At 36.3% G+C, this 72089-nt stretch overlaps 1 pseudogene; it reads right to left on the bottom strand.

The window, feature by feature from the left end:
• Nucleotides 1-22941: 22941 nt before the first annotated feature.
• Nucleotides 22942-45109, bottom strand: LOC119518391 (annotated as a pseudogene).
• Nucleotides 45110-72089: the final 26980 nt, after the last annotated feature.

The following is a 72089-nucleotide window of genomic DNA, read 5'->3' as shown; positions in this document are numbered from 1 at the left end:
TCAATTTATATTTCCTTTTTCAATGGAGGTCAAGAAAATGGGGAGAAACATTTATCATGTGCTTTCCACGAAACTCTTCTTTTACTAGATGCACTTTACACATCAATTACTATTCATCATGAAACTTTGAGACCAAATTTTACCATCATTTTATAGGAGGAAACATAAACTAAAAATCAAGGAGGTTAAGTAATATGAGTAGCTCAATAGCTGGGCTTGAAATTAAAATTTAGGCAGATCTAAATCTCAGAATTCTTATATGGGTCTTCTATCCCCACCCACGTTAACAAATACTTGATAAGCACAGAGGTTCTTGGGGCAACAAAATCTGATTTATGAGAAGCCTCGACTTCAAAGACGATTTCAGTCCACTGAAGAAAATAATTTGTTTTTCCCTCTGAGTATAGACAAGTCCAATTGAAATTTGATTTGCTATCCATATAAATATTTTTCTTTATAATAATTAATAAACAAGCTAGTGATGTATATTTAAAATGTATTTTTTATATAGCCAGACATTACTTACTTATTTTTATTTATGTATATGACATTTGATATTGAATAAATATTTCTATTTACACTCATTTGATATCAGCAATGTAAACAAGCCTTCCGCATATAAGTGTACTTTTGTACTGTTTACTGGCAATCATCAGGCCAGGGGTGGGAGACAGGCTCACATGTCCACTGCAGTTTCACCAGCTACATTCCCGGAGAGTGGGGTGAGAAGCAGGAATCAACCAGCCGTAGCCTCCTGCATGCTGCCACCTTAGGCCCAACTCAGTCTTCCTATACCATGCTCATCATGCTCTCCCCAAGGCCAACTCTTTCTCCAGCCCTACCTATTCCCATTCTTGATGCCTCCATTTTCAGAGTCACTGAAGTTCCAAGATCTCACAGAAACAGGGTAAGGATTATGTAGAATAGAAAAACCCCTGTCAATTAAGTCTCTGCCACAACATGCTCCGTTCTTGCCAATTCTCTCAACCGCCACAGGTTCCTGCCATCTGCCAAGTATAATGCAATCACTTTTGCTCCTGAGATGCATGGCTAGTGCTACTAGAAAATGGTCTACAGACAGATGGAGAGTGAGGGGAGTTAAAAGAAACATTAAATGAACATAACAGGTATAAGGCATATCTTGATTAAGAATTCTTTTCTAAATAGTAATAGAAAAAATGCGAATCTTTGATTCAAGGCAATACTGTTCACTTCCTAAATGGGTTTCTGTGAACATTGTTTTTATTTTTCTCCTTCTTGAAATGCATCCTCCCACATCTGCATCTGCTTTTGAGCTGCATCTGCTTTCACAATTCTACTCATCGTTTAGCCAGACTAAACCAATAATATTGTAATATTGTAATAGTTAACTTCTGTTGCTACATTTGTTATATTGCCATATTTTAGACACTATGTTAACATATACTTGCTATATTGTAGGCACCATGTTAAGTATCTGTGTGTCTTCCTGTGTGTATGTGTATTTTCCCATTGATTTTGCTTAACAATCTACTATGAAGTAGGAATGAAGCCCCCTCCATGTTATAAATAAGGAAATAAGCTTAGAAAGGTGAAGTACATTTTCCAAAATCATACAAGGGTGCAGTGGTAAAGGATAACATTTAGATAACATTTTCCTGATTCCATTTTTTTATACCATCATAAGACCTTGCTTCATACTACCTTTAAAACCCAGTACCTATTGCTTTCTGTACCATTTTTATTAGTGGTGTTGCACAACAAAACATGACAAAGTTATATTTAGTGTGTCTTGAGAGGTTATATTCTTAAGGGAGAAAATGACCAGGATTTTGCGTCTCTTCATTGTTTCTAACTTTGTGCCTCACATATAGGACATAAATGAATGGATGAATAAAACATGTTTGTACTAATATATAGAAAATGAGATTAGACTTCACATCTTTTATCATTTTCCTCTCTAAGGGTATGCTGCATATAAGTATACTCCATGTCTTCTTTCAGTATTTTGATACTTGCATATCAATAGCTCTCAACTAAGGGTCACCAGGGGATATTTGGCAAGGTCTGGAAAAAACTTTAAATGTTATGATGTACTGGGGGTGTGGAGGGGGCTGTTACAGGCATTGGTGTGGAGATAGCAGGGGTGCTATTAAACACCCTACAACACACAGGATAGCCCCTCACAAAAAAAGAATTGCATGTCACCAAAAATCAATAGTGCCTTGGATGGAAAAACCTGGTTTATGTGATATGTTGTACATGATACATATTATTTTTCTTTAGAATCCTTCCAAAGTACAAAATACTTTCTACTGAATATGGTTTTGAAACAATTCAGAAGGAAACCTTTTTTTTTTTTTCATTTATCTCAGTAAGTTACAAGGTTCTGAATTATTGACTTAAAACTTGTTTTCATTATTTTAAATTTTCAGAATGTTTTCTTTAAAACAAAATAATGGTAGTAACAACAATAATAAACAATAATCATAATAGCTGCCTAAAATTAAACAACAACTTGTGGGTTCTTTGCTATGTGATTTAAAAGGCATTGTCTCATTTAATACTCCATCCAAAATTTAAAAATATGTACTCTTCACATGGTGTAGGAAATTGAAATGTAGATATTTTAAGTGGCTTATTTAAAATAATATATAATTATATGATTATATGTAATATGTAGATATATAGATATATAATGGTAAAACTAGAATTAAATTCAAATTGTCTACCTCCAAAAATGTGCTCTTAACTGCTCTATCATTCTATCCCCCACAGTTCCGAAATTATGGACATTAGTGAAGAAACATATTTGAAGGCTAGAACTGCTATGACCAGAAAAAAATTATTAAAACATTAACTAAAATTGGTGCATTCTGTTATTTTGTATAGTACCACAGTCTTACCAAATGCACATCCATGTGACTGATTTGCATGAATGTAATGGTTCCTCTCTTTCTTTGAGTCCTTTCTGTTGCTGGAGTGCATCTCATAGATGATAGATGTATACACACGATGAGGGAGTGCTGGAGAAGGGGGAGTTACAGATTTAGGTTGCAAGTAACTCTCACATGTTTCTTCAAACAATTAGGCCTCCGTCTGTAACTGTGCCCAAATTCTGTGGGAGGTGTGAACCCTCTCTTCTAGGGAAGCCATCTGCTTCCCCCTATGAAATAACTAATGATCTGAAGTTCCTGGATGTTCTAATCATGTTCTCAGTTCAACCAAACAATTTGTGAAATTCACATGGGGATTGGCTCAATAAAGTCCTCATAACAGCATTGACAGCTCCAGCAAAAAAAAAAAACAAAACAAAAAGTCCATGTCACATGCCTTTAAGTACCTTGAACAAAAATACACCAGGAACAACTTAAACAAGGTTCTGTGCTTTTGCTCCAGTTTTCTAGAATATTAATTAGAACTGGTAGTGATTGCAGAGTCAGTATTCAATTTTAAGACAAATTAAGGATGAAAGATATGACATACTAATAAAATATTTTTAAGTATTAGTTCTGTTTTATTGAAGAGGATACCAAATTTAAAGAGGTTAAAAACTGGTGATAGTGATGGAATCAAGAGCTCAATCCCTCAGTCTGACTTATTCTTTTAGCAAATACCAAAGTTTGTTCTAAAGCTGTATCAGACTCATGTTTTAGGAAATGTGTCCTTCCTACTTGAAAGGAGATTGGGGAATGGTAGGGGTTGGTCTATCTGGCATTCATGGGCTTTGTGTTATAAATCCACTACCTCATTTGCTCCTCACAGTATGGATATTATGATCTTTCTAGAATAAAAATACCATAAGGCAGGCTTTTCCCCTGATGGCCACGCTATCCAAAGCGCCTTACACACTGACTGGCAAATAGTAGAAGCTGAATGAGATAACTATTGACTGAATGAATGAACAGAGGCACACAAGAGTTAAGGAAATTTGTCAAAGTTAAATAGCTACTAAGGGTCTTCTAGTATCAAACCCATGTTTGTCTAAACTCCAAAGTCATATGGGGAAAAAATTGCTCAGTGGAAAATAAAATAGGGGCTCAATTTGTTAACTATTTTTATAGAACCAACAATACCAAAGCTTAATGACTTAAAACAACAAATGTATTTACCTCTCTGTTTGTGGGTCAGCAATTTTGACTGTGCTCAGCTGTGCGGTTCTTCTCATGTAGGGCACCCACAGATGCTTGTGGTTAACTATAGGTCAAATAGGTGTCTCTGCTGATCTTAGCTGGGATCACCCACATATATATAAATGAGTAGTCTTGTTCAAGGGAAAGAATGGATGCATCCCAGGCCCCCTAGACAGAATTGTCACTATGTCCCTAACACTGCATTCAACTGGTTAAGGCAAGTCGCCAGACCAGCAGGTTCAAGGGGTGGGAAGTATACTCCACCACTTGACAGAAGAAGCTTAAAACTCACAAAGCAAAAGGGAATGGCTATAGAGAAGAGACTAATTGGTCATTTTTGCAAATATTTTATAAGAGAAAACAAAATCAATTAATCCGTCTTCCCTTCTTTGTGGTTAATGGCTTATTAAATCAAGCACAGTGTTATCTACTTGATAATTTGAAGCAGAAGATGGAAGAACATATATTCTGAAGGAACATGAAGGCTTTCTTTTCTAATTTCCACTCCTGATTTAACTACATTCAAAGAATTGGTGTACGTTACCCTTGGTCAAGAGCCAAAAATCATTGCCACAATTGGAAAAGCTGCAAGAAGCAGGTCAGATTTCAGAAGCACTGACTGCAAAAGCTCAATTGTTTAAATCAAAAACCCAGTGCAGATGATCAAATAAGTAGTTGACAGTATTTGATCTGGAGCACAGGGGAACCATCTGCTCATTCTATAAGCTGAAGCTTAGTAATAATTGCAGGCAACCACGTGCAGATTTAAAATTCAAATGCAGGCTGCATTATCTGGCCTTAATTCTAATGCAATTCAGAGTCTAAATTTCTATAGAACACTGTGGATTATCTGCATAGGAGCAGAAACCTCATAAAGAGGGTTTACATTATTTTTCCCCCGTGAGATCTAAGTCTTGCCTTCTATAATGAGAAAACTGCATGTCTAATATCCAATTGAAAGCAGCAGCTGTGAAATTTAGTGCTTTCTTAATCTTCACCCCTTCCAAAGAGATTAGGAGTATCTCTGTTAGCTGGGAGGGGAAGTCTGTCTCTCTGTTTCTCCCTTCCTTCCCCCACCCCCAATGAATGGAGGAAATCTAATTTCCTAAGTTTTCTGCTTGTCATTTTAATGAAGTAACAATCATTTCCCTGAGGTATTCAGCAAGGTACTATTATTCATTTAGAAAAGGGAAAGATACATAGAGCATTTGTATCCCTCACACCAATCTCCCCACTATATTTAAATTCATTAAATTGTCATTTGCAAAGTTTTATTTCAGTGGATCAATAAATTCTTAGAAGAAAATTTTTCTCTTGACCCTAAGTCTTTGACAGAATAATACCTTACAAATAAAGGTATTTCTAGTTTCAAAAGAAGTTGAGTGAAGTATTCTTTTCGACAACTGCATTAAGGTTTGTGAAACTTTAATTTTTGCGAAGTTTTGGCACAAAAAGATGAAAAGTGTTCAAATTGAGAAGAAGAATAGAAGGAAATATGTAGGGACAGAATAATGTTGATTTTATGAATAAGAGAATTTTGTGCATATTTAAAAGAGTAAAATATATTAATTTATAAACAATAATAGTAATATATTTTTCTTTTTTATATTCTGAGTTAAATGAAGTGTAAAATTCTTCCAAGAAAGATGATTCCTAAAAATCCAGGTTAGCTCTTTGTCAAAAGAAATGGATTTTCATCTTTCCATATCTTAACAATAGGAGAATGGGAAAGATGTGGAGGAATAGAACACACAGATGTTTGAGGTTTTAGAAGTTCAAGTAAGTAACTTTAAGTTCCATGGCCTTCAGAGTCCTACCTGCATAAAGTTATTGCAGGTTTTTAAGCTCTGCTCTACTGCCCAATAGTAACACTGAACAGTCTCTCTACAAGTTCTTGTTTCAGAGGAACTGTGACCTACAGGCATTATATTAAGGTTCATCTCTGATTATCACACCAAAGACATATGACCATAAAATCTCTTTATACAAGAGCCATTGGTTTCACAAAATGGCTTTGCACACACAGCCATTGATCTTACATGGAAAAAAAAAAAAGTGCTTTATTGATACTTCCATTTATATTTTATTGAAATAAAAGTAACATGGAAGAGTAAAAAATGGATGGAATACATGTGAATTTGGTTCTTTTTAAGTTACTCAAGAAAATTTAGAAAGGTTCCAATTACTTCAAAATGTTATTTGAATCACAGTTGCAAAAGTGTATGGTTTAGACATGACTCCAGGGGATGAGCCTGGCCCAGGCATCATGAGATTGAGAAAGCCTGCTTGGACCAAAAAGGAGAAGAGAAACGAAACAAAACAGAGTTTCGGTGGCAAAGAGATTTCAAATACAGTCCAGAGGTCATTCAGGAGGTTATTTTTATGCATTATACAGCTATCCCTTTGTAGTTTCTAGTGTATTGGAATAGTTAGAAGGAAGTACCTGAAACTGCTGAACTATAATCCAGTAGCCTTGCATCTTGAAGATGATTATGTAACTACAGAGCTTTTACAGTGTGACTCTGTAATTGTGAAAACCTTGTGACTGACACTCCCTTTATCCAGTGTATAGATAGATAAGTAAGAAAACAAAGACAAAAAAGAAACAAATAATATAGGGGTGGATGCAGGGAATGGGATGTTTTGGGTGTACTTTTTTATTTTTATTTTTATTCTTGTCTTTATTTTTTATTTTTTTGGAGTAATGAAAATGTTCAAAAATTGATTGTGGTGATGAATTCACAACTATATGATGATTCCATGAATCACTGACTGTACACTTTGGATGATTATCTGGTATGTGAATATATCTCAGTAAAAACACATAGTTTAATGAATAACCATTTCTCCAAAAGTGTATACAAATGGCCAATAAGCACACAAAATATGTTCCAATATTTTTAGCCATTAGGGAAATGCAAATCAAAACCACAGGCGAAACCACTTGACAAGCACTAAGATGGCTATTATCCAAAAAATGGAAAATATTAAATATTGGCCAGGTTGTGGAGTAATTGAAACCTTCATGCATTGCTGTGGGAATACAAATGGCAGCGCTTCTATGAAAAACAGTTTGGCGTTTCCTCAAAAAGTTAAACATAGAATTACCACATGACCCAGCAATTCAAATTCTAGCTATATACCCTAAACAGTCACAAACAAATATTTCTACACCAATGTTTGTAGCAGCATTATTTACACTAGACAAATGGTAAAAACAACCCAAGTGTTCATCAAAAGATGAATGGATGAACAAACTGTGGTTTATACACACACTGGAATTTTATTCCATAGAAAAGGAATGGAGTTCTGATACATGCTACAAGATGGATTTATCTTGAAAACACTATGCCAAGTGAAGTAAACCAGACACAAAAGGACAAGTATTGTATGACTCCATTTGTATGAAAGATCTCAAATAAGCAAATTCATAGAGACAGAAAGTAGATTATTGGTTACAAGGAGGGCTGGGGGCAGGAGGATGTGGAGTTATTGCTTTATGAGTACCAAGTTTCTGTTTTGGGTGATGAAAAAGTCTTGGCAATAGAAGGTGTTGATGGTGGCACAACATTGTTAATGTAATTAATGGCACTGAATTGTGCACTTAAAAATGGCAAAACTGCAAATTATATTTTATTTATGTTGCCACGATTTTTAAAAATTCAGAGAAAAGAGCATGGTTTAAGATAACTGGAATTAAACACTTTCAGAAGAAATTAGATGTTGTTCTAATATTGTAGGGATTGTCCTGAAACTATGCACACATGTATAAAAGGGCCCGTTTGTCTGGATCTGTGAGTCATGATACAATGCCTTGCTAACGCTTTAGAAACAACGAAAATTGTAGCATTTTGATTAGCGTTCCAGATAAAAAAAAGTTTTTCTCCCTCTTTCCCATCAAATTTCACTTTAATGAAAATAGTTGTGATAATAATGAGAGTTATTCAATATCCATGAATAATGTTATGACTATTCTCCACCTATCCCAGTATAATATAAAGGAAAGGCTTCTTACTGGTAATTCACACTACACTACTCAAATTCTTACAATGACTGACTTTAACAGTTCCTGTGGAGGAATTCATTACAGTAAATTCTTTATAAATATTGTTTTCTTCTCAGCTCAGATAACACTTTTAGCTATTCAATAATCTGATGTTGGGAATTTAATTAAGGTATAAATTATATATTTGTAGAATCAGGGTTATTCATGTGTCAGCTTTATGTCACAAATTCAGGGGCTAACTGCATAAAACCCTGGCAATGATTCACAACTGAGAACAATTAGCTCCAAAGTTTTGCTTTTATAGTCATAAATATTTTCATTATATATTTACTAATGAAACTTTTTATATTTATAATCAATATTCATTACAAACATGAATTAAGATAATATGAAGTATAATTCACCTTTAACAAAGAAGGAAAAAAGGAGGAGGAGGAGGTGGAGGAGGAAAAGGAAAAGATGAATTTTGCATGTAAATTTCCCTTAGTTTCATATTTTTCTGTCTCTAATTATCTTCTTCTGAATTCCCTAGCTTTGCTTCTCATGCTATTTTATGTTTTGATAGTGCACATATTTATGTAAGTCATTTCAATAGTGCTTTCTGAAATGAGAGAAGTTATACATAAAAGTAAATTAACTAAAAAATATCTTTAACACATCTTACACTTGTAATAATTAATATTGCATAATTGGGATTCTCTATTAGATTGTGATGCTTAAGAACTTGAAAATTATGACACTAACACATGCACAATTTTTGTGGGATTAATTAAGAGTAAGACTGATCTCATGGGTAGTAGCAAGCAAAAGATGGAGGATAAATATGAATGACCCCAAAATTTCTGAACTCAAGTGTAATAATAGTGAGAAAGCATGGCCATAGCAACTGAGAAAGCATGGCCATGGCAACTGGACCACATAATTTTGATTTGCAGTCTCTTGCACATACTTGATCCAGTATTACAGTCACTGCAGGAAACAGCTGAGAAAGGATTGCTACATTTGAGCAGTTTCAAAGAGAACTGAATCAGAAATTAAAAATACACCATAAACATTTTTTCTTATATGGATTTTTAAATGTTGCCAGTTCCTGCATTTAACTGATGTTTTGTGTTCATTCAACTCACCTGTCTCTCACTGTAGCTACTGCTGGTGGAGCCAGTTGTAGACGGCTCCAACCGGATTCATTTAAATGCAATCTTCATGCTGGCACCAAGCACCTATGACATACCATCATGAGGCTTCCTTATTGATACTGATATGTGGAGCTCATGGTGACCCCACTTTGCACCCACACATACAAAACCCAGTAGCAAGGTTGGGAGTTAATATCCTGCTGTTGAACCACTGTCTACAGGAGATGAGAGCCGCTAGATTCATTTTTCCTTCTACCTCTCCCTTTCCCAACAGAATATTCCCTGATAGTCAGGGACACTTAGACACTTAGTAGAATAGCTTTATCACAGCCTTCTCTTGGATCTTTCTTCTTCCTTCCATCATTAGCCATTCCCCTGCTTCCTGCTATCAGGAATTGTATTCCTTAAAAAAGCAGCACTTATGAATCAGTTTTGCTTCCCCAGAAATCAGAACCTGAGGCAAAAATATTTCCCCATATGAAGTAGGTATGGTCTTATTACCAAATCCTCTATGTATTCATTCATATTATAACCAACATTCAGCGTTGGTCCTTTAAGAGGTTTATACCTGAGGTTGCTGTGCATTATGAAATAAAACTAGGAGAGTAGATATGTAAGACAATTGGCATCAGGATTTGAAAGTCAGCAGTAATCTGGCTTAAGATTTTAATAACTTATATTTTATATTCAGCTATTAGAGGTCTGTTCAGCTTTTTTGGACACCCAAGATTCTATTTGCAGTTAAGAACAGAATACCTGAAAATTTTAAGCAGATTACTTGGGTAATAAGCAGTGAACCTCAGAAAGAAATAAATAAAAATACACACTATATAAGCATTCAATGGCAGACCATTATATGACAAAAATAATCCAGACTAGAAATTCAGTTTCAAAAATAAAGTATTCTATCCCATCTCTCCCTAGTTCTTTTAAAAACATCATATACATTTCATTCTAGGCCAGAACAAAACATTTCTTTTATGTTTGGCAATACTATAAATATTCATAACCACATATCTGTCAAAAAAAGAAACACTGAAAGTGTTTAAACCACAAAGGGAGAACAATTCCTTGAGTGGTCCTTGAAGAAATCACACTACATGTTCCATCCAATTGTTCTACTGTTTAAGCTAAAATTCCTGACCTTCAATAAATAAATAGCTTTTTACCTAATGAAGAATATTCAGAGAGGAACAAAAACATTCATTTTTGAAAAAAGAAGAATGGTATTTTGCCTTTTCTCTTAGGAATTGTTTCTGCCCTCACAGTCATTTTGATCCAGCTTTTTTAGAATTCAGATTTTTGTTTTGTTTTCAAATCACTTTTAAATGTCAAGATTTTGGTTGTTGGGTTGTTTTCTTTCCTTTGTTTCCCCTCTTTTTCATACATACAGCAAAAATGTTTTGTTGTAAAAGCTTTCCTAGTCAAAGCATTCTGAAGATTTAGAAGGAGTTGTAAAAGAACTAATAAAGGTCCTGCTTCCAATCCACCCTCAACACAAGGCAGCATGGCCTATATTTTGAAGTCTGGATTCTGTGGACACATTAGCATATCGACAACAAGAATCTTAAAGTAGAATGACAAGATGCCCCCCTCCCTCCAAAAAATATATCTTTTAGCATAGACCTTCTAATTTTCTTTTTATAATGCCTTTGGGTCTATCACCTGATCTTATTCTGAGACTTTTGCTTTAATGGTTTATTTTCCTAGGATTATCAATCACGGAAAATTTCCATATAATGTTAATACTGAAAGAGCCCTGGAAATCAATCAATCCAAGTAAAGCATCTAAAGCCTGTAGAGGTAAAGCAAATTGTCCATGGGCACACAGCTAGTTAGACACGATTGTCTTCTGTGGCTTCACTCTTAAAGACAAGAAATGTTTCCCCTGAAACATCTGGAGCTTCCTTTAATAGTATTTAAATTATATGTCTGCAACCAGGAGCCTGGAATCACAATCTTGAAACCAAGCATGATTTGTAAAGAGCTCATGATTACAAGATCAAAAAGACTACATTAATATGACATCAGCTCATTAATTTGTACCTTCATTCCTGCCCTCCTGCAATTTAAAAATAGCTCCACTGATTATGGCAGGGTTTTCTTCCTTTTGGGAAAAAAAAAAGGTGGCATAATTGAATTTTTCAATGTTATCTTTGATGAACATTTAGAAGTTCAGACCCAAATCTTATCTGGGAAATTTTAAATTCATTTATACAAAACAGGAGAAAAGCACAGATCTAAGAAGGAATGAGCTGCTGCATATTCCAAAATTCATGGTCGAGGAGTTTAATTTCAGTTCAAGCATGTAAAGATATTTCAGTTTTTACTTCTCCTTTTGATCTCTTTGGGCTCCTTGAGTCTTACTGATAACTAAGCATTATTCTAAACAAATATTTCCAGAGCAAATATATTTCTGAAATCCCAGGTATTTCAAATACAATCAACCCATTTTACATTAGGGGCCATTTCACACAGTTTTATGGTATATGACTTTTGTTTGTTCTTTAATGTAAAGTGAATAGTTTTAATTGTATATCAGAGATATCTCGAGAAAATTCTCCTATGTGGGTCAGGGAACTCTGAAGGGCTACTGATTTCTCATGATTTTGCTGCTTTTTTATTCCCCTACAAAATACTAATTTTTTCTTATCCCAGGACCAACACATTTTTTTCTTATCTCAGGGCCATTGCTGTTTTCCCTCTCTTCATATTGGCACATTTTTATGACTTTTTCATTGGATGTCATAGCTTTGCTCAAATGCCACTTAATCCTGGAAGCCTTTGTTGACTATCCTTCCAAGGTGCGCCACAACCCCCAAACCAGTCTCTCTCTCAAATGGAAAAATGGTCGTCTTATAACCCTTATACTGTTTACTTGTATCTTATATATTACGATTGCCCTTGAATTTGTTTGCCTTTTTTACCAGTATATTTCTAGTGACAAGACCAAAACCCTGCATGCAAATATCTGCTAAATAAATTCAAGCATCTGCTGGACAAAGTGCTAGAGCAGGTTCTGCTCTGGAATAGGTTAGATGGGGCATATTTTCATTTGTTAGGGCATGCTCGGAATTTTAGAAGGAAGGAAAGGCTTTTCTTAGCTCTACTTTGAAAAATTAAAACAGGGCATTCAGATAGTAGTAAAAAAAAGTTATTATTTATTGAACACTAACGTTGTTAATATTTTGGATCCATTAATCCAATTCAATAAAAAACAAAACCAAAAAATCAACACAACTATTAAATAGATACTAGTATTGCCCCTACTTTATAGATGCAGATGCTGATTTATGGCATGCTTAAATACCTTGGTCTTGACCAGATCATGTATCTGTTCAATGGCAAAGCTCCAGAATCCACACACTTATCTACCCATAGCTATGCCTTTCTTAACTAAGACGTAAACGTAACAAAAGAGCAAGAATTTGTAGATCAGCTTCCATGATAATAAATACTGAGGATTTCTTAAGTTTTGTAATTTTTCAATTTTCCTATTGCCATCATGTGGGTTCAGGGTAGGGAAACCACAAAAGATAGTGCTGAGCTCTGCAGTTTGCATCAACAGAGCTGTTACCACTCCTAGGTTGACAGGGACAACTAAAAGGAGAGGGTAATAAATGCAGAAAGAGAAAGTTTTATAATTTGTTCTCCTGGAGAGGGTCAGCAAACCCATAGGGAGTGAGACAGGGAAAGAAATACCCTCTTTTAGAATGGATTCCCCAAAAGTAGATCTTGAAACTGAGATTCCTGTGTAAGTGATTTATTAACAAAATGATCCCAGGAGAGATCAGTATTGAAGTGGCAGAAAGAAGTCGAGCAAGGGTGCAATTTCAGGCAAAGTCCTAGCTTTAGCCTGAACCCCAGGGGAGTATGGGGTATAAAGTATGCCTCAGAGTTTGTCCTATCTCAGGACAAAAGAATTGGGCTTTCATAATTCTCTGCCAGCCAGCCATTAGCTAGGGGACATACATTTTAAACACTTATGGTCAAAGTGGCTCTATTAGCCCTAGGAGAGTCCTCCAAAGAAATTTACAGAGGCTGATCATTAGAAGCAAAAGTACACATGAGCTGGGATAGGTATATAGAAACAGTTCAGGGATACAGGCATGTCTGGGCAGAGAACACGAGTTATGTACCCAATTTCCTTCTCCTAATTGTTTCTGAGCTCCTGCCAGGGCTCTGCAAAGAACCGAACAGGAAGCCAGAGGAATGTAGTATTGGGGAGAGAACAGAGAGGCAGTGGGTAAAGAGTACATTTTTATTTGATGTAAACAACTTTATAAAGAAAGAAGGGTAAGCTCAGAGCATACAACACCTAGTAAGAATAAATACAAAGACTAAAGGGGTGAGAGGAGAGACGATGCCTTCCATGTCCCCAGTGATCATCCAGGAGTCCTTAGATGTCATTTAGCTGACACTTGTCCCCAGTTTTTAGATGACGAAATTCAAGCCCAAAGACCTATACTGCCTTTAATTTAAAAGGATCGTGTGCCGTTAAGCCCATGATTTTATTTGATTTGGATTTTGCCCCCATTATTAATGAGAACTATTTACATATTTTGTTGCAATTACTAGGTTACACAAGAAGCCTAAATGGAAAATATAGAGTTTGTCATGGTAGTTGTAATTTAAAGGCATTATATGTGCACTTCAAACAGCTCCCAATTCAAACCTCCAAAGTCAGATAACCGCTAAAGAATTTTAATGTAATATTTAGCTAACGCCATGAAAGTTTTCCTCTAAACTTCAGAAGCTTTCACTCAGAAAAAAAAAAAAAATGGCACTCATGTCATGTTTGAGTGAATTGGCAAATGCTGTAACTAATTCTGAAAAACAGAAGTATGGCAGAAGTATGAAATAATTTGAGTGATATTTCTACAGGGGGCCTGCCAGGGGTTTCCTTCAGCATCCTAGTACAGCCTGGCACTTGTTTGGTACCAAATTAAATCTGTGCTGAATAAATGCAAGTGTCCGTATGGCAACTCAGACAAGTGATTTAATTCTCTGAGCAACAATTTCCTTATTAGGAATCTGAGCAGTTTCACACATTCTTTAGAGCTTTGCCGTGGGGATTAAATCAGGTCATATATATAAAAATTCTTTCCAAGTTGTAAAGGGCTATATCAAGATGGGGAAGGTTAACACAACACTTAGCTCAGAACAGACTTCTGAGAAATGACAGTAGGAAGTTCAAGTACCATCTCCTGCCTCTCACCTTATTGCTTCCACTGGGCTTCTCTTATTCCTACCACTAGCTACTACAGTCCATGACCAAACCATAGCCAGTGGGATCCAGTCACAGGAACTGCATTCCAGAGTTAATGCCCCTAAACCTAGTCTACCCTCTGCCTCAGTACATTTGGCTGCCACTTAACAAGAATGGTTTCACCTCAAAGGAGAACCTAAGAAATCCCTGATCATCTTTTCTATGATGATCTCAACTATCCAATATAGTAGTAGCATGGTCTTCTGTGGTAGCTAAGAGTGTCGACTCTGAAGTTAGACTGCACCTCCTTCTAAAGGTTATGTGGCATCTGGCAAGTTGTTTAACACATCCCATACACAGTTTCCTTATCTGTAAAATGGGAAAGGTAATACTACTGAGTATGTAGAACTGGTTGGAGAATAAAATAAGGTATTTCAATAAAGCAATTAACATACAGGTAATTGGCAAGTAGAACTCAAAAATATTAGCAATAGCAGCAATCACAACATCAATAGGCAACTGTGACATTTGTATTTGTATTTATATGATTTCCTTACTTTGACCTTGATCTCTTTGGGAAGAGGAATGTAAAACGACGCTTCTCAAAAGTTTTGTTTTGTTTTGTTTATGAGGTGGTGGTGGTGGTGGTGTATGTGTGTTTGCTTGTATTGTTTTGCCATGGAAACGTATTCTGTTGACTAGAAAAAATGTGGATTGCAAATCTAAAATGCTATATGTCAATAATAAATTAATAGCAATACAATAGTGTAGAGTAAATTATTTAATAGTGTATAGTAATGCTAGTGGGATTATGGATGAAAATTATTTGGCCATTTATATGCTTCTGTAATTTTCAAAAGTCCCGCAATGGGAACATATTACTTTTTAAATCATATTTTTTATTGTAAACTATAGCATATATACATAGAAGTGATAACTTTCCAAGTGCAATTTAACAAGTAGTTAAGAGCAAATTTCAAAGAATATTATAGGTTACAGTTCCACAGTTTCAGTTATTTCCTTATTATAAAATATAACACATACACAAAAACGTATATCTTTCAAAGTATGATTTAACAAAAAGATATATAGGAAATTTCCAAAGTTGTTATGAGTCATAGTACCATAGTTGCAGTTATTTCCTTATTGTGAAATATAACATACATACGAAAAGGTGATAGCTTTCAAGTTACAATTTAACAAGCAGCTATAGAACAAATTTCATGATTGTCAACAGAAACTATTAAAACAGGGTGAAATGCAACACTATGACTTGCTCATAATCAAAAGTCCCCATAAAGAATAAAGAAACCTAGTTGCTCAATTCTGCGTATATGTGGGTGGACTCCAGAGAGCATCTGCAGGTCTCATATTATGTTGCCATCTATTTAGCCATTCAAGCTAATGGTGCATACCACTTTAATGAGTAAATGAAAACCAATATAAAATTAATGGCCCATCAAATAGGAAAAAAAAAAAAAGAAGATACATTAACAAGTATTAATGTATCTTTAGTATTGGTTGAAGCCAATCCTGTATATATTCTTACAGTTTCTTGGAAGCTCCCACAGGGAGCCAACTTTCTTCCCTCATTCATTTTAACCTCTAGATAGTGATAATCCATCATTATGAAAGCACGCATCTGAAAAGACTGCAATAACCTCTTATAAAGCCCTGCCTGCCATCCATTTAAATGATAAAGTTTGATATTGCTGATGATTGAATTGAAAAGAATTAAGGGGAAATAAGTTTAAATTTGCTAAGTGGTTGGTTTAAAAAAATCTGCCAGGTATTGACATTTGAATTGAGATGGATTAAAAAGGAATAATATATTTTATCATGTGTATATCTAAATTATGAATCTAAATCCAGTTTTCGATATCATTATCACCATTTTAAAATTGAGGAAATTGATACTGAAAAAGAATGCCAGAATTGACCATGGTCATACAGAAATACATGGTTGATCTAGTATTCTTATTTGAATCCATGTCTGTCAGACTCCAAATATTTATTTTTTTCCACTCTCAAAACTACAAATGAAAAATCCACTAGTCATTATTTTGTTGAAAAAGAACTTGTCTCACTATAAGCCAAGCTCTGTTCCAAGAATTCTACATGCATTTTCTCATCGCTCATTTTCTCACAGCTAACTTTGTGGTAGATGATATTGCATAACATATCATCAAGGGATGTGAAGAAGAGAGTGTCTCTGGTTATTTTACCAGCTTTATCTGTCTGAAGAATAAGTGAATTAATGAATAATTGTCATACATCAAGTCATCAATCCTACCTGATTTAACTATGTGTATCAGGACATATGTAACATTCTAAATTGTTTTATAATGTGTGTGGTTGTCTTAGAGTGTTGGAACACAGCTAAATGACTTTGGTAGTCCAGAATTGGGATCAACACAAAAAAGCAATCCTTTTAACTGAATTATTAACTAATATGGTTATTCAGTAGCTATAAATGTTTATCAATTTAATCATTTAAACTTTAACCCCAATCCTACCATACCCTTAATCTACTTCTCAACATTTATTGGCATTCCTCTCCCTTTGCCGTGGAGTTACATTGAAGGTCCACATGTAATTGCTGTCCAATTTCCCTAGCATGTGTCTGGGGGAAAATGAGGAGACATGTTTTCACTATTATACATCATCACAGGTTTCTGTGATCTTGAATTCTTACTTCTATAACTAAAAACCATTCCTTGACCCTTTTATTTGAAATGAATATCCCTCCCTTAAAGTTGAGATTCCTTTATGTAGCAGACAAATGATGGCCACCCAGAGATGTTTACCGCTAACTTCTGAAATCTGTAAACATGGTAAAAGAAAATCAGTGTTGCCTATGGAATGAAAGCTGCTGATCAGTTGACTTTGAGATGGGAGATTATCCTGGAATTTTGGGGTGGGCCCACGTTAATCATATGAGAGGCTGATTATGGAAGAAGTTTCAAAGAGATGTTACAATGCCAGCTTTAAAGATGGATAAATGGTGCTGTGAGCCTAGAAATGTGAATGGCCTCTAGAAGGTAGAAAGGGCAAGGAAATGGATTCTCCCCTAGTCTCCAGAAAGAAATGCATCTCTGCATACACTGACTTTAGTCTAGATGGGAACCATGTCAGATTCCTGACCTATAGGCTGTCCGATAATAAATGCATGCTGTTTAAGCTGCTACCATGTGGTAATTTGTTATGGCAGCAATGGAAAACTAATCCACTCTCTCACAATTTTTAACGTATTATGGAGTTTTTGTTGATCTAACAAAACTGTAAGCTCTTTGAAAGCAAGCATGAGAAACATGTCTTGCTTATGCAGGAACCATCAGAGTTAATGTTAGATTCCACAGTAGGAGGAAACTTGCATGTTGTCTGATCCAACAGCGATGCTTAAATAGTAGCTAAAGTGCTGTCATTACATGTTTGAGTATATCTCCAGTGGTTGGGAATCCATTATCTATTAAATATCTTCAGTGTTTGAGAATCCATTATCCACTGAGGCAGTCCCCATTCAGCCTCTTGCAGTTCTGGCTTTGTATGTCAGGGAGATGAACCATCGATCAATATAGGGAGAGATTTTTAACTCCACTTACTGACAGATGTTCTAGTTGTGTCTTTCAGAACAAGATGAATTACTTTTCACTACTTTGCTCATATGGGAAATGCTAACATTTTTCTCCATTAGTCCTGCCTCCATTCTAGGTCAGTGGTTTCCTATGTATCACAGGTTCAAATCCCTTCTCCATCCTGCTAGAGTACCTTTGGATAGTCTCCATTTTGTTACTGACTTTTACATGTCTGACACTCAGTGTTAGGGTAATCCTGTTAAATGAAAACCCACTATGAAAACAAATCATAAAAAAAAAAAAAGATTTTTCTTCATTTGACCACAGCCATAACATTCTTTTTGAAAGATAAGAAAATATTTTTTACCAAGTCATAATGATCTTAGTTAAAGGTCAAATGCTGGGGCTTAACACAGTGCTGGAAACAGGGAGACCAGGTAGGTGATGATTCCAATGAGCCAGGTCCTGCTGAAGGTAGCTTGTACCAGGATGATAGAAATGAAGGAAGAGATAAGTGGTAGAATGTTGGATATGTTTTTACAATAGAGCCAGCAAAAAATTTCTGGTTGATTAGCTGTGGTATGTAAAGCAAAAGAAAGCCTTCAAGGATATTTTCAAGTTCTAAGATGTCAACAACTGGAACATTAGAGTTAACATTTATAGATGTGGAGGGGCACAGAGGAGAAGTATGCTTAGGGAAAAATCCAAAAAATGAATTTTTTAATATGTTCTGTTTGAAATTCTTGTTAGCCATTCAAGTAGAGATATAGAAAAAGAAGTTGGATGTATAACCCCATACAGGCTGGAGATATAACATTATAAACTACCAGAAGACAGATTTTGTTTAAGCCATGAGAACAGATGTGGGCACTTAAAGAGTAATTATACATAGAGAAGAAATACAATACCTGATTTCTTGGCACTGTAATGTTTGGAGATTTGGGAGATGAGAAGAAACCAGCAAAGAATACAAAGGAAAAACAGCTAATGAATTAAAAGGACAGCTAAGTGAAAGTTTGTTTTGGAAGTCAAGTGAAAAAAATGTTTTGGTACGAAAAATGTGATTGATTGCGGACAGTAGATCAAATTAAAAAATAAAATCAAAATTGATCATTGGATTTACTATTATGTGGTTTATTGGTTAGCCTGACAAAATATTTCTTAGTGGAATTATTGTGGTGAATACTTAATTGAAGTGGTTTTAATAGATGATTGGAAGAGAAGAATTGGAGAGAACAATGGGACTTGACAATCCTTAGTTGCTTCAAATTTAAAGAGTGCAGAAAAAAAGTGTGATAGCTGGAGGGGGATGAAGTAAGAATAGAGATTATTTTTCCTTTTAAATTGAAAAAACATGTATCTTTATTGAATGCCATTGAGAATTACTCAATAAGGGGGTGGGTGGGAGGGGTTGATGATGCAAAGTATGAGAGGGCAATAGCTAGAGAGATGTACTTAAGTACTTAGAAAGTGAAAAAAGAATGGAAATGTGACAAAGATGCACAGATTAGCATGTATAGAACTACCATTTTGTGGAAGTTCTCTTCTAATTCCTTGAATTTTCTTAGTGAACTAGGAAGCAGGCCAGAACTTGAGTGAGGACTGAAATTTCGAGCAAAAGGGAGAAGATACGAAATAGTATGAATGAAATATGAATGGGTTAGGGAAAGTATTGCCAGCAGCCCACTTGAGCTTGAGATCTGGTATTTAAAGAGCAACAAGTCAGCATGGTTGCATGTTTCTCTTGAGCCATGTTCAGCTGTGAATTAGAAAGTGTGGAGCTGGTGAAGCTTTGGATTTAATCAGGGTGGTGATTAAATGGAGAGGAAAATGAAAGAAAGTGCAACAAGTCAATTCCAGGTGTTTTGATTGATCTACATGAAAATTGCCTGCCAAATGGCCTATACCAACAGCTGATACAACCTTACCCTTGTTTCTGCTTCATAATATGGACACCATTTTTTGCTCTTTTTCAGTTGCCAAATCTATATATTTTTAGTGACTCAATTTTAGGTGCTGTAGCTAGGTTGGGAATGATTCTCGGGATTATTGATCCCTAAGCCCCATAACATTTCTTCTTCTTTAAATTTATAAATTTTGTTTTTAAATAGATTATTTTATGTATCTGTGGCAAAATTCAAAATCATAAAAATGGTATAGTGAAACGTATTCCCCATGTCCCCTTCCCATACAACTAGAAATTTTTACCCATACTATAATGAAACTCATTATGATTTGATTATTTTTGGTTTTATTTTCAAGAAGTCCCACATAAATCTGTGCAGAAACTGATGTTGTAAATGAATGAAAATCTTTATACTGAAATCACTTAATTTTCCCTCCTCTTAGTTGAAGACCACCCTTTACAATTATATTAATTTCCTAGGGCTGCTGTAACTAAGAATCACAAACTGAGTGAATTAAAACAACAGAAATTGATTCTCTCACAGTTCCGGACACAAAGTCCAAAATGTAGTGCCATCTCCCTTTGAAGAAACCAGAGAATAATTTTTCCTTTCCTCTTCCTATCTTCTGGTGACTCCTGGCGATCTTTGGTGTGCCTTGGCTTGGAAATGAATCACTCTCATCTCTCTGCCTCTGTCTTCACATGGTCTTTTTCCCTGAATATGTCTATGTGTCTCCAGATCCTCCTCTCCTTGTAAGTACAGCAGATTTCAGAAGGTCTACCTTAATTCCATATACCTCATTTTAACTTGATTACATCTTCAAAGATCCTATTTCCACATAGGGTTTCATTCATGGGTACCTGGGCTTAGGACTTTACCCTGTCATTGTGGTGGTCACAATCAAACCCAGAACACTTACAATAACAATTTCTTCCTTCTTGTTCAGTTTTTTCATATATATGTATAATTATATATAAACACATATGTAGAGTAACCAACAAAAACATATGTATATTTTATGCATTTATGTATTTATTTTTACTTGAACAGGAGAAAGTAAGAAAGAAAACAATTTTGGCTTTCTTCACTTGATTCACTTGATTTTAAGTATTCCATATAATATTTCATATTTTGAGGAGGACTGGTGCTCCATTATTTACATTCAATCTCATTGAACTATCCAATTTTATTTCTTTGAATAGAGAAATCTCTCAAAGAATTATTCACATGTCTAGAGAAAAAGGAAAGTTTACTCTGAGACAGCATTCTGTGAATCTTAATAACAAATGTTCATCTGGATGTTTTCATCTGCAATGATATTTTTATCTGTAAAATTGCTTGCCACCATTTGACTCTGGCTTTGTAGGTAAAGCCATATGGAGTTTTTTTTTTATTTTTTTATTCTACATTCATTCATTCTTATTGATCACTTACTGTAGGCTGGGTGCTCTGCAAGGGGTATAACTAAGACTCAAAACACTGGGCCCAATTAATTTATCAAAAACAAAACAAAAGAGCTGTCTAGAATCATTTCTTGATCCTGTTGCCCCTTCACCCCCAATCTCTTACATACTCCAAAAGGACTTGTTCATACACTGGCATCTCTCTTAAAACACTGTATCATTAGGAAATTGTATATTAGCCCATGCCCTTAAATGGACCCAGTATAGAAGAAAGTACCATTCATGTTTCTCTCTCTACAACTGAGCATAGTTAATATTAAAGAGACAGTGTTTCAATTTAAATATTGGTTTTTAATAGAGAAGGGCCAACAAGGTCAAGGACAGATCTGCAATAAGACTCTGAAGATTCTGAGTTCATAACTCCAGGGGTTGTCCTTCAGGTGGCATAGACTCTCATGAGTACATTAGAGCTGTGCTTATCAACTTTGGGGCAGAAATTGGTACCAGTCCTCTGTTTGTTATCAATTCATGACAAGACAAGTATAAAAATTAAGGATAAGCATCTATAAAATTTTATAGCTCTCTCACCAGAGTAACATTTTGTCAGTTGATGTTAATAATAAAAAGGGCAAGTTGTATTTTATGTGCCTTTTAAATTCATTTTTTCTAATAACCCATTTTATTATGGTTTTCTAAATTATTGATCCACAAAAGACTGGGTGGCAAAAAATTTAGTGTTTCCCTTCAGGTAGTTTTGAGCCTCACCCATGGTTGAGAAAACAATGATTAGAGTTAGATGGTGACTGGGACATTACTATTCATGGCACAGGAAGAATGGAAGTTGAGGTGGAGAGCTAGTTTGAGTCATTATGTTTGAAGGGGCTTCAACGACAATAAATAGATTTATGCTCTGCTCTAACGGTGAGGCAGGATTCCACAGATGTTTAATTAGAGGGTAAAATGAGAAAACCTGTAATTAAAATGATCATCCTGTTGATAATGGAGAGGAACCACTGGAGATGGAAGCTTTCTAGGAGATCACATGCAATGTTAAGTCTGGCTACTTCCCTTCAAGGAAGTCATCTTCCAGTATTTGTCTCTTGATCCAGACTTTCTTTTCAGCTCCATTTCTTTCCATTTTTTCTACCTTTTTCCTTCCCATTCCAGTGCTACCACCTCTTCCCATGACCTAGTTCTTCAAACTTGGACAAATGTAAGAGCATTCTAAGCCATTGCTCATGAGAATTTTTATGGCCTGTTTGCATGGCCATGAAAACAGGTATCTGTGAAATCTAATCCCAGCTCTACTATTCACTGCCTTTCTGACCTTGGATACTTATCTCTGAGTTTTTTTTTTTTTTTTTAAGAGACTTGCACAATTTAATTTCTACATAAATGACTGAATACACAAAGTATCAAATATTAATAGTAGTGTGGCAAGAAAATATATTGGAAGAAATAATTATTCAATCAGTAGCAATAATTAAGACCACCATGTCTTAATTGCCACAGATTTTCTGTACACAAAGGATGACAAAATATTGTCACGAGATTTTACAGCACCAAATTGAATTCAATCCTAATTTGTTACTATTATACTTCTTTCTTCTTCAGTATAAGTGGCTCCCCATTATCTCCAGTCAATTCATTGTGTTTATTATGTGAACCATCACAGGCAGGAAACCTCTTAGAACTCCAACACCTACAACAAGCTCCTTCAGTAAGACACAAATCCTCAATTTTTATTTCATTCACCACTTTGGGATTTTCATTCTGTATTTTAAGATTAATCAAGCTATCCTTCTACTGTTTTTTCTTCAGGAGAAATGGACACACAGCAAGGTAGCCAAGCAGTGCCAGCACACCAAGGAAAATCAATAACTGAAGCCATTCTGAAACTGTGAGCCGGGCAAACCCAGTAATGCTCCTGGGGACCGGGAGCCGCTTAAGATACACGGGGAGCTGCACCTTCACGATGGGGGCCGTGGTCACCAACACCACCCTCGCCAGCGGCCATCGCTCCCCTCCTCAGCCCCCCTTGGCCCACCCACCGAGCTGCAGCGCCTGCGCAGGGAATGGAATTGGCCGGCGACAGTCAAGTTCAAACCCAATAGTAAAGCTACAAAAGATAATACGAACTGATATTTGAAATATGTTTCATGAAATTACCCAATTGGAACAGAAGTTAAGAAAATAAAGACTTTGATAGGTAAGGATGGTCATAGCTTTATTTATAATGCGTAAATGGTTTCTGTCGCGTTCACACATGCATTGTTCAGCCAGTGTCTGTGTAATGCTTATTCTACGGTAGTCATTAAGTACTTATTAATGAATGGCACATAAATCATGGTACCTTGCTGGTTAAATATTTAAATCATTTTAGGTAAGAAATATAATGTTCCAATGATGACAGAATCCAGAAGAGAAGTTATCTGTGGAGAGATGGAGTATAGACTGAGAAGGGACGTTTTATGGGGTGCCAGAGGTATTGATCTGGGTGGTGGTTACATGGATAAATACAGATACAAAATGTCAGCCAGCTGAACACTTAAGGTTAGTATACTTTTTGCACTTTACTGCATCTATGGTATCCACAATTTTTTTTTTTTTTTTTAATGTAGATGACTGTAGTAAGATGCTTCTGATCTATGTGAAATACTGTTTTGTTTTACATTCAGGCCATTTGTCTAGTTTTGTTTTTTGAGGATCCTTTATTCCTGGGCCTATCCATCTGCTGTTTGATTAGAATTTACACATTGGTCCTATGTTCCACTACCTCTTGATTAAGTGATTTATAATTCCTTGGTATCTGTGCTTGAATCTGTTTTGCTTTTCTGGAAAAAAGAAACTTGCAGCTACAAAATAAAGACATAAAAGAAAAAATATATATAAATTTTCTAGGACATTTAGACACACTAGTCAAGAATTTTAAAAACAATATAAAGTTGGTCATTTTACAGGAACTTGAGTCTTTCTTCATTTTTAAATATTAAAATTCATCCTAGTAGATTATTGGGAGGTATGAAAAATTTAGAGTGAGATAATAAAGGCATTCACGTTGCATGATTCTTTCTATTGTTATTTCTTACTTCCCAACCTACTTTCCTGAACTATACACCATTATTATTTATCAGTACTTAGTCCAAATGCATCCCCATTTATGAAGACATCTGAGATCCCATTTCTTCCTCCAGAAGTCTAAAACATTTTGTATAACATTTACAGCAGCAGTTGTAAGCACACACACACACACGCACACACACACACCAAAGAATGTGATGTTCCTTCCAAAGCGCACAATAAAATCCTCACAGACAATAAGCATGCACACACTAAGATGAAATGTGAATTTTGAGTCAGAGAGAAGGATGAAATAAAAGACGGAGATCACTAAATGCAGGAACTTTAAAATGAATTATGGGACCTAAGTTCAAATACCTATTCTGGAAGCACTTTGGAAGGAAGATAATTCATATTACTGGGTCTCGAAGTCCTCATCTTAAATAGGAATGAAAACACGTGTGTGAGGGAGGGGGAGGGGGAGAGAGAGTTAACATCCAGTTAAGTACCAGTGCTCTAGTTCTCAAATGTCAACTGCATCAGAAGAAGCTGTGAATGCACAAGTTTCTAAACTCACCTCCAGATTTTCTGATCCAGAAGGTCTGGGGTGGGATTCGAGAATTAGTTTTTCTAAGTTTCTAGGTGATGCAGGTGCCACTGTTCCAGGACCAGAGCTAAAAGCTCCTGCTTTGGGTAGTCACCTCAGTGCCCATCTCTAGGCTCAGCTCTGAACATGGGGCATGCTCACCTGCTCGCTACTCCCTACAGGCACACTCACTGCCAAGGCACTTCTTCTTTTGCTGTTGCCTTCAGAGAACTATGATGCCTCAGCAGTGATGAGGAGGAGGCCTATGCATCCTATTCCTCCAGACAATTTTTTCTTCCTTGTGCAACTGCCTCTTAGATCCTTTAAAGAGACTCTGTCTCAACTCACTGTTTGCCCTCAGGGACATTCTTAAAAGCAAATCTGTTATGTCACATCCCTGCATCAAAATCCTCATTGATGGACATCACCTGGATAGAGTTTAAGCTCTTTACCGTGATATATTAACTTCAACTTGCCATTTCCTTGAGTCCACTGCTCTCCCTAGTGCAATTCTGCCACATCTGAGTTGGCATTGCTCTTTGATAATGCAGCCCTCTCTTTGAGCTGCAGGGAAATAAACATATCGGAACAGGAGTGAAAATCTGTAAGTCCTAATCCATTGTCTTCAATATATTAAGAGTGTGACTGTACAAAAATCTTTTATCCCCATTTGACTGATAAAGAAACTGAGTTATCTGAAAGTTAATGACACCAATCTTGTTATATAAGATTTTATAAATGAGGGCCCACTATCATTATCTTTTTTGATCCACATAAACTATATAAACAGATAAGGTGTCTATTATGTTTCATTTTCCCCTTTTAATTGTCTTCTTTCTATTCCTCTAACATGTGTTGGTATAAAGGAGGTACAGTTACAAAATTGCTGTTCCCTTCATCAAACCTTTCAGCAAACTCTGCTCTCCAGGTTGAAGGACAATGAATTATTCTTTTTTGAATTGGCTGAACTTCCTTTTAAATGTTTTTTTATACAATCCACACATTCTCAGGGACTTGGAGGCCGAGTAAAGGGGAAAAGATGCATCTCACCTGTGGCTACCAAGGGATCTAAAACCAGCTCTTTCTGTCTCTCCTGAAGAAGAAAACACAGTAACCCTGAGTTCTACCTGCTTGGAGCTCAGAGCCTGTTCTGTAACATTCCCTTCCTTCCTTCGAAGACTCAAGTGTTGAAAGAGTGCTGAGAAGCAATAATAAAGAGACTGGGAAAAAAAAAGGCAGAGATTTCATGCATGAAGACATTCTCTCCCCAGTCTATGGGAAGGCACAGTAAAAATTAATTCACATTCGAGACAGCTCAGAAATGGAATAGTTAGAAATCAAGAGATAGATGAGAGAAACAAATGGATTGGATTTATTTATTTTCAACATCAAAGTATGATCAAAACTGATAGAGGCTTGGGCAGGGAAACAATCATATACTTTTCTTTCCTGAGATAGTGTTTAGAATACAGAGTAAAAAGTAAAGAACAAAAAGTCAAGTTGATGAAGTTGACCAGCTCAACATTTTTCCCATTGCCATACAGTTAATTAGCAGCTATGTGATCCACTGCGATTCTGTAGTCACTGATTCAAACATAGACAGACTTCATCTACCTCAGTTTCTTTTTCCCCTCACACCTAATCATAAAACTTAACCATATTCTCCATTTCCTGAACATGACTTATATATGCCTGATTTTAATTCTCTGAACCCCCAACTAAATTGCTCTTTAAATATCTGGATTCAGACCCACAATTCCCTGATCTTCCTTACTTATGTCTCTCCTGACTCCAACTCTAGACTGCTTGGAACCCTGTTTTATTTCATCTGCAAGATTCCAGGATTTGGCCTGATAGTGCCATCCCTGGGATTTGGAAATAATAGACTTGGGTTCAGGTCCAGTGCTCCTTTAACTGAAATTCAGTAAACTGCTTTTCAATAAGAAATACTCAAACTACGTATAAAATACCGAAATCCCTGATTTTGTACACACATTTGTGCTCATGCACATCACGCACACCTGTAGGCAAAGAGAGTCACACACATGTACACAAAGCACATATTTAATCCATGATTGCTACTCATCAGTGCATTTTCTCCCCATCCCAACATCAGAATGGCATTGCCACTCAGGGTTTGATCAAATAAAATCTCAACACTCATATTGTTCAATCAGTTGTTCAGGAAAGTGTCCAGGGAGCTCTAATGTCAATGCAGGATCTCACCCACGTGAGCTTTCCATGAAAAATATAAAGGTGTTATTGGGCTTTGAGTGAATTAACAAACACTGACAGTCTACAGATGTTAATTTTACTTGATTTCACTGGAAATACTCATTGTCCTATGCCTGACGTTTTCTGTAATGAGAAAATTTGGAGATTATAAATTTAATGGTGAGAAAGGACCCAAAAACATTAGGCAGATATAAAAGTCATTTTATAATTAGCCAAACTAATGCTAGCAGCTTTTTTTTGGGAAAAAATGTATTTGTGCATGTCTATCTACTTAGATGTTTATACTTACATACCGTTGGAAAACATGCTGTAAAATACATGTGTTTTGAAGTGGCGTTGCTCTAAAAAAAGTGGCAAAAGTGTTGCCAGGCATCTTTTTATTGGTAGAAATGATGCCTACTCCTCTAATCTGATCATAATTAAATACCTACATATCAGATCACATCTAGCTTGATTAGTTAGAGCTCCATTAATTTTTCAAGACTTTCTTTTAAATCTCCTTTATAATTTATTATATTAATTCTTGGCTACAATGAAATCTCATGAATGTCTTCAGTTATGGGCTTCTTATTTTACAATATCAGAGTATTTACCCTGTTCTGACCTCCATACAAAGCTTTAAAAGAATATGTTATGCATCCAAATTTCTCTTTGTTTACTGGAGTTGTGATGCATCATGGAGGGTGATGCCTGGAAAGGGGCAGGGGGCAAATAAATGATTTTTATTAATGCCAATCTGAAGTAAAACAGCTTGTGTTTAGGGTTTACAAAACATACTCATTTTAAAAATAAAAATCTGCATGTGGGTTTAGAATCATTACAATGTGTAAAAGGAATATAAGCTTAAGAATTAAAACAATGTGCATTTGAAAGCTCATTTGAATCATGAGGAATTCTTATACTCCATCAGTGACATAGGGATAGCTTATATAATCAAAGGAAAATGACAAGCAGCCAAAGTCTCAGGGGCAGAAACCTGAGGGCTCAAAACATCCAGGTAAATATGTATCAGTCTTCACATGTTTCTTCTTTATGCTTGATTGTTTCTCTTTAAATGATACTCTAATTCTCTCCTTTTGCAGAAAGTCTTTCCAGGTGAGGGACATGGACATGAGAGCCATAATATATAAATCCCAGCAGCGTGGAAAACTTCTCTCTCCTAGAGTCTGTATATTGACCCCAGGGAATTGGGTGATATGACCCAATTCTTCGTGATTGGGTGATATGACCACTCTTGGACCAATCGTGACCAGGAATATTGCATATCACGATTACCCAGGATTCTGTCATGTGGCTAAACTTTAGCCTGGAGACCACGGTCTGATACCAGGAAGAGGACATGAAACAAGAAAGCCAAAATAGCTTAGCAACCACAGATCACCAAATCCACCTGTTATCCCTGGGGAAAATAGTCACTCATGGGGTGCCACAGTATTTCTATCAGGAATGTTAAAATAATGTTTTAAATGAATAGCAGAAGTCTACAATATCTAGTGATATTTGGTGCTCATCAAATTCAGAAATATCAGCATAGTCTGATTTTCTTCATTTAATGTATTCACAGCCATAAGCAGAAAACAACTAAAACCCATTGAAATGTGAAGTCTGGGCAGTTAGTGAAAATTGCTCCTTAAAGTGTGCCTCCCTCTTGAATACTTGCATTCCAGTTTGTTGTGGTTCATGTCCTTATGCTAGTAAATTTGCTACTCTAATATTTTTTGAAAATCATCAAACCCATAAATGTTAATTTGTCAAATTGTAATAGTTTAATAGAGTACTGTTATAGGACAGTGATGACAGCTATGAGATTAAAATATTGTTATTTAATTGGGTAATAAAAAACATCTCCTTCATCCTTTATCAGAGAAAGAAAATATGATTCTATTTTTTATTGTTGAGTTACCAAGAAGTTTGTGTTGAAGAGGATCCTGAGGCTGCATGTTGTTAGTCTTTCTACTTTAATGATTTTATAAATAAATAAAATGTTTTCAATTTCCTCATTTTCTTTATAAGCCCTGAGTACCCTTAATGAGAGCAGGCAGATACAAGTTTTTTGAACCCCAAGTGAAAAATATACACATTGGTCTCTTCAATTGAAAATCATCTTGTTAAATATCAAATTATTTCATTTTATAATTTAAAAATATTTTTTAATTACCCAGTTAAACTGGACTTGTGTACAGAGGACTTCAGTGTATATGTGTGTGTGCTTATGTGCACTCACATTTATTAAAGTTATTAGTTTGGATTTTTTTTGATAAGCGGTAAATAACAAAAATGAACACATAAGCAGAAAACCATAAATGGAAATGCTAACTACATGACTTAAAATGAATAAAAGGACATGTCTACATAATATACACATGACTAGATTAATTTTTAATATTACTGAACTGTAGTGAGATATGTCAACTACACCCATTCAGTTTCCTAACATACAGGTATGAAGCAAAGCAACATAAAATCCATAGAACACTATTCAGTGGCAAAATAAATACATATTTTAATGTTTCTCTTTTAAATAAGATTCCAACAAAAAGTGTTTTCAGATTTTCAAAGGCTAGACCCACCTGAAATAAAACAAACATACTGCTTTACTCCTTTTCCCAGAAGACTGCAATTCATATAAATGTGATCCTTTTGCACAGTTTCTGAGTTTCCTCAAGCTAGACAGTGGGTCATCAGTCTAGGATCATTTCTAGTTAAATATTACATTTAAAGAAAAAGTGGCTAATCTGGCAAAACTTTCTTTTACTATCTTACAAAAACTACCTTATTTTTAAACATGATGATTGATTCTTCTGCATCCTTTACCATACAGTTTCATAAATGCTTGGAAACTCATCTTCAGTGATACACAGCCAAAGCTTAACAGTGGGTAAAACATGATAGTGGCATCTAGGAAGTTGGACAGGGGAAGATAATACCTTTATTCTTTACAAAAGTAAGAATTTTTAAATATTTTATAATGTGAGAAGATTATTCTTATGATAACCTTATTTAATGCAAGAAAGTCAGTAAGCAAGAATCAGTCTTGAGCAGATCTCACAAATTCCACTTAAGTTATTCTACCAGGAAGATTTAAAGACTGGTTACAAGGTTGGAACCTGCAATTTTAATATTTTATTTTCAGGGTTATCTTTTGCATACTTACTGGTCTGTACTGTTTAACTGAGAGGTTGCCTCCAATAGAATGCAATTCAACAAATATCTTTGAGCACCTCTCATATGCCCTATCCCAGGCCAGACTCTGTACTATGATACTTAGGGCTGAAAGGTCCTTGTTCTCCTGCAGTGGCAAGTTGAGAGAGAGGTCAAGAATGCATATTAAATTATTAAATAGAAATATGCATTAAAAGAGAAGATTAGGCAATGGTTGCTAACATGCCCACAGACATAGGGGATTGGTGGTTTGATGGGTTGAGCCCTCTACCATGGAATTTGCCCTTGGGAAGACGGTTGCTGCAAAGGAGAGGCTAGGCCTCCCTATAATTGTGCCTAAGAGCCTCCTCCCGAATGCCTCTTTGTTGCTCAGATGTGGCCCTCTCTCTCTGGCTAAGCCAACTTGAAAGGTGAAATCACTGCCCTCCCCCCTACGTGGGATCGGACACCCAGGGGAGTGAATCTCCCTGGCAACGTGGAATATGACTCCCGGGGAGGAATGTAGACCTGGCATCGTGGGACGGAGAACATCTTCTTGACCAAAAGGGGGATGTGAAAGGAAATGAAATAAGCTTCAGTGACAGAGAGATTCCAAAAGGAGCCGAGAGGTCACTCTGGTGGGCACTCTTACGCACACTTTAGACAACCCTTTTTAGGTTCTAAAGAATTGGGGTAGCTGGTGGCGGATACTTGAAACTATCAAACTACAACCCAGAATCCATGAATCTTGAAGACAATTGTATAAAAATGTGGCTTATGAGGGGGGACAGTAGGATTGGGGCGGGGGGGCATAGGGATTACACTCCCGTTTGTCTAGTTTGTGGATGGATGAGTGGAAAGGTGGGGGAAGGAAACAAACAAACAAACAGACAAGGGCACCCAGTGTTCTTTTTTACTTTAGTTGCTCCTTTTCACTTTAATTATTATTCTGATTATTTTTATGTGTGTGGTACTGAGGGTGTCAGGGATTGATTTTGGTAATGAATGTACAACTACGTAATGGTACTGTGAACAATCAAATGTACGATTTGTTTTGTATGACTGCGTGGTATGTGAATATATCTCAATAAAATGAATAATAAAAAAAAAAAGAAGATTAGGGTGCTATGGAAGCACACAGAAAAGAGACTTAATCTTAGGTAGATCCATAAACTATAACATGAGTATTGATTGTTGTTTGCCAGATGCATGCAGAAGGAAGTACATTCAAGTCATAAGGAAAAATATTAATGGATTCCTAGAAGAAAATGTTAAGGTTGTATTTAAAATACAGAAAGAATGTTCCTATAGCTTGACATGTGGGCAGAGGCCTAAGTTTTGTCTGATGGGAGTGGCAGGTGCCAGGTCTGGAGAGAAATGTAAGCCTTATGATTTTAGACTTGGGTTAATTGGAAGCCACTGAATGATTTTAAGGAGAGAAATAATATATCAAATCACATCTTATGAAAGATCTTTCAAGGCAGTAAGCATGTTCTTACTTCTCTATTTCCACCCAAAATGAATGCCTGGCATATACGTAGTGTTCAAGTAATTGGGCTGTAAATACACTGGCATTAATCCCAAGGAATGTAAATATGGAAAACTTCTCAAAGGAGTCTTTGTCAAAGCTACAAAGGGTAATACTTTGAATGTGTCATATATTATTTCCAAGAACATATGTGAAATTCTGAAGTTAGTGTTATCTAATTGAAGACAGTTTAAAATTAGATCCAAAGTTGCTTTTTGAATCAATTTTACTTTATATCTTGTCCTTCCTTATATTCTTTTCAAATCATTATCATGGACGACAATGACCAAAATATAGCCACTAGCTCAAATCTAGCCTGTCTTAGCCTGTACGCTAAAAATGTTTCTTTAAATTTTGAAATAGATGAAAAAATCAAAAGAAGGATATTTTGTGATATATGAAAATCATATGGAATTCAAAATTCTCCTTTCCCTACTTGGTTTTTTAAACACACAGCCACACCCATTCATTTGTTGCTTTCATGTTAAAGATTTGAGTAGTTGCCACAATGTCTGTTTGATCCATGAGGCTAAAATATTTCCTACCTGGTTCCTTACGGAAAAGGTTTGCTGGCCTCTGTGGTAGATGGAGGTACAACTGAGTCATTGAGGTAACACACCTTAATTCCTTTAGTCGTATGTCCCTACAATCACTTTTATTTTATTTATTTATCGCCTTTCACTGAGGAGACAACTTCCCAGATTTTTTTTTTTTTTTTTCAATGACCTTCAATGTAAGGATTTCACGTTTGGCAGAAGTGGCACTCATACGTCTAAGAATCCAATTTTTCTTCAATTTCTTCTTCAGAGCCTCCTTCAGGATCAGGTGAAGAATAAAACGGCCTGCTCTAAAGACCCCAAGGTTGTTTGAGTGTTGCCCTCTCTGAAGCATTCTGAACTATCAGGGATCTGTTTTTGTTTTTGTTTTTTTTCTTGCTGCTTCTTGTGACAAGACTTTGAAGTCTATGAGCCAGGTCTCAGTCCAGGAAAGTATGAATGGAATAGTCAGTGCAGACCCTAAAGCATCTTGAGAGAAAATTTTTGGAAGGATCATTTGTGCTAATAAAAAGACCCTGATTACTGCCTTCACCAATGCAATGGCCCACCTATGGTTCAATGCCTTATACCACGTGCAAGTATTAACACTTCAAATTAAACCCTTCCAAAAGCCACCTATTAGAGTAACAGGTGTGGTAGGCATATTGCATCCCCTGCCCCTCTTCACTGAATTGTTTTCAATGCATCTGTTCATATTCAACAATATTATCCATGATAAGGTTGCAATTAAGAAATCAAAAGTGATAAACACACCTCATGTGGCGGTCCACATGCTGGTTCATGTTCCTTCCTTCCTAGAACTCAATCCTAGCCATGAGTTGTGTGCAGTTGATGGAACAGATATTAGAAATAGCTGTGAGTCCCACTGGAAGCTTACTTTTTGGTAGGTGGTTCATCCTGCAGGTGGAATAAAGGCACGTTTTTAACAACTTCACCATCTCTGGAGAAAAGAGAGCCCACCGATTATCATAATATCCAATATCATCTAAAACCAGCCTGTCCAGAAAACATGTGTGGTCTGGCTGGAGAATGGGCCCCCACAAGAGGTGGGGAAGGATGCGTGCAAACCTGGAATAGGATGCAATTCACAGCCCACAGCCCATGGCCACCTGCCCAGGAGATTCTTGGTTGATTACTCAGTCCGTAGAATAATTTTAAATGAGAAAGAAGCTTCTTTGGTCGATCTGACTGAAATGCTGTTTCTGCAATAACACTGTGTGTGTTAACAATGTTTACACCTCCAGTGACAGAATACAGATTCTGAATTTTGACAGAGAATAAATAAGGTCAGTGTTTGTTGATACCTTATGCTAGAGATATCAACACACACATCCAACCATGATAATATTCAGCATAAAATAATTTGTCTTTTCAATGAGCAGCTGTAGCTATGTAGGCTCAGTGTTGCCAGGCCATTTTTTTTTTTTTTTCCTGATTTTTCCTCTGAAAACAAATCATCCTGTTCACAAGGCAGATGTAGAGTGTTTGAAATTAATTGAATATACATATACTTATGACTTGTTTTATTTTACTTTTTGCGAAGGAAATGTAAATTTCCAAAATATAATGACAATTATCATAATATCCAATATCATCTAAAACCAAATATCAAAAGATATTGTTAAAATATTGTCATTGCTATTACTAATGCTGTGTGCATTTTTGCACATTATGTTTGACAGATCTCACTTAGGTAATGTTATCTCACTGTGTTTTAAAAACCCAAATCAATTTCTATTTTGTTGTTAGTACCAGCATCTCCTTTTCCTGTATATAAAACCCTGAATTTTTAGGGTAATGGGCTGCAAAATCTCAGGAGGTTTGATTGATATCATATTGTCTGAACCATCATGAAAATGTGAAAATGGGTATCCCAGGCTTATCTAAAAAATGTGCATTTTGAATAAAGCTAAGAAAGAGTAACGCTGCCCCACCATAAGGAACTCCCACCTCCATAGCCATAATAGCCCAAGGCATTATATTGTGGGCAAGAGAGTCAGCTTACCACTGCAACCTTCACTCTGAATCCAGGAATTTATTTTGGGATGTCTCCTATCTTAACTTATTGGATGCTCTTGTAACATTTATCATGATACATTGGTGCCAAGTCTTTCACTTGACCTCTCCCTCCCATGTACTGCCATGAACAAATCAAATAAACATAATTTTGTATAAATGCTACAGGCTAATTAAGTGAAAGGTGGAAAAAATATTAAAAGAATGCAAATTATTGCGAGAACGTTCTGTATAATAGAATAGGGCCCATATAATGATACAAAGTTAATTGTGGCATTGCTGAATCATGGACAATTGTGGGGGACAGAGAATAACAAGACCAAGTTTCATTTGGGGGCTCTCATTGCATAAGTGAGGGGGTGGAGATCAGAATAGCATCCTTAAGACATGTACGCCTGGGCATGAGTAAAGCTATACAGAGTACGGCGGAATCCTTGTTATATTACAACGTTTTACCCCAGGAGCACTATTTTTTAACCAAGGAGCATTCTTACTCATAGGATTGGAGGATAGAATATGGGATTTGTGCTTCCTCACTGTATCCCAATTAAGGTCTAGAAGGGGACAAACCTTGCAGATTTTTTACTCCAAATTCCCCATTTTGCTTGAATCTCTGCTGGAAAATCACTACAGAAGGATTCCTTGGCTACTGCTCTGAAACTACCGGGGACAGAGCCCTCAGCATCCTCTGACTTCAAGGGAACAATAAAAGGCTGTCCTGAGGAGTACTGATGTGGTGACTTCAGAAAGTGGATTGAGGCCAAGGAAGTAGAAGCTACAAAGTGAGTTTAAAATATTTGGGGTTCAAATGGGAAGGGGTTTCTGTCAGAGGAACCCTTTTTGTTCCATTCCTACTTGCCTACCATCTCCGAGTCAGTCTTAAACTTTAATCAAGGCTTCTATCAAAATTTGAAAAAAAATCTTTTTTCCCTCTGAACTAAAATAGAAAGAATAGGTACACATTAGAATCTGTCATCTTCTCTCAAAATAAATGCAGACATTCATGCCTTCCAGCTTATATGCCCACCAGGCTAAAAAATTATTTAAGACTTTTAGGAAGAAGTTAAATATACTTAATGAGTGTCATTAATAATATTAACGAAACATGCATCTCCTTAGAAACTCCACACTACCAGAAGGCTAACCACCTCAAACCAACACTCTTGATAAACTGTGCTTGCTTCAAATCAAAATGAAGTAAAGAATGATTAAGTAAACAAATCACCTTCTAAAATCCCATAGTATTTTCATGTATGAAGAAAAAAATTAATTACCTATCTCAATGCATAAACTACAGAATAGTACTAAACTATTTGGCTCACATCATCTATACAGAGAAGCATCAGAGGAAACAACTAGGGGATTGGGAATTATACTGTTTCGTATTATTTTACAGACTTGCTTTTTAACATCTGGGTAACTTCCAGGTTCTGAGTAACCTACTTCACCCTCATAACCTTTACTTCTTCATCTGTGAAACAAAAGGAATGTACTTTCCCTTACGTGAGATGATAAATAGAAATTGTTTGACCATACTTAAGTGCTACCTTAATGTTAGCTTTCTTCCCCTTTATACTGTAAATGGTGACAACACACATGCACACACACACACACACACACACACACACACACAAACACAGATTCTATGTAGTCAAAAAACATCCATATGGTTTTTTGTAAGCACCAAACTGAAATTCTGCATCACAGTTGAGAACACTCACAGCAGCAAATGTATACTAAAATTTAGAAATAGTTTTACAAATCTACAATTTTGTCCTTTATATGTGAATTGGGTATAACTTATACAGGATAAAGTACATACTCTTAAGTGTACATCTCGATGGGGTTCTACGTATGGCTGCATCCCATTTATCCACTGAAAGATCAAGATACAGCAAAAATTTCCAGCAGCCGAGGAAGCTCGCTTCTACCTCTTCCCGGTCAGGACACTGCCTCCAACCCCCAAAGGGAACCAATGTTCTGACTTCGATCATTATCATTTAGTTTTTTCTATTCTTAGCAAGCATACAAATGAAATTAAATGACGTGCTCTTACATGTCTAGCTTTCGGGCTCAACATTGTGGCTATGAGAGACATTTATGTTGTGTATATTAGCATTTATTTTCCATTTTCTTTCATTGCTCTGCATTAAAATTACTATTTTGGTTCAATATATACTTGACTGTTTGGGGGGAAGTTGAAAACGTGGATAGATTTCCTACAGACTAAACTTCTTTGCTTCCCTCCCATACTCAGAGATGTCTATTTCATTCTGATTATTTCTGTTATTTTATCACAGTCAGCATAAGGTTTTCTTTTCCATTCCTCCTACCAGGAAACACCTCTCTCTATATATATATATTCCAGCAACTCAAGCTCTATCAATTCCCAAATGAAACATACTTTTATTTCCTCTACCTCAGTTCCTTTTCTACTCAGCTCTTTATTATTTATCACAACCTCTTTATTGTCTGACATCACTGAACAATTCTGAATTAGTCTGAAGTATAGACATCATACAGGACAAATCTCTAATATGATGATCTACTACAAAATCTTACTTATGCCAAGGCTAAGAAGAAAATGGCAGTTGATAATGGATATGGACAAAATCTACAAATTTAGCCAAGTAATAATAGGGCAAATCTCACAAGTAATATGCCTTTACTTAAATCCATTTGTTCAGATTCAATCTAAGAATCACAGAAGGGCCATACTATTGGATTTTGTTTTTTTTTTTGTTTTTTGTTTTTAATGTTTCCCATGAACTCTCTAATCAACTTATTTTAATTGGGGGATATTACCCTAAGGCACATTTAAACACCTTGAGGAGCTTCAGACTCAGAACATGCCACATGCTGAAGTTGTGATTAATTCATTTCCCTCCTGGAGGCACTCCTTAACATGCCAAAGGAAGGAATCTTTTTCCAATGAGAAAGAGTAAACCTGCTTATACTGACATCTGAAGTCCCCATTGAACTTTCTTTATACAATATTCTCTATCCTTCATTCTGGATACATCTTACATTTAAAAAGGAATATCAGGGTTAACAGATTTTAATAGCTGTCTTGCTACACCAGTATGAAAAATGAGTAGAAGAAAGACAATGTACCATGAACTAACTGATCGAGTTTATGTCACTTGGGAGATTTGCAAACCTAAAGTCATTATTTTCTTGTCTATGATATTAGCCTACAGATAGTCTAACAAGGTAAATTTGTTAAACTTCAAAGATGTTTTCACTTAAAATTATGTGTGGGAAGGGAAACGATTTTCTTAGATTTTATTGAAATATTTTAAAGATATATTTTTATTTATAGATTATATTTTATAGAGAAATATATTTTATCAGGTAAATATTCCAAAAGAAATCAGCCTGGATAATTAAATATGATAGCCACCATTTGTGGAGCAATTACCATAGTTTGTAAGGGGGAAATTTTTTTAAATAAAAAACGGTTAATTCTCCCTGGTGAATCTAAGGGAAGAGACTTCCTCCTCTATCCAATCTCTTAGTACTTACTTTAGAAAACCTATAATTTTAAGTTCTCTCTTTGTCCTTTTGAAATGTAATCAAGGGAGATACATCCCCATCTTCCAGTTTCTTGAGAAGACATTAGCATAACTTCCTGTAGGCACCTGGCTCCAAATTGTAAACTGACCTCCCTCTGTAAAGATGAGAAATATCACGAGAATGGGTGTATAATGGGTTATAAATGCTTAGCCACATAAAAAGGGTAAAGGGTCAGTGCTCTTTCTGGCTTTACAATCTTTTTGCAGATTATCTGGGATACATCACATTCAGGTTTAATGCTTATTCAACATTAAAATTGTTTTTCTTTCTCATCTACTTTTGTGAAGAGGTTTCCTTGGTTGGGAGAAGATTTTGCTTTTAATTATGTTTCTCCAACATAATCATTAACTTATTAAATTTTCATAGTAACCTTGTGAGCTATCAATTCTCATTTTACCTTAGGGGAAAAAAAAGGGAATGGAGACTTAGCAAGAACAAGCAAAGTATTCAAGATTACAAGTTTCCTCAATAGTGAATGTCAGAGGTGGGACTTAAACCTTTGTTTTGTTCTCTTTTTAAAAGCTCTTTCCAATGTCATGCAACTTAACTGTAATTATACCTTCTCTGCCTGTATTCAGTGGGTCAGATAGAGTGAAAAATGTTTTCCCATGAAAACCCTGTAAAAAGAAATAAAACAAAATAGAGTTACTATGGCTAAGAGACTTAAAATTGAGTAGGGAGGTCATTCTGGAGGTTACTCTATTCAAATCTCAGTCAGATAATCACACACTGCCAAAGTATGCAAAGCCTCAAGCAACAGGGTTCCTCAAAACCCCAAGGACATCCAGAATCTATAAACAAACTACCAGAAAAAGAGGTTCATAAACTAACCCGAAGAAAGTTTGGAGCACCTGAATATCCAGCAATCACAAACAAGTTATGTAATCATTTTCTTGTTTCAAAAACACAATTTGGGTTGCTACCTGAATCTGTGCTTCCTGAATTGAAATTCCAAGACCCCAGATAAACGCCTTTGTTGCCTCCCAAAGCTTAGTTTGTTACTTCTCAATGGACAATAGCCAGGAGGATGAGTAAAAATTCTAGCCGATAAGCAACTAGAAAGCAGTGGTTCTTTTTTGTATCATTGGTGCACTGAAATTATAATAGTGCTAATATATCCACTGAAATATATAACAGTGCTAATAAATTATCTTTTTAAGACTAATTTATTACTGCTTCCTTAGGGCAAAGCCTCTTTAACTTGATTCAATGTCTCATACAAAATTAACCACAAATTATGGAGGTGACGAGATACATTTATACATAAACAAGAAGTAGCTTTTTATGAGAAAGTTATTATAAGTAAATGTGTCAGAAAACTCTGAGCACCTTTAGTGTATACACATATAGGAGAGGAAAAGAAAAAATAAACCAAAGCAAAGAAAAGAAAGGAAAAAAAAAAGACAAGAGAAAGAAAAGAAAATAAGAGAAGGAAAGGAAAAGAAGCAAAAAGAAAGGGAGGGAAAGAAAGAAAGCAAGGGAAGGGGAAGAAAAAGAAAAGGAATGGAGCGTTCAGGAGAATTCTCCTTTGCTCTTAATGTCATTTAGGCTATTCCCTTGGTTTTTATGATGGTATGGTTTTGTTTGTTGAGTTGTTTTTATTAGAGAAGTTGTAAGTTTACAGAAAAATCATGGAGAAGATAGAGTTCCCTAATACCCCCGCCACACACACAATTTTCCCTATTATTAGCACTTTACATAAAAGTGGTACTGTTACAACTGAGACAATATCATAATTATACTATTAATATGGTTCATAGTTTACATTAGAGTTCACTATTTATGTTGTACAGTCCTATGTGTGTGTGTTTTTAATTTTATCTAGTAACATATACAACCTACAATTTCCCCTTTTAACCACATTCACATATATAATTCAGTGGTGTTAATTACATTCACAATATCGTGCCATCATCCCTACTATCCATTGCCAAGACGTTTCCGGCACCCCAAGCAGAAACTCTGTGCCAATTAAGCATTAACACCCCATTCCCTACCCCACCAAGATCCCTTGGTAACCTGTATTCTTATTTCTGTCTCTATGAATTTACCTATTCTAATTGTCACATACCAGTGAAATCATACAATGTTAATTCTTTTGTGTCTGGCCTACTTCATTCAACATGATATTTTTATTGTGTTTTTTGGTCTGTGTTTATTTGTGAATTGGCCACATTTACTCTGCCCTTCCAGACTCGGTTTGTCCAATCTGCAATCTCCATTCCATTTCTTCCCTTTGAATTCCAACTTACACATAGTTCTTGCTAGTTCTGTGCTCTGTCCCACCTTTTCTAGTTTAGAGCTCTTCCTGTTCTCATCTCAACCCTGATTTCCTGTCTAATTGAATTTTGCTAAGAGACACTGCCTCTCATTCATTCTAGGTGTAAGGAAATTGCAATAAATTTATTATTTATCTAGTCTAAATTTACATTAGAGTGTTTTTCTTCCAAATGTGTAAGAGCATGGAGGTACAACTTCAAACCTTGCAGATGGGAGTGGCAAAGTTTTATAAAGGTTGGAAAACTTACTCCAGATCAATCAAACAGCTAGTAGCAGAACTAGGATTTGAATCTAGGCCTTACTGTTACAAAACCTGAAGAAGTGGAAATGTACCAGCCGAAGTCTTCTGCTTCCAGCCCAGTTCTCAAAAACAGAATTAAAACATCAGAAACAGATCATCTGCTTTGTTTGGACTGGAACCTATAAAGAATTAGAGATGCGTCATGGCTGCTGATGAATCATTGCAAGTATATCTTTAGCTTTCTTTTGGTACTAGAATGGTACCAGCCAGTTGTGTTGGCCATGTGAAGAGGAAACCACAAGGCATAATGATATCTTTGGAGTACTCCTCTACTATAGCCCTTTGCTATTTCACTTTGTAATCAGATATGTCCATTACTACAAACTATAATACTAAAATACTTTAAGACTTAGTCCTTAGTGCCAGCTCCATATCTACCACCCTAAGCACAGATCCTGCCACGTAAAATGTTCGTTAAATGTTGTTCCAACAGAAGACTACAAATGAACAGAAGAATGAATGGAGCATGGAATTAATTTTTTTCAAAACTAAAGTTCTCAGGATGCGGTCATGGGAAAAAGAAGTTCACATTTCAATTACTCTGGTCATCTTTCTCATCTATGAAGAATCCTTGCACACCTTTTCTTTCTTCAGGATTTTCCTCCTTCTTTAACACTTGCCTCACTTTAGTCCACTGTCCTCACTGCACTCAGAGTTAATTTTCTAGTACACAATCATACTGATTTACTCACCTGCTTTCAATGGCTCCTGATGTTCAGGATAAATTCAAATTCTTTAACAAGACCTTCAAAGTCCTAAATAATCTCCATTCTGCTTTCCTCTTTATTCTTACTTCTTAAGTGCTTTATTCTTTACTCTCTGTTAATGTAAAGTGAACTGCTGATTATTCTCTGGTCAATCTTGCTTCTGGCCTTTGCAAGCTGCTCCTTCAGTCTGAAGTGAACATCACACCCCTTCTTTCTGGAGTAATTGCTCTTCTGTTTTCCACTTACAATTAAGTTTTCTCCTATTCTCAGTGACTTTCCAGATTGTCCCTTTTCTGAGCTTCCACAGAAACTGGTGCTTATCATTCGCAGAAAGTTTATCTTTCCCCATATTCTAAACTAGTTATTTGTCTTTTCCCACCTTTCTCTTCATGAATACCTTGAGGGGAAGGAAAATTTTATGATTTTCATTTTGCTTCTGTTATCTTCATTTTCTAACACTGAACCTAACACATAGTAGGTATTCAATAAATAAGATGGGATAAGAAAAATCTAACATCATAAAGCTACTAAGGTCCTAAAAGCTCACCAAAAGTTCACACATTCCTTTGTCTTAAATTCTTGACTCCATTCTGTGAAAGTAACTGAAAGCTCAGTTGGAAATTTGTTCTCTGCTTTCATTCAGGAGTCCCCAGTTCACTGACTGTTTCCCCTCCTTTTAATCCCCTCTTTGGGCTTTTATAAAAATGCCTGATGTGTTCTATCCTTTCCTCAGCTACATGTGGGCAGAAATTCTGACAGCAGAGCAAGAGAACACCTTTATACACAGTGCAACATTTGCCCTCTGCTCTTGATTAGGGGAACTTATTTCCCTGGATCTCTGTCCCACCAGCAAATGGGGTTTATGGCAATGCTTCTGTATACTTACCTGTGTGAACACAGGACAAGTAATGAGAATATTTGACATCCAAAATAAATTATAAAAGCAGTTGAATCAGAACTCTATAATTTTTACTAGATTGATGGCGATGTGAAAGATACGCTTGCCGCTCATTAGTGAAAACCGCAACCATTTACTGAACATCTACTGGGCATTAGTTCCTAAACCCAGGCTTTCTTTCTTTGCAGTAGCTTATTAAATTCGTACCCCACAATTATGAGGTAGATGTCATTATGCCAATATTACAGATAAGAAAAATACTACTCTGCAAGGTAAAGAAAGTTGTTTACTGTCCCATAGGTAGATGGGACAGACTGGGTCTGAATACAAGCTATGTGATTCCAGACCCCTTGCTCTAACTAAATTATGCTATCCTGCCAAAGAAAGCATAAGGAAGCAGCCAGATAACACTGTTTGTCTGCTTTGACCTGTGCTTGTATGGACTGACAATCACTTGTTCAAAACCATCCAATGGATGAATCAGTTGAAGACGAATATAAACAGGAATACAGTTAAAGTGAAAGAAAGGTACCGTTTTTATTTTCTAGCACACAGCATTTGATTGTTAGAGAATGAGTGGCTATATTTAAATAAGAATGAGTTATCATCAAACTTTAAGGATAAATAGTATTAAATGACTGAATGACCTTGAAATTGTTTTGCAAGGTACATTATATATAAATTATATATACATAATAATATATATTATTCATATGGAAGAAGGGTAATAAATGTCTTACAGACTAGCAATCAAGATAAACACCCAAATGGAATGTCCTCACTACCCTGGGAGATACTTCTGCACTTTCAAAATAATATAAAATGAGAAATAGAGCCACAGGTATTTGGGGTAATATCTAGATGCTTGACAAAGCTGATAAATGGTTAGGTGCTTGGATGCTGAGCTTCTACCGGCTTCATGTGCCCAGGGCTTCCATTACCACAGTGAAGGCCTGCCCCTACCTAAAATATGCTAGGAAAAAGTTCCACAGAATTTTCTGCTTGCTTTCTTCAAACTTCAGTGACTGCCTGTGAAGACGCTTATTTCTCTTTCATCCACTGCTTTACAAATGATCATTGTTGGAGATAAAATCATAATGCCATTTATGATTTTAATAGAAAGCACAAAACTAAGCACATGAGTGAAAATCATTCTCTAATTACTGATATGTAGTAGGAACTGACCCACTACTGCCTTTTATTTTACTTCAAAAAGAAATGCAGGGGGTAAGAGATTACTCTCAATTATCTTTTGGTTTGAAACCCCCATTGTCTAGCAGGGTGTCTTAACCTCATAAAGACCCAATTACACACACACACAAACACACAAACACACCACCCTTGGGCAGGATCATCCAGTCTGTTCAGAGCTGACAGTGGCCCCTTGTTAGGGGTTTGGGAGGAGGATGGATGTTTCCCTGCCCAGAAGGGCAAGCTGTTGGGGCGCTTGGATAAAGGGGTATGTGGCCATGACAGGTCACAATGAGCAGGAGAGGATAGGAACAGAGTGGTTCAGGCCAAGTTGGAGGCCCCAGAGGGGAGAGGAGCAGTTGCGGGATTGCAGTGGGCAGCTCACTTTGCAGATCGAAAAACACCTTAAGTGGGGGTGAGGGGTGGGGGTATCCTCCCAAGTGGGTCTCTGCTTCTCCCTCAGTGGGGCATGGTCAGGGTCCAGGCTGGAAAGGCTGAGAGTGATGGGGAATGTGTAGGGGGGTGGAAGGGTGGGGTGGGGAGGATGGGGTGTTGGCAATCAGGGCCCTTACACCATCCTCTGTCACTCAGGGGCCATTGCCTCTCCTTCCAGGGACTCCGAGCCTAAAAGAGGCTTGAGGGGTTCCACCTGGCAGCCAACAGGCAAGGATGGGAGTGAGAATTTAGGAAGTTCTGTGAGGTGTGGCAAGGAAAGTGGGGGGGATCCTCCATAAGTTGTCTGGATATAAAAGATAGCCATGAGCAGAGAACCTGTTAGTATTACACCACCTAAAGCCAGGGGTGGGCATGTTTAATACCTCCAGGTGAAAAATGCAGCAACAATTCTATAAGGGAGAGTGTATTACATTCGAATGCACAACCATGTTTGAGAGCAACGTTAAGTAGATCAGCAAAAGAAAAGTGATTTATGCGGACACCCATGTATGAATGATGAAGCGAGCATCATGTCCACCAGCCTAGCCCCATCCTGCCACTACCTGATACCAGGTATGGTATCAACTAGACTTAGCTGTACTACCCAGGCAGATAGCCATAGGCCTAGTGAGAACTTAGAACTAACCAGGCTGCTTCCCTTGACATTGGTAAGGCTATCCAACCATGGACTTGAAAACAGCAGCTCTGCCTGAAGCTTGCCATTGGCTGCTCTTTTTACCTTTACTTGCACCCCCCCTCCATGTTTAAAAGCTATTTTTGCTTATTGGGAAAACCTAAGTTACCTCCTGAGACTACCAGTGGAGGGTTATACCTGTTCCAAGGTCATCTCAGCTTCAGACACAGTGAACATACCTGTGTTTGAGACAAGAGGACAAGAAGAACCCAGTGGTAAGTCTTTGCATAGGTCCTAGAAAATGAGGCCAGGGAGCTTTGGGGGAGCAGCTAAAAGCTGGTCCTACAAAGCCTTTGCTACTCTCTGAAACTTACCTGGAAAAATGCATGGCATTTGGAAGGGTTCAAGGCCCCAAATGCCACCTTTGAAGGCCTTGGCCCATTGGGGAGGTTCCTGGTGCGTCTCCCAAGTGTCGACTAAATAGGAATTATAGGAATTCCTAAAGTAGCACATTTAACTTTATACCCAAATTTGTAATGCCTTCTATAGTATTTCTATAGCATCCTAACTGTGCAATCTATTCTTGAACACTTAGTACCTTTGGGGATTGAGTCATGTCCCCCATAAAAGGCATATTCAAGTCCTAACTGCTTGTCTTGTGGGCGTGAACCCATTTGTAACCAAGATCTTTGAAGATGTTACCAGTTAAGATGGACCCAAATTGAAAGAGATTGGGCCTTAATTCAATATGGCTGAAGTCCTTACAAGCAAACAAAATTGGACATAGAAAGAAAAGCCATGGGGAATAGCCAGAAGCTGGAAGTGAACAGAACTCCTGGAAAAGAAAGGCAAAGACATCGCCATGTGCATTGTCATGTGTTGGAACAGCCAAGGAATCCCATAGATTGCTGGTCAGCCAGAAGATATGGACCCCAAGAAGAAGCAAGTCTTGTAGTCTCTGAAACCATAAGCCAAAAAATTCCTGTTGTTACACTAACCCAGTTTATGGTATTCGTTTTAGCAACTAGGAAACTAAAACTCTGCCCCAAGTGAGGTATTCTAATCTGTTGTAAGACAATTTTAACTGTTAGAAAGTTCTTCTTTATAGGAGCCATAATCTGTCTTCCAGGGACTGCCATTCACTGATTTTTTATTTTAGCAGCAGTGCAACATGCTTGTGTGAACATGTTGAATTTTTAGTTTCTAGCGGTAATCACTGGTCTTCTAGGAACCTATTCTGCAAAAATACTAACAAAAGTTTATAAAAGACATGAAGGTATTCACTGGAATGTTGGCACTAGAACTGTTCTAGCACAACTGGAGTGAGCATTGTGGGAAAGCACTGTCAAGGAATTCCTGCATCAAATGGGAGATTAGACTTGATGACCTCAAAGACTTGAATTTTTCAGTTACAAGAAGAGAATGGAACAGACCTCTCCAGTCTCACTTTCTTCTCCACTTGTTTCTCCTCTCTCTCTGCACAGGCTGTGCAGTTTCAGGAAGAGGAAGATCAAGAACAGATAAGCACCTACAACAAAGCTTTGGAGTTAATAAATGAATTCAGCAAAGGTGCAGGTTATAAGAACAACACTCAAATATCAGTAGTGTTTCTATACATTAGTAATGAACAATCTGAAGAGGAAATTAAGGAAAAAATATCAGTTTACAATCACAACTAAAATAATCAAATATCTAGGAATATTAACAAAAGATGTAAAAGACTTGTAAACAGAAAACCGAAAAGCATTGCTAAAAGAAATCAAAGAAGATCTAAATAAATGGAAGGACATTCTGTGTTCATGGATTAGAAGACTAAATATTGTTAAGATGACAATTTTACCAAAAGCAATTTACAGATTCAATATTATCCCAATCATAATTCCAACAGCCATCTCTGCTAAAAAAGGAAAAGTCAGTCATCCAATTTCTTTGGATGGGTAAGGGACCACAAATAGTCAAAACCATCTTGGAGGAATTGCATTTCCCAATTTCAAAACTTATTACAAACAGTATGGTACTTACAAAAGGACAGGCATATAGCCCAATGGAATTGAATTAAGAGTTCAGAAATAAACCTTCACATCTATAGCTAACTGATTTTTGATGAAGGTGATGAGTCCACTCAATGGGGTAAGAATAGTTTCTTTAACAATGGTGCTGGAAAACTGGATATCCATATGCAAACAAATGAAGGTGGAGTCTTACCTTACACCATACACAAAAATTAAGTCAAAATGGATCAAAGATCTAAATATAAAAACCCAAATTATAAAAGTCCTAGAAGAAAACATAAAGCAGCATCTTCAGGAACTTGTGTTAAGCAATGGTTTCTTGGACTTTAAACCAAAAGCATGAGAAACAAAAGAAGAAATAAGTACAAGGAACCTCATGAAAATTAAAAACTTTTGTGCAACAAAGAATTTTTTCATGAAAGTAAAAAGACAACCAACAGAATGCGAGAAAATATTTAGAAACTAAATATCTGATAAAGGTTTAATTTCTAGACTATATAAAGAAATCCTACAACTTCACAACAAAAAGACAAACAACCCAGTTAAAAAATGGGCAAAAGACTTGTGTAGTTTCCAAAAACTAAAAATTACCAAAAAACACATGAAAAGATACCCAACATCATTAGCCATTAGGCAAATGTAAATCAAAACCACAATGAGATATTATTTCATACCCACTAGAACAGCTGGTATTTAAAAAGTGAGAGAAAAAAGTATTGGAGATGATGTGGAGAAATAGGAACACTCATTCATTGTTGGTAGGAACATAAAATGGTGCAGCGTCTGTGTAAAGCAGGTTGGCAGTTCTTCAGAAAGCTAAGTATAGGATTATCATACCACATGATCTTGAAATCCCACTTCTAGTAATATACCCAACAGAATGGAAAGCAAGGACTGGAATAGATATTTGCACACCATCATTCATAGTGGCATTATTCATAATTGTCAAAAGATGGAGGCAACCCAAGTGTCTATCAACAGATGACTGGATAAAAAAAAATGTGGTCTATACATATAATGAAATGTTATTTAGTCTTAAAAGGGAATGAAGTTCTGATACATGCTACAACATGGATTAACCTTGAAGACACCATGTTGAGTGAAATAAGTCAGACACAAAAAGACAAACATTGTGTGATCTCACTCATATGAAATAAGTATTCATATGAAATAACTAATATGAAATTAGTATCAGTTACCAGGGCTCAGGTGGGAATATGGAATGGGGAGTTAATGCTTAATAGCTGAGAGTTTCTGTTTGGGGTAATGGAAAAGTTTTGGTAATGGACGGTGATGGTGGTAGCACAACTTGTAAATGTAAGTAACTCCACTGAAGTGTATATTTGAATATGGTTAAAAGGAGGAATTTTAGGGTGTGTATATATAACCAGAATAATTTTAAAAAATACACATAGAACTGTACAACACTAACAGTGAACCCTAATGTAAACTGGGACTATAGTTAATAGTATAATTATAACAATATTTTTTCATTGATTGTAAAAAACTTACCACACTAATGCAAAGTGTTAATATTAGGGAAAAATGTGTGTGAGGGTGGGTGTATGTGAATGCTCTATTTCTGCATAACTTTTCTGTAAACCTGTAACTTCTCTAATTTAAAAATAAAACAAAAATCAGGTCAGTACCAGGAGCCTTCACATGGTTCCCGAAGTGTTTGGGGCCACCTCTTCTGGTCTACTGACTGGGTTGGAGGGTTGAGGGGACAGAGTCAGCATGCAGACTCAGGGCAGATAAACACAGCACTGGCAGGAGCAGCCTTCATGGATCCAGGAGGAAACAGAGACACCAAGACCATCACAGGTACTTCTGACATACCCTCAGAAGGTCTTTACATGTTTGTAGCAAGTGCTGCAAGCACATCCTTGTCACCTGGGGGTATTTCCAGCATGTCAGCAGGAGTTATCAGTCTCTCCCCAAGGGATGGCATAAAGGTGATGATCACAGAAGCAGAAACTACTGGCAAGCCTGCTGCAGAACCAGCTATAGATCCACTTTCAGAATCCCTTGTCTCAACCTTGCAGAGTGAAGGCTATATGAGTGAACAGGATGGAAGCCAGATCTCCTGACTCAAGGCTGAAGCCCAAAAGGAATAAAGGAAAAGGACAGAGCTTTCAAAGAAGACAGTCCCAGCACCATAGGATGGGGGTGAGAAGTTAGTCCTACCCTCATCCTTTTGTTGGTCCTCAGCCTGCCATGGAATCACTAATCATTAGAAAAAGGAAAAAAGACCAGAGAAGCCCAGGGGGCAGAAGACACAGCTCCTACCACCACAAAAGTACCAGCCCCAGTTCCTCCACAGAAGAGTCCAGGCTGTAGCAAAAACTGGGGAGGAGCCAACCTACAACTAATTCAGGGTCTTCAAGTAAGAGTCCCAGCCAGATTGACTCTTTCTTGATGAACTTCAAAGCCATCCCCACTGCCCAGCCAGAAGTACCAGGTTCTATCAGAGACCCAGCAAAATTGACTTATTTGCTGAAAAAGTCCAAAGTCCACCCTGCTACACAATCTGTAGTTTCAGGTCTGAAAATCTGAGACCCATCAGGATTGGCTTTTTATCAAAGTATCTCAAAGCCTTCCATACTGCACATGATGCAGAGGAGGACATCATGCCTGAGACCTTGGGGGAGAGCAGCATGGGGGACATCATGGAGCCAGCAGAGTTTGGCGAGAGGTTGGAGATCAATGGCACCACGGCAACTGAGACCAAGGAGACAATAACCTTTGAATCCAATAAAAAAATGGAGCCAGAGCATGGGGAGCAAGCTTACTTACTTAGCTTCTCTTACTTTTAGATAAACATAAATAAATAAAATAATGCATCCCAAAAAAAGACTAATTTGGGACTGCTATGTTCCCCATTCCTCCAAAAATATTATTTTGGCTGTTAGGTATAAAACTGTAAACTCAAATGCATGACACCTACTGAGTTTGAGGGAAGTACTTCAATTAACTCTTCATACTTGATAATCTCCTTTTCCCCAGTCTCTACCATGGTTTCTTATCACTAAGTTGCAGTTGCTGGGTGGTAAATGTCACAAGTAACTTTTAGAAAGTAAATACCTGAAGCTGTTTCAATGAATGAGGAATATTTTTAATTTTTTTATTTCCAGGTTTGCTCAAAACTATGTTGAATGATTATGTGCATGAAATGGGACTGCCAATAAGGGGTTAAAATGAAAATTCTACTTGGGTGCTAGTGAAATAAGTTTTTTGCACTAATTAGGCTATTTTAGAAAGTGGTAATTGCTATTCTCTGTAGGTATTTCTCCGATGCTGCCCTTGTGAGTAGTGGCTGCTTTGGTAATATGATTTTAAGAATTTCACAAAGCCCTTTATTCCATCAGATTCCCAATGCAGTGGACACGGGTATCTTGCACAAACACCATGCACAAACTCACAAATATTCCCAGGCATGCACATGCATACACCCAGCCCCCAGTTAGGGGCTGACTGTTGTGCTGCCCTGCAGCGCACAGCTCTTTGCTACTCCATTACATTATCAGTGTGTATCTCACAAGAAAGGCATTTTATTAGAGTGAGCCACAAAGTCTACAACTGTAACTTTTCACTGGACATGAACTTGCAACATGGCATAAAGGAAAGACATGTGAACTTTGCAATCAGACAGCTCCACTCCATTTTGTATCCTTACTCCATTCACTATCCAGTGTCCTTCGTCTTTGCCAGTGTGTTATCTTGTCAAATTATCTCTTAGAGGGTGATTCCAGGAGTTAAATGTAGTATGTCCTGTCTGTCCCATCCAAAACAGAGCCAAAGTATCTAAATAAGGGCCACCTGGGGCACTTTTAGTTTCCATGGTTGTCACATCAAATTACTGATATAGATCCAGTTCTTCTTTACATGTTCACCTGCTAAACATCTTCCCCATTCTCTATACTTGCTTTTGTTTTCATTGAATTAAACAGTTGAAATATAAATTGAATTCATATGGATATGGTGTATCATTCCAAATTATAGTGTATCATTAGAATACTATTTTTATTCTCCAACTTAGCTAATTATCTCATTTCCTGGCCACCTGAAAATGTGATCAACATTGCACTATGGCATTAGGCAAGTCATTTGCAAATATGCTAAACATGTCAGGACTAATATCAGAGCCTGTAGTGTCCATAGGAATCCTCCCATTTCATATGGAATTCGTGTGTGTGTGCATGTGTGCATGTGTGATGTAAAGCCAGAATTGCAATCTAGTGTTTTGTTTTGTTTAAATGCTGTGGAATAACATCAGCTATCTTGGATACTATGTCATGGACAAGGAAAGAGCAACAGAATTAATCCACTTCTATTAATGTAGTATGTTAACAAAAAAATTAAAGCAATTCAAAACAGAAAAAAAGAAAAGGAGATTGAGAGAGAAATCATACCAAATTACACTATTTAACCTTGAGCTGTGTTAGCAAAAGGTGTAAAATATTAATTCAGGTCAATCTCCTTAACTATAGATAATGCTACTTTAAGAACAATGACCAAAGAGGCAACAGTTGAAAAATATTCCACAACTAACTGAAAATTAATGAATATGACAACTTCAGTCATTATTTTTAATTCTTGATCCTCAGCTTTAAGATATTTTAATGAATTTTATTCAGATTGTTTAGTTTAAAACCAAGTGATATTTTTAAAAGAACTTAGTTTTCAAAAAAGAAAACTATGAAAGAACTTTGACATTCAGCTTTGAGAAAGAGTTCAAGAATATTACAATAAAAAAGAAAAAGGAATTAACAACGTACATGAATGCAGACTGGGACAATATATTTTATGTTCCATGGAAAGAAGGCTCATTTTCTTTCCTAATGCCCTTTTTGTTGTTGTTTTTAAGATCATATGGCTGTGGTTTTCTGAGAAAGATATGATTTAGTGGCTATAGTGCAATGCACTCTAGTCTAATGGAAAGGTTATTTTTGTCATAGGGGCCTTATCTTGAATCTGTCTTAGGCACTTAGTTGTCACTGAGAGCACTCCTGAGCTCCAATCTTTCCCATCCGCAAAATGGGCATGATATCTGGGAAACACAGTTCTTGTAACTATTATATGAAAATATGAAAGCAATATTAAAAAAGAATGATTGCATCTCTCCATTGCATCTCTCCATACTTAACACCCTCTAATGGTTTTGCATTGTGCAATCCAAACTCTTTAGCATGTCTCATAAGCTCCAACATGATCTGGCCACAAACATAACCTCTCTTCCTCTGCTTCACCCCAACTTTCATCTTGGTTCAGCCACACTGTACTTCATGAATCTTTCACACACTACATTTGCTTCTTTCTCAGCACCTTTTACTATTTTCCACTATTTGAAAACTTCTTCCCAGTTTTCATCTGCATATGGCTGGCTCCTAATGGTCCACATTTCAGCTCACCTACTCAGATACCCTTTTTCAATTCACAAGGCAATTTAGACATCTTGCCCTGTCATCCTTCTCCTTTACTGCCATGTCTTTTTTTTCCACCAGAGTGATTATCAAAGTCTCTATCGCTTTGGCCTTTTTCCTCAGTGCCAGAAAATAGTAGATGCTTAACATATTTTGGTCAAACGAATCATATAAAAGGCCCAGCACATAACTCAGAATACTAGATTCAGAATAAACGTTAATTTCCATTCCTTTGATTTGAGCTTTCTAACTACATAATTCCTTTGCAATCTACTTGGAGGTCTTCTACACTGGGAATATAAGTAGAAAATAGAATCAAAAGGGATGGAATAAACATACACACACACATACACACCTTGCGGAGCTGGAAGGTAGAGGTCAAGTATTCAGCAGGTTGAGTCACTGCTTTAAAAGTAATTTTAACTCTCTGAGTACCCTCAGTTCCTTTAATGATAATATTAAATGTTTAAGGAAGGTTATCTCTAAAGTCCATACATATTTCTCCTGAGTAAAACCTATCCTACTTTTTGTACAAACAGAGAATTGAGACAAATAAGGAAATTTATAGATAGATAGATCCAGAGAGATCAATAATTTTACCTTGTATTCTGTACAATTAGAGAAGACCACTCTCTGAATATTTAATTTTTTTTTTTTAATATCCTCTGTAAGCTCTTTGAGTCTTAGGTTTCTTCGTCAACATGGGAGTAGAATATTTTTTCCCCATTTATTATCGGCCTCTTATCTCCTTCTCCTGGGAACTGTTCCTGTCTTAATCCCTGCAACTTTTGGACTATCAGACATGAGGCCCTCCTCATCTGTGATCAAGTAGGTTAGAAAGTCTCGTGCATTAGATACAGTGAGTGATCCAGGACTGGGCATATGACTCAGACCAGATGAGCATCCTGGAGGCAGTTTCTTAAATAAACAATTAAATGTTATACATTTTACTGAAAAATTCTATCAAAATTTATTCCACATGTCCATAGGGTTCATTATTTTCTGTAAGAGGGTTAGTTCCCACACAGTAGGCTGCACTATTATTCCCAAAGAAAATAATCGTCTCTACTTTTGCCTGTGCCATGCACCCACATCACCATCACTGGGCAACAGAGTGCCACAACCATGTCTTTGATACCATGAGCTATATGGGTGTGGTTAGCCCCGTACATTAACCCCGAATAATGTAGGTCTGAGAGCTGCAAGGAACACATTCCTGGAGAAATTACTTGAGTATCTGGGTTTTTCCAGGCTTGAAGACCAGAACAAGTCTACACATTTTAGTTGCAAAAGCCAATAAACTCCCACATATATCCATTTTGTTTAACTTAAGTAATTATGAGTTAAGTTTCTCTCGCCAACAACCAGAATAAACTTGCTCAACACACCCTCCTTCCTCTCACTTCATAGGACTTCGCTGGCCTCACTTGACACTTCAAATGATATAATAGTAGCTTTTTAGATATAAAGTAATTCAAGTAAGTTTTGTATTGGATGTTTTAATATTTAGGCTCCTCTTAAGCATGGTATAAATAGGAGAGAAACTTCCATATGTTCCCAAACATGTGCCCTGACTCTTTTCTCAGTAAGCAAAGTTATACCTAAATGTCCTTGAAACCTAACAAACAAACAAGACAAAACCAAAATCTGACTTATTTGGTAAGTGCTATCACCCTCCTCTTAAATCCTTTTAGATGCAAAGTAATTTTTTAAATCTCAGCTTTTCTTATCACAAAAATCTCTGTTGACAAACTAGCTTCTATTTCAATGTGCTATTCTTCCTATTTTTTCTTTTTTAATGATAAATTCCATATTTTCTATTTTTTTCTTTCACCCATTAATTCACTCAGCAAGTATTCATTGAATATCAACTATGAACCAAGTACTGTGCTGGATGACATGCTAAAAAAATATGTTAACTACAAAAAAATACTTGACAGTGTCTAAAACTACCAAAGGTGATCCAAGAAAGGAATCCAGACTTCACAATGTTCCTTTTAAAATTTAAAACATGATTCTCTTATAAAGCAACACTGATTTATTTTCCCCTCTTAGGTAGATGGGAGGTATATTCTAATCTTTTGCTAAGGGGTAACAAAAAGTGCTCAAACATCAGCCTGTCCAGGGAGAGTGGCAGGGGATCCTTTCCAGTGGTTAGGATGTCTCAAGAAGATACAAAAATATCACCCTCAGTTACTACAACTCAGCCATGAAAGCTATCCACCTCATCAAAGAAAGCATCTAAAATTTAAGCTTCTCTTTAAAATATCCATTATTCTCATTCAGAAGAGAATTGCCAAAAACCATTTTGACAATAAAAGCATTGCAGGCTTTAATGAACTTAAAAAAGAAAAAAGTGCTGAAATGGCTTAATTTTTGTCAATGATATCTAGATATATAATTGAGAAAGAAATGGGCCAAAAATGAAGAAACCTTGGATCTTGTCTCAGCTCTGCACCTGTCTTGCTATGTGTTCTCTGGCACATACTTTAACTTGTGATTCTCAGAGTTCAACTTGTCCAAGCATCTCAATTTTAGATGCAGAAGGGACAACATTTACATTTTTGTTACAATTGGAAAATTTGCTCACTTAAAACCCAGTACTAAAGATTTAAATGAGGATTCCTGCTGAAATAGCTATAATCATCATCAAGCAAGACTGGGATTTAGTCATTCATTTGTACTCTTTCCATTCATCCTTTCTATTCATGCATGCCCTTCATGCTGGATGAAAAGCAAACTTTTTCTGTAAAGAGCGAGACAGTAAATCTTTTAGTCTCTACAAGAGTCTAAAATCTCTGTCACAACTTATAACATTATAATGAAAGCAGCCCCAGACATTATGTAAACAAATAGGTATGCCTATGTTCCAATACAACTTTATTTATAAAAACAGGTGGGGAGCTGGATTTTGCCCAAGGACTACAGTACTGACCCTTGCTTTAAACAAATAACAGGTACCTTTAACTTAAGCAACAAGTACCGTGCCAAGGTTTTTACAAGATTATTCTATTTAATCCTTAGAAAAGCCCATTCATTTAATGCTCAGGCTGTGAGCATAACAGAAACTAGAAAAGACAAGTTTCATATTCTCACATCCCTTACATTTTTGTGAAGGGAGGTTCACAATGCAAAATAAGTAACTGCTATGAAGAAAGTTAAAGCAGGGTGAAGGCATAGAAAGTGATGGGGTGTTCTTCTAGATCGGTCAGTCCGCGAGTCCTTTATGATAAGGTGACATTTGAACAGAAACCTGAATGAAGTGAGGGCTTGCACCTTACTGGTATCTAGGGGAGAAATGTTCCAGAGAGAAGAAAGAGGAAGTTCAAAGGCCCTGAGGTGGAAATGTGCTTGGCATGTTAAAGGAACAGTCTGGATGTTTATGTGACTGTGGCACCTGAGCAAGGAGATAGAATGACAGAGATGAGGTCAGAATGATATTTGTGAAGAGAAGTACCTGCTCTGCAAGAAGTCTGGATGTTTTCCACAGTTTCTGGGAACCCATTTCAGATCAGTGGAGGTACTTATTTTAGAAAGCCCAGTCTGCATGATGAGTGATTCGTGGGAAGTAATTGGAGTGAGGCTATTCTAATTATTTCTCTCTATACAAGGAAAGTAGAAAAAGAAAAGTAGAAGACAGACAAGAAGATCAGCATCTGTCCTAATCTCTTCTCAATATATTTAGTGTATATTTCAGGATTTTTTTTTTTTTTCCTAATCCCAGAGACCTAAGAAAGTTCTTTCGGAGAAATCCTAGTTGGTTTAAATATAAACAAATACTGAACTTGTCATATTTAAAAATCAGCCTACCTTTAGCTTCAGCATGATTTTTCTTCTTGCAAACTCATGTTCTGCAAGCAGGCACTGGAGAGAGAATGGAGAGATATAAAGACAATATATGGCTGGCACAGAATCATACATACACCGTCAGTGATGATGAGCTCAGTTTGGGGCTCAGGGCTCTGTACCCTAACATGTCCCATGAGGCTTATAAAGGTTATTTCAAAGATGCTCTACATCATTAGCCAGTAGGGAAATATAAACAAAACCACAGTGAGATACCATTTCACACCCACTAGAAAAGATACTGTTTAAAACAATGGAAAATTACAAGTGTTGAAGAGGATGTGGAGAAATAGGAACACTTGTTCATTGCTGGTGAGAATGTAAAATGATGCAGCCACTGTGGAAGACAGTTTGGCAGTTTCTCAGAAAGTTAAGTATAGAATACTGTATGACCCAGCAATCCCACTTTTAAGTACATACCCAAAATGATTGAAAGCAGGGAACTCAAACAGATATTTGTACACTGATATTCATAGCAGCATTATTCACAATTGCCAAAAGATGGTAGCAATCTAAGTGTCCCTCAATCAATGAATTCATAAATAAAATGTGTCATATACACACAATATAATATTAGTCTGCCATAAAAAGGAATGAAGTTCTGATACATGCAACAACATGAATGAACCCTGAAAACATCATATTGAATAAAATAAGCCATACACAAAAGGACAAATATTGTTTATCAGTGATATGAAATAATCAGAATAATCAAAGTCATAGTCAGAATCTAGAATACAGGTTATTAGCGGATGGGGTGGGAGTAGGAAATTAAAAGTTAATGCTTAAATTGTACCGAGTTTCTATTTGGAATGATAGAAAAGTTTTGGTAATGGATGGTTGTCATGGTAGCACAATATTGTGAATGCAATTAACAGCAATGAATTATGTATTTAAATGTGGTAAAAAAGGGGAAATGGTAGGTTTTATATGTGGTACTGGAATAAATTTTTTTTTAATCCATGGAACTCCACAACACAAACAATAAACCCTAAGTTAAACCATTGACTATAGTTAAAAATACAATTATAAAAATGTGCTTTCATCAACTGTCACAAATGTACCACATAGATGTGAGGTGTTAATAATAGGGTAGTATACAGGAATCCTGTATTTTATGCATGATTGTTCTATAAACCCACAACTTCTCTAATGAAAAATAAATATTGTAGCAAGCATTAGGGTAAGAGAGAACAAAGTCAGAGATATTAGTTGGCCCAGTGAAGGTCCAGGCCAGAGACCAAAGGCCAGAGTCCATCCCAAGCTCAGCACAACAGAACATCAGCCAACTCCCAGGGCAGCCAACGTTCTAGATTCCCTTTGACTGTAACACTAGTTACGACATTAATTTGGCCAGCACCAGGTGTCTAATGATAGGTATGCCAGTAGTTTTCAAACTGTATTTTTACAAATTTTTCAGTGTGGGTGAAAAAGTCTTACATTTGAAGCTGGAGCAGATATCCTTCACTCTTTCAGATGTCTTAAAATGCTCTCCAGCTGGACTGAGCCTCAGTTCTTCAAAGAGGTAATCTGCTTGGAAATATTTTATTGGGTTTCTTCACTTCCCTGTTCTATTTCATGGTTTCTCTACCAGTGCTTCCTGGGTATACCTCAGAAATAAACTCTACATCACTGTCTCATGATCCAGTTCTGGGACATACCAACCTAAGACTAGAACACTGATGTATATATAATAGGCTGTTAATTAAGCACTCACCTTCATTCTCTAGAGCAGAACCTTGGACACCCCCAGAAACACAGTTTGAAAATCCCTTCCCTGATCTAATGGTGAAGCCTTTGGATGTTGGAGTCACAGACACTGGATGGAGTTCTAGTTAGGGTCTGTGCCAGTTAGAATGTATTATGTCCCCCAAATGCCATTATCTTTGATGTAATCTTGTGTGGGTGGACCTATCAGTGTTGATTAGATTGTAGTTCTTTGAGTGTTTCCATGGAGATGTGCCCCACCCAACTGTGGGTGATGACTCTGATTGGATAATTTCCATGGAGGTGTTGGCCCACCCATTGGGTGGATCTGAATTAAATTACTGGTGCACTATATAAGATTAGACAGAAGGAGTGAGCGTGCCACAGCCAAGAGGGACTCTTTGAAGAATGCACAGGAGCTGCAGATGAGAGATAGTTTGAGGACAGCTGTTGAAAGCAGACTTTTGCTCCAGAGAAGCTAAGAGAGGAAAAACACTCCAAGAGCAACTAAGAGTGACATTTTTGAGGAACTGCAGACTAGAGAGGAACGTCTTGGGAGAAAGCCATTTTGAAATCAGAACTTTGGAACAGACGCCAGCCACATGCCTTCCCAGCTAACAGAGGTTTTCCGGACACCATTTACCATCCTCCAGTGAAGGTACCCGATTGCTGATGTGTTTGTTACCTTGGACACTTTATGGCCTTAAGACTGTAGCTGTGTAACCAAATAAACCCCCTTTTATAAAAGCCAATCCATTTCTGGTGTTTTGCATTCTGGCAGCATTAGCAAACTAGAACAGGGTCCTTCCACATATTACTTGTTTGCCTTTTGCAGTCACAATATCACTAATCTTCAGTGTCTTTATCTATCTGTACATTAAGTATAATTTTACAATCTTACTCATTCCCATTCTTAGAAAATGCTAAGTAATTTAAATCCTACAGCTTTCCTAGTCATGCTTTGTTTATTAAAATATTAACTACATTCCAATCTATCTTGACTTATGTTTACAAAGCAGATGCCTGCTATTTATGCTGAACTTTCCCTACTGTTCTGGGTAGGGAGATCACCTTAAAAATCAACATCCAAGCATTCATATTAATTTTATCACAACTCAGAGAAACATGTGTAGGTTTGATTTAGTTAATATTGGACTCTTTATTTTGCTGTTTTCATTCGTTCTTCTTTCAGAGTAATATTAATGATGGCTATTAATAGCATTGGGTTAAATTCATCTGAGCACATATTAAATTTCAGAAAACCATATCATTTATAGAAGGCAAATACTGTTTTCATTATTAGTTGTGAAAACCAAATTCAGTTCAATACGTAAACTTCCTTAAAGAGTAAGGATTTGAAACCTGGTCTGTTCTGGCACTACAGCTAGAAATACTTGAAATAAGCTGTTCTGCCTTCCCTTGTACCTGATATATTATGTTTAAGCTGGACAGTTTTTCTAAACTCAACCACCCTTTCACACTTTTTACTGTTACATAATATGAAGTATTGGCCCACAAATCAAACAAAAACAAATGGTGCATTTCAAGTTGTCAGCAAATGGTTGCTTTTATTTCTACTATTACCAAATTATTATTAGAAAAGTGTATTTTAGGAATTCATGTGACTGGTGAAATACTATAATATTTCTATTTGAAGGAAGAATCACATATCTAACTTCAGGAATTCAGCACACAGACGTGTCTGATAACAAAATACACATGACTTGTACTCAGAATCTATGTCTAATTAAACACCATAACCAAAAGTGTGTTTATTGGACATCAACTTGGCTAGAAATTGTAGATATAAATTCCATTTCAGGCTTCTTATTGAATTCCTTCCTGAAATTCCCTGATTGTAGTGTGTGTGTGTGTGTGTGTGTGTGTGTTTTACTTCTGACCTTTTGGTTTTCAAGTCTCAATTTATGGTTTTCCAGAATTCTGCAAACTGATATCCTTTAATGGTATATTTTTCCTTAAATAATTAATGTTGATTGTAATGCCAACTGAAACCTTTTCATATCCAACAATAGTGCTTAATATAGCAAAAGCTCAATAGATCATCCAGTGAATGAATTCTAGGATATCTGGGTGTCAAAGTAGTTGATTAAATACCTGGAAAATTCTGGGCTGCTTTTGTTCTCAAAAAGTAAAAACTCTTAAGTATCTCCAAACTAATGATCTCTGTGGTTCTCCAGGTTTCTGTGTTCAAAAATCTCTGGCTTAGGAAAGAAAGTGGAGTTCCAAAATTGAATGTGCTTATTCTCAATGACTTCAATGAATCTTTTAAGCCATTAGCTTGTAGCTAATGCACAGTCAGCAAAAAGGGAATCATCTTTTAACACAGCTTTGCAGCTCTCCTTCAGAGAGTGGGTCTCATAATCACATTAGGCTTGCATATTCTTTATGTATTTCATATGTTTACCCTGAGAAAATGAATCTGCTCTCCATTTTAATAATCCTGATTCTCTCTAAATTTGGCTTGTACATTTTAAAGGAAACTGATCATCTATTGAATTAGGATTAAACAAAGCAAAAATATTTACTTCTTAATTTCTATAAAACTTTCTTTCCAATTTAGAATTGAATAGTAAACTATCAGGTTGATGCTGAAAAATATTCACCCAAGGAGCTTAAGTTCCTTGTATAATCAAATTGGACAGAACACATGATTTTTTGCTGTATACTGAGACATTATTTCTTACATATCACTATGTGATGGATTGTATCGACAAAAATATGCATAATATAGTTGCCATAAAAATAAGAAATTCAAAAATTTATCATCTGAATTACAATTCTTTCCTCAACAGAATTCATTTTGAATGTAAATGACTGGCAAAATGTATTAGGCATAATATATTTAAATAAAAAGATGTTATCTCCTACCAAGTTTTCTCAAAGATACTAATTTAGGGCTCTATAGAGAAGAAAAAAGTGTTACAATATAGATACACATTAATAAATTACATTCAAAATTACAACATTGGACTTTGGGAAATATTTTAATTTTCATCATTTTACCTTCTTTTGCTCTTTTCATGCAATATATATTTTCCAGTAGCACATCCAGAGCACATTTTAAATTTTCTGAACATTTCACAGAAAAGGCTTTTAATTTTTACCACAAGACTGTGAGCACAAACTAAGTTTTAAATACATAATTCAAAAAAAGGAGTTGCAATAATTCAAAAGTCCATTTTGTTCAACTTCATTGTTAATAAATAATATTAAAAAATCTTTGGTTGTAAGATAAGTGTATTCCTTAAGCAAAGAAATCATATATAGAGGAGAGCGAACTGGCAAATACTAGAATATTTTAAGGGAATAAAGGATTCTTATTTTCAAAATATGTCACAAAGATCATTATTTTAAAAATGATATTAGATTTTCCTTCAGAATTAGAGTTAATTTACATTTTCTTAATATTCAGTTTTAAGAAGAAAGGACATTTTTTGGACATCTTTTAGCACTTTGAATGACTTCATAATTGCTCACATCCCAGGTTGTCAGGAAAAAATGGGGGTTAAGGCCTTAATAGATGCTTTCAGCTCTGGAACTGAACAAACTGGTACAACTATTCTTTTTTCTTTCCTTTTACTTCACCTTTTGTCAGAAATTGGTCTGTGTTTAAAAAGAGCAAGGGAAGTTGAGGATACTGCAGAACACAGTCATCTTTCCTAAAACCTTCCTGGTCGGGGAGGTACTGAATATTAAAATACACTAAGGACACCTCTCCGGGGAAAGTGACATTTACTCCCCTGCTAACATTATGAGCAAATGGAGTCACTGCAGCATTCGCCAGAATACTAGTCTAGTTCTTCTTAAAAGATTCTCCCCTAATATACAGGAAACACATTATGACACTCAACCTTTGAAAAATACTCCTTCCCTCCAAATATTCAGAAGGTGGCTGAGCAGGTGATCTTTTCTGTTTTGCACTGACTGTTAAGAAAACAATTTTAAAAAAAATCACCCCTAGAAGTTCTGCTGGTTGGGCATCCATTCATGTAAAAATATAGGATCTCAATTGTGTTTCACTTTATTGTCCTAACAGAAACTTGATAAATTTAAGGGATGATTGTCTTAATTTTCCTTATGTGTCCAGCACTCTTCTAGAAGCTACATATGATACAAAAGAAGTATAAGACAATGTCTTCTTTCTCCTGAGAAAAAAAGAGGATTAAAGGATTATGAATAATAATATTTTTATAATTTAAGATTGTAAATATATAAGAGTTCTAAAACTTTATAATCTAACATTATCTGACAGTTGCATACTTCAACTTACTACTAAACATGAATGGCTATTTATTGTTAATATTATACGGAGTGCGATGGTCATATTTTACAGTTGTCAAATAGTGTAAATGGCCTTAAAAGGGGTGTTTGTCTCATTGGTGATTTCACATGTATAAAAATGTTTATAAGTTGAATCTCATTGTTATATATGTTGTAAAATACTTTTTCATTAGAAAATGCAATTTCTTGTCACGAGAATATCTTTGAAAAGAGTGCCCTTTAACACTCCTGATTCAGAAATCAAAGAGGGCCAGGCAAACCTGACGCACATCTTGAGATTAGTGTTGGTCAGGAAATGAGGAAGTCAGGAGGAATAAAAAAAGACTGGGGAAACAAACAAAGGAGCAGGGAAAGGAAGAGGAGAGGGGTAGGGAACAGGGGTTGTTGGAGGAAAAGTAGAAGACAGGTTAGGACATGAAAGGCCAGGTGAGTAAAGGCCCCTGGACAATAGTGTGAAGCTTGTGGACTCCAGTAACAGACGGTGGATGCTGGGATGTGCCACCCGGATCCCCCATCACAGAAGGATTTGTTGTGGGGGGTGGGGAGAGTTGCGGGTTCTCCTAACAAGCAGCCTCCATCTTTCAGCCCCTTCAGGGATTGCCTCAGCTGCAGAGAGAGCTGCCTTGATCAGGGCCACACATGCCATGAAAGATCAATGTGGGAGTATGAAGGGCTGACCCTCTGGGCCCTAAGCTGGGACAAATCAGAAGGACAATTCTAACTTTAGATCTCATTCTAAAGATAGCTGCAGCCGCTATTACATGAGCATCTCATCTTGACCTCTCCCTCTGCTTTCTCCTATACCTTTCTCTTCCCTTCCACAAATGTTAATCCCAAAGCCTCCTTAATATAAACATCCTGAAGGCTGAATTACATCACAGAACCGGATTTCCGGGGAATCCAACATGGAACAATGAGGTGGATTGAACTGCGCACTCCAATTTGGATCTGTTCTTAGTCTTAGTCCGTTACCTGGTAGGTGAGGACCCTTGTAAACAAGATTTATTCAAGATGTTTCTTCAGTTAAGATGTGGCTCAACCGTATCAGGTTTGGCTTTAATCTGCATTACTAGAGTCCTTCATATGCAGAGGGAAAGTCTGCATATGCAGAGGGAGAGAGGGGCTACAGTGAGCAGCCAGAAGCTGGAATCAACAGAACCCAGAGGAAAAGGAGAAGATGTTGCCACGTGCATTGCCATGTGAAAGGAAAGCCAAGGACCAAGGATCCCTGGCAGCCTGGCACAGAATGCCACAGAGTTTGGGGAGAAAGCAGCACCATGCTGACACTGAGATTTTGGACTTCTCCTAGTCTCAAAACTGTGAGCCAATAAATTCCCATTGTTTAAGCCAATCCATTTGTATGATATTTGTTTTAGCAGCTAAAAAACTATAACAGACCCCATAGACATTGGGGAAAACGTTAGTCGGCAAAGTTGTTGGATAAATTACGCTTGTTTAGCCTAATTTTAAGCAAGACAGAGTTCTTAGAAATATGAAACATTGTCATGAAGGAAGAAAATGCAAAAGGTTGCAGATGTAGAAAGCTATTCATTTTTTTTTTTTTATATTGTATTATATTAAGGAACATAATGCAAAAGGTTGCAGATCCAGAAAGCTATTCATTCTTTTATATTCTATTAAATTTGGGGAAAAACAGAGCCTGAACATTAGCTTTGCTCTCCCCTCTATTTGTTCAACTGCTTATCAAATTTTCTGAAATTTAATGAGTCAACCTAAATTACTTTTATTTTAAAATCACTGAAGAGTTTAGAATGTACTTGTGGTTGTCCAGATCTTAGGCAACAGACAACAGTTCATTTCATAACTAGTTGAGTGATACTGCAGCAGTTTATTTATGTTTTAGAAAATAGCTCTCATATCTAAGCATAAAATCCAATCACTGAGAACTCCATAGTACAGGGATGAAACCCACTTATTTATCTTATTTGAAAATTTGAATCCGCTGGTTAACAGTTGCAGGGAGACTTCATAGAGAAGCACTCTGAATCTATACTTGGGTTTGTTTATTTTTTTTATTTACTTGTTTATTTACTTGTTTATTTACTTATTTATACACCACTTGTATAGTACCAGTGGTATGTTGGAATAGGCTTGTATAAGATCACAAGAGCCAATTGTTATATTATTAGGAATTGTCTGAGTGGGCTGTTAAACACAGATATTAAAAATTAAATAATATAAATGTAAAATTAAATAAGTTAAAAACAAATCATGTGTATCATGATTTCACTACATTTTGTGAACATCTATGCTCTTGAGGTTATTTATGTCTATAGTGTCTGTATAGTGAAATCTGATCCACATGATACTGTGCAATTCTCTCCAACACTGCATTGGGTAACACCACACTGGTAGCCTGAAATTGGCCATGGCAAGAATATTTACATCCCAGAAATCAGCAAACACTAAAAATCAGCACTTCCCCACTGACCCCAAACCCTCTGAGAGCCAGTTGTTAAACATTTACTAGCACACCACTATAAAGTGTTAACTGTGTGGTGGATGTTGTGATAAGTGCTTTATACATATTAAACTCTTTAATTTAATCCTTACAACAAGTGTATGGAGTAATTATTGTTATTATTTCCCCCATATGTTGCTTCACTTTTCAATGTCTAGGTCCTATTGCTTATAAGTGAGGGAGCAAGGATCTGAAACTACGCAAACCTTGCTTCTCAGTCTGTGCTCCAGACCCCTCACCCTGTTTTGTACATTGTGACTGATGATTATCTGCCTTGGGAAGGAGAACTGAACTAGAGTCATGTGTTGTACATCTTAGTCTATAGGAGTGGCTGCCCTAGAATTATGCAGTGTGAAATCTGACATGCTACATGTGGCAAGGTGTGCCTCAGTTTCCTCATCTGAAAATGTAGACAATAATAATCTCTACTTCTATTTCATTGAGTTTCAAGGAAGATAACACATGTAAAGCATTTAGCACAGTTTCTGATACATAGTTAGCCATGGAATAGGATTTTGGTATTTTAGTTTTAGTGGTTTTTTTTTTTTTTCTTTTTTCTTTTTGTAAAGCTGTGGTACAATGGAAAATTACTTAGTCATAAAAATGAAGGAAGTACTGATACATACCATAACATGAATCAGCCTGAAAGACACTATTCTAAATGAAAGATGCCAGAAAAAAAATGGTCACATATGTGCTGGTTTGGATATATTATGTCCCCCCAAAAGCCATGTTTGAATCCAATCTTGTGGGATATTTGGATTAGGTTGATTCCATGGAGATGTGACTCACCCAACTGCAGGTGACACTTTTGATTAGATTATTTCCATGGCGGTGTGGCCCCGCCCATTCAGCATGGGGTCTTGATTAGTTTACTGGAGTCCTTTTACAGGGCCAGCCCAGGCTTAGATGCCTGCGGACGTCTGACATGCTAGCCCAGAGTTTGCTCCAGAGAAGCTAAGAGAGGACCAAAAACACCCCAAGAGATGCTTGCTAATGCTTAGAGAAGCTTGTAGATGCAAACAGAAGGATGTTTGTAGATGCTAAAGTAAGAGATGCTAGCCCACAGTTTGCTCCGGAGAAGCTAAGAGAGGACCCCAACGGTTAGAAGCACAGGAGCTGAAGAAGCTAAGAAAGACCGAGACACATTTTGGAAAAAGCCATTTTGAAATGCAACCTGGAAGCAAAGAAACAGCAGAACCACCAGCCACATGCTTTCACAGCTAACAGTGGTGTTCCAGACGCCATTGGCCGTTCTTCAGTAAAGGTATCCTCTTGTTGATGTCTTGTTTGGACTCTTTCACGGCCTTTGAACTCCAAATTTGTAACCAAATAAAACCCCTTTATAAAAGCTAATCCATTTCTGGTATAACAGCAGCAGTAGCAGACCAGAACACATATTACATGATTTCACTTATATGAAATACCTAAGATAGGCAAATCCATAGGGACAGAACATTAGTTGTTTTTCTTACTATTTTGTTACATGCACTATGGAGATTATCTTACATGTATGTTTTAGTTTCCTAGGTGGCTCCAAACAAATACCATGAAATGGATTGGCCTAAACAATGGGAATTTATCAGCTTACAGTTCTGAAGATGTAAAAAATATCCAAATCAAGTCACCATCAAGATGATGCTTTCTTCCCAAAGACTGGCTGCCAGTGATCCTTGGCTCCTCTGCCACATGGCAAGGCACATGGCAAATCTGTTGGTCTCTCCCTTCTCTTTCGGGTTTTGTTGATTTCAGCTTCCATGGCTTTCTCTCTGTATTCATTCCATTTATAAAGGTCTCCAGTAATAGGATTAAGACCCACTCCATCCTGAATGAGGTGAGTCACACTTTAACTGAAGTAGACTCATCAAAAGGTCCTACTTACAATGGGTCTACACCCATAGGAGTGCATTAGATTTAAGAACATGCCTTTCTGGGGTAGACAGAGTTCCAAAACACCACAGTGTAACATAGCAATTTTAATTTTATAGAAGCAATGCTTGGCTTCAAAGTAAAGAAACAAGTAGAGCAAGAGAGAAAATGCTAAAGAATGACAAGAAATATAGTAGATGATAGAAAGGAAAGAAAGGTTAGAAAAGAGAGACATGATGGAAAAACAATGGGTATGGAGGACATGAGAGAGAAACTATATGACAGAGTAAAAAGAGGCTACAAATGAAACAGAGGAAAATGGTGGGGTATAGGACACATTTTTAAAAATCTGGAAAGTCTTAATGCCGATAATGTTATTATTGACAAATTTCAAGATTATCTATAACCAGAGTGGATAACTCAGTCTTCCTATAGCTCCTCTACACACCCATATTATAACTCTTTCTGGGTGTTCCTGAAATGTAGGTTTATGTGTTCAACAAAATAGATTTCTGAAAGCAGGAACCTTATTTTATTCCTCAAATTTTTATTACAGTAATTTCTGTAACAAAGACAGAACTCTATAAAAGTTGAAGTTAAATGTTAAAGTTTAAAACATTTAAATAAAGATACTTGGTGAATTTTCCATAAAACAGATTTTTTTTTTTAAAAAAAATATATATATTGTCATTATCCCTCAAATTTATTCCACAATGATTTAGAAGTTGATGACTGGCCCACAAAATGGCATGCTGCAGAATAATCTCCATTTTATGGCATACAATTCAAAAATCAATTTGAGTTGCAAGTCTTTGCCCTAAGTAATGATCTTCTGAAGCTAAGAAGGATGGATGGCAGAGGTACTTGCTATACTTCTAAGCTGGCTCTTGCCTAGAGATCAATTCTACTCAAATTAATGCAGGCTCTTGAGCACATTTTTACTAAACTTTGCATTATTAAAAATACAAAATATGCCAAGCCAGCCAATGAGAGGAAAGTATTTCATTGTGAGTTGCACTTAAACATTTATTTGTTCATAATTATGAAATACATGATAAATGAAAAAAAAGAAGTATAAACGTAATCACTGCATAAAACTCTTCAGTAGAAGAAAATGGGATTTTTCATAAGTCAGAAGTAGACTTTATAATTATTATTGAGAAAAATATTAAAGAGATATTACAAACAGAAGGAAATCCTTAACTTCTGCAGCAGAAGATAGCATGCTTCCCATAATTCTGCACCCAGCTCTAGTTGAAATTTCCATCTGACACAGATGGTGGAAGGACATGTCAGCAATGAGAAGTAGAGTGGACCAGGAGTTTGACCAGTAGGCTTTTCCATGACTACTGTTGTATGTCTTCTACCCATATCTTAACAATTGGCCTTCTGAATTAAGAACTTATTTTCTTTATGATTAAAATGTCAGAGCATAGTTATAAATCATTTAAGACAAGTCCTACGCTAGAAGCAAGAGATAAAATGGTGTGTTCAGCTAGCTACTCATTTGTTTAACAAAAAAAAATTGGAACACATTTAATTTAGTAATATAATTATTGTTTGTATTCTCATCATGAATAAATTATAAATAATTTTGTTATACAATTATAAATAAATTGATTTAATGTTTACATATATCACATCAAGATATTATATGCTATTAATCCTCATACTACACAGTACTTAATACATTACTAGTATACATTAATTAATTTCCATAAACAAATGAAGACTTTTCTTTCAAGTAATAATATGTCATGTTTGCCGTCCACTTCTAACTAATTTTAGGGATCTTCTTATGATCTTAGATTCAAAGAAATATAAACTCCCTTTGAATATATGAATATTCCTATATTTCTTAATGGAAAACTTTATTTTATCATTCAGAGTAAAACATGTTATAATTGTTTAAATGACCAGAAGTGTAGATTATTAACCCACTCAACAATTTATAGGAATATATTTTTGGGAAAGGTGGCATTAAGAATTACGCAGACAGAAATACATTTCAATTTAAAGGTGACTTAAATAAACTGAACCACTCTATAGACATATTTCAACCTAAAATTGGAAAAGGTGGGGGTACAGAGCGATACTGAAGGAATTAACAAATATGGGTACCTTCTGTGTTAGGCACTGTGATGGTTTGAAGCTATATGTACCCCAAAAGATCAAGTTCTTAAAGCTAATCCATTCCTATTGGTATAGACTTATTGTGGGTGGGACCTCTTGATTAGGTTATTTCATATGAGGACTGCTCTAGGTGAGTCTTAATCCTCTTACTGGAGTCTTTTATAAGAAAAGCTGAGAGAGAAGCAGACAGGAACTAAGAAAGGCAGAAAAGAGAGATACACACAGAAGCTGAAAACAAAAGCCACAGACATCACAGCCAGAAGCTGGAAGCAACAAAACCCAGAAGAGAAGGACCAGCCTGTGCCAGCCATGTGCGTTCCCATGTGACAGAGGAGTCCCAGATTGCCAGCAGCCTTTCTTCAGGAAGAAGCTGTCATCTGGTTGACACTGGACATTTTTCACATCCTCAGAACTGTAAACTTGTAAGCTAATAAAGCCCCATTGTTAAAAGCCAGTCCATTTCTGGTATAATGCATTTCAGTGGCTTTAGCAAACTAAAACAGGCATCATGCTAGGCACTTACAAATTAGATACATTGTTAAATTGTGATAGTAAAAATGTAAGGTACATGATACTGCCCTTAATTTACCATGAAAAAGATAGGTGCCTGAACATTAGTGCTTAAAAGCCCACAGAGTAGTTTGCCCCAGGTCACATAACCTACGATTCGTAGAGCCACAGTTTGAACCAGGTCTGTGAGATTCTTAAACCCTGTATGCTTTCTTAGAGAAACTCCTCTAAAACCAGTCACTAGCTTTTGGACAAGGCCAAAGAAATAAATCTAATGTTTGTGCATGACTATGTACATTTATCTGCCTCGAATACAATCTGAAGTCTTAATAATCATAGATGGATCTTCCATTCCAAACCCAGAATAAATTAAATTCTAAAGCTTATACCTAGAAAACTTTTTTCATGTTTGGTAGTTTGGCTGATGTACCATATTTTTCTTCAGAAATATACTTTGTGACATTTTATTTTACGTTTAGAAACTAAATCACAAACATTCACAAATATCTATTTGACTTCTGAGACTTGTATTTCCCCCCATGGTTGGCAGCTCTTGTACCTCATTTTTATGTGATACAGCAACCAATGTAAAAGGCATCCTGCCAATTTGAACCTTTTTTTTAAATGAGTCAGCCCTAAAAGGCCCAAAACTTTAATTGGGGAGGAGGGGAGCTTGGGATACTGTGCTCGTTAATGTTCGATATTTCTGGATGACTAAGAAAGGCGCAGCAAAGCTTCTCTATTAGCAGCCCTCAGAAAGCTGCTCTCAGTCTCAATTCCTCACCCTCCAATTCTAACTGTTAATTCATGTGTAAATACTAATCCACTTCAAGAAGTGGCAATGAATGTTATCCGATATAATGTGCCTGGTGTGTGGTGAACTAAAGCTCTGTAATATGTTCAAAGATCAACTGCAGCTTACTCTGTATTAGCACATTTCCCCTCCTCTATTAAAAGAAAAGAAAAACAGATAAAGTTAGGCTGTATGGTACATTGGATTCTTATAATTTGTGCTGACATCTTTCTGTCAGCATTGTTTCCTTTGGTTTATCACTTGCAGCACACAAATTACTGAACACCATTAGCTTGAGTCTAGTAACAACAATCAAATTATCTTTGACTGGAGAAATCACCACACAAGAGATTGTTTACCTCTAATAGGATCTGAGTGTTCTACTGAAGAGAAGACTCTGGTTACACTTGCTGAAGGGTGTTATACCAATTCTAAAACTTGAGTCCCTGCATCAACATTATCTCATCATAACAATGTAAGTCTTAATTCTAAGAAATCAATTTGATGTTAGAGTGTTTGGAAAACATGGGTCAAAGCCTGATAAACAGAAGACTGGGTGCTTAGTGGTTAGGGAAAGTGGTAAAGATTAGAAAGGCTAAGATCCTACGTGAATCTGCACGTATTTCAGAGTATCATGGACTAAAACAAACTCTTCATAACTATCTTTTCAACATGGAAAAATGACCCAAGACCTTCTTTCATATTTTCATATCCATGATTGAAAGCACAATGTTCAATTTACCACATACATTTAAGAAAAAAACAAAAAGAGGTTTCCCCCCAACTTCAATCTTCGTGACCAAGAATAAAGAATCCCCTTTAAGTGGTATCTCTCCAAAATCAACTGTACCGTAAGCTACAGATTTCCAGCAAAATTAGGCCATAATGAAAACACTTTCATTTATGTTCCAGAAAACAGCATTTTAGTTATATTGTTGCATGGAAACTTCTTACAGAAGAAAGGTTAAAAAGAAAATGGAATTGGAGGCTTCTAGATAAGTGATAAGCTATTAATAATTTTAGATCTAATATTTAATTACATGGTTCCTACATGAAAGTTGGAGGCTTACTTTACAATGTTATATTAAGCATAATTTTTCAACCTCTGATAACATTAGTTTTTTATACGGAATGAAAACCCTTTAGATTTGAGCCCAATTATTTATCCTTCATGCTTTAGAGATAAAATTAGAATTTTCCGACAACTTCATTTTTTCTCAAACAAAAGGTCTGAACAATGGCTTACAGTTAAAATAGAAAACTCACTTTGTGTTCTGATTCAGTGGGACCATGTTGATTCTTTGTGCCAACATTATTCCTGAGATAATAATGAAAAATGATTATGCCTCTTACCTTAAGGAATATTACTTGGTGTGTCAATAGATACGAATTGGTTGAAATTTTGATACAAGATCAGAGGCCTCGTTAATCTTTTGTTAATCCTTTATGTTAACAATTGTTGGAAAAGTGTTGGTAAAAATATGTCATCTCAGTTCCTTTTTGCTTCGTTATCAGGTTGTCTAGATGATACCCAAAGTGGCATACTAATTTGGAAAATTCTTCTTATATCTGCTTCTCCTTAGCCCCAGAAAGCCAAAACACAGGCAAAGAAAACTCAAAAATAAGCAGTTTCTATCAACATATACTCAATTTAGGACTAAACCAAAATGTGTGTCTTATTTTTTGATGAGAAACCTTACCAACTATCCAACCTTCCATTTTCCCTCAGTTCAGAGCATAAAAATGATTAACCAATAGAAATACATTCTCATATAAGTACAGTCACAACTCCTTAAAGGTTGCATCCATATCATCTAGGGTGATGGCTAAAATCACAGACCCAACCCAGACCAACAGACTCAATAACTCTGGAGATTACAGCTAAGAAATCTACATTTTGATAAGCTCCTTTTGTGACAAGTATACTTATTAAAGTTTAAAGTCTACTGAGATAGAAATTTGAAAAAGAAAATTTGGACTTAGCCAGAACTAATTCCTTAACTCATTGGAGGCTCTTTCATCCACTCTAGTCATTATTAAAAAAAGGAGAATTATACATTATTTATGTGTCAACCAACCACATTGCTTTTGGGGCTCATTTGTTTTTACTCATTCTTGTTTTCTGACAATAGTATTCAAGGCTTCACATTTTCCCAATACTGTTTTAGCTGTATCACACATTTTGATGTGAAGTGTTTTTGCTGTTATTAAACTCTAAGGATTGTGCAGTGCTCTGGCTTCTTGAAAAGTAACTCAAAATGCTTTGGCAAACAAAAAACATTTTCAAATAGAGGTTAGACATAACTGAAATAATGTTACCACTATAGAACTTTAAGAATATTGTAGTTTAAATAAGTTTTTGGCTGCTTCTGCAATCCCAAGGACTAATCCACTGATAATTTATATGGGATAATTTTTATTATAGAAAAAATAAATTCTTAGAATACATAACCATTTTTAAGATGATATCTGCTGATATTGATAATGAATGTTTTTGTTGGACAAAGGTTTTCTATATT

This window comes from Choloepus didactylus, chromosome 22 (genome assembly GCF_015220235.1).
Source record: "Choloepus didactylus isolate mChoDid1 chromosome 22, mChoDid1.pri, whole genome shotgun sequence".
Lineage (NCBI taxonomy): Eukaryota > Metazoa > Chordata > Mammalia > Pilosa > Megalonychidae > Choloepus > Choloepus didactylus.
Note: the sequence above shows the minus strand (reverse complement) of the source record. Positions and strands in the feature narration are given on the sequence as shown.